This window comes from Ascaphus truei, chromosome 2 (genome assembly GCF_040206685.1).
Source record: "Ascaphus truei isolate aAscTru1 chromosome 2, aAscTru1.hap1, whole genome shotgun sequence".
Classification (NCBI taxonomy): Eukaryota; Metazoa; Chordata; class Amphibia; order Anura; family Ascaphidae; genus Ascaphus; species Ascaphus truei.
This window is the reverse complement of record NC_134484.1, coordinates 136,506,762-136,578,850: the sequence shown is the minus strand read 5'-3', so window position 1 is coordinate 136,578,850 and position 72,089 is coordinate 136,506,762.

Genomic DNA, 72,089 nt, shown 5'->3' with positions numbered 1-72,089 from the left:
CAAAATTTTGGATAGATTGCAAAGGAGAAAGTTGTGAGACAGGGAGGCCTGTTTGCAGTATATTACAATAATCCAGATGGGAGAGGATAAGGGAATGCATTAGTTTTAGCAGTAGCATGACAGAGTAAAGAGTGGATCTTAGCAATATTATGGAGGAAGAAGCTATGGAGGAAGAAGCGATACGTTTTTGCATGACGTGAATGTTAATGGAGAAGGAGAGGAAGAGTCAAATGACACTCTAAGGCCATGTGCTTTGGGGACCGTAGAGATGGTAGAACCATTTGCAGTGATAGAAAAAAGGGATATTGGGCCAGGTTTACGGGAAAATTTGATGAGCTCAGTTTTAGCCATTGTAAGTTTAAGTCCATACACGAGGATATTGCCTGGAGGCAATCAGAGGACAGAATTGCAGGTGTGAGGGTAGGGGTGGATAGATATAAGCTCTATGCAAATGATACACAGATATATCAAAGGCCAAAAGAGTTGATTATGTCACCAAGTGATATTGTGTAGATAATGGAATGGAGAAGTCCCAGAACAGAGCTCTGAGGTACACCAACAGACAGATCAAAAGAAGATGAAGACATATTATCAATACAGACTGAAAATGTGTGATGGAAAAGGTATAATAAGAATGAGGATAGAGCTTTGTTGCAGATACCAGTTTAGAATATGAAGGAGAAGAGGGTGATCGACAGTACTGTATGTATGTATGAATATCTTTATTTATATAGTGCCATTTATGTACACTGGCGACACACTTTATTCGAGCTTGGCTAGTCCCACGAATTCGGGTATACCCGGGTGTATTGAGGTTTGTGACTGTTTTCTGCCCGAGTGCATTGAGGTATTTTCCAGGCAGGGATTGAAGCATTTTATTCCCGCTGGCTGCAATACTGCACAGTATATATATATATACTGCATTACAATTCATGAATTTATGCCATCTGGTAGACACGCGAAGCATTGCAGCCTATTAAATCCTAATCATTATCATTTTAGAGATCAGCCGCCCGTCAGCCAGGCATGAACCCAGGCTGGGAAGGCAAACACAACGGGGCTTGTCAGAGGTGAGGAGCGGCGCATTCCAGGTATCTGCCAGGTACATACTGGGTATTTGCTCGAATAAAGTGTGTCGGTGCAGTACATACTGTATCGCTTCACAGTAGTAATAATATATGACATAATTATATAACACATATGGGAATAAGCACTTCAGACATAAAAGTAAAATTGGAAAAAGAGGTCACTGTCCCAAAGAGATTACAATCTAAGTGGTAAATAGGAAGAATGTTGAGACAGTACTGTAGTAGGTTTTCTGGTACGGTATATGTATGAGGTGTATAGTATCAGCCACAGAGCTACCCATATGCAGGAGGTGGGTTTTAAGATAGATCTTAAAGGTGGATAGAGAGGGGGTCAGTCTGATATTGAGGAGGAGGGCATTCTTGAGGTGTTGGGCAGTGAGTGAGAAATGTTTTAAGGCTGGAGAGAGCTTTAGATACAAAAGGGGTAGAGCAGACATCCTTAAGCACAATGCAAGAGTCGGGATGGTGTATATAGAGAAAGTAGGGCTTAGATGTACATGAAGGAGGGGCAGAAAAGTCTATTGCCTTAAAAGTAAGGAAGATAATTTTGTGTGTAATACAGGATGTGATATGAAGCCAGGAGAGGAATTTCAGCAGGAGAGAGTATCAAAGACAGCAGGGAGATTGAGCAGGATTAGTAAAGAAAAATGACATGGGGATTTGGCTTCATGTAGATCATTGGCTACTTTAGTGAGCACAGTGTCTGTAGAGTAAACTGTACGGAATCCATATTGTAAGGGTCTAAGAGGGCATGCAAATAAATTAAGTTGATCTTAAGGGAGATCATGAGAAATTTGGAGGCAAAAGGCTGGAGGCTTTCAGGTTGATAGTTACTAAGGCACGTAGGCAGCTGTGGGATTCAGCTGGTTCGCACCGGTTTGTGTGAATCTGTTACTAAAATTTGACGGCGTCGCGGTGTCATAGCAATGTGGCACCATGTGCTGCCGCAAAGCCAATTTGAAAAGATATGCAGGGAAAAGATATTGGTAGTCGCCGCCCGTCGACAGCTGCAAGCCACCCGCCAAGGTATGAACCGGTTACTAAAATTTTTCAATCCCACCTCTGCACGTAGGGTCTAGGAATTTTGAGAATAGTTGTGACCTATGCATAAAGAAGGAGGAGAAAATGCCAAAAGACAGGAAGGAATTGAGGATGTGGATTAGTGGGGACTAAGAGTTTTGATAAGGTGTGAGGAGATAGGAGCGGGAGGGCATGTTTAGAGGGAAAAAAAGAAAATCAGTGTACAAACTTCCAACTCTGACAGAAGAAAAGGCATTGAAAGGGAAAGAAGGAGATTAAGGTAGAAGCAGAGAGTAGGGGTAGTGTACACAAGGAATATGACTTTAAAATAGTCAGCATAAACTTGAGGAGAAGTGAAAGAAGGATGGTACGTCAGAGAAGATGGAAGGAGGGAGTCAAATACAGAGAAAAAACTATGTGGATTGGATTTATGAGTGCTTAGTGAGGAGACATACTGTAGTGTTTGGCATTAGAGAGAGCAGTTAAACCAGGAGAGGATAAATGTATTGTGCACAAAATCAGTGAGAGATTTCTTCCAAAGGCCTTCAGGGCAGAAAATTCAAGTGCGCAGGAAACGTATTTGTGAATGTATCCAAGGCTTTAGCTTAACGGGATGGATGTGCCAGAGCGTAGAAGGGACATATAGATCAAGAGATGAGGAGAGGATAGACAAAGTGTTAACAATATTGTCATCTTCAGAGGGAGTAGAGAGAGAAGAGAGGTTAGTGTTCAGGTAGATGCCAGAGCAAGGAGGTCAATGGAGCAAAAGTCTCAAGAATAGCGAGTAGGAGGGGGTGACGGGAATGAGTGGTGGTGAATGATAGTGGGTGATGGTAAGAGAGTGGAAAGTGGAAGACGAGAAATCGGAAAGATAACAGCTTTTATTAAAAACCAGGTCTAGAAAGTGACCATCCTTATGGGTGCTGGAACTGGTCCACTGATAGAGACCAAAGGAGGTGGTTAATGAGAAGGTGAGATGAGAGAGAGCAGGATCAGGCTTAACCTTTATTTTAATTATCTTACTGCATATTTCAACACAAAAGGTAGACTCATTAGTGCTAACATATGGTCTTTTGTTTCGGACATTTTTTGTGTACCCAGCACTGAATTCCCTTGCACTCTCAGGACACAGACTGGTGGAGACTTTGTTAACACAATTTTTTCCCGTAATCTACATTTTTAGGTTCCATGATTACACATGTGCCCCTTTAGGTTATACATATGTAGCCCCCTGTAAACAGCACAGGGTATACATATCTTTCTCCTACTGAGGTAAGTCCTGTTAAGGGCAGGCAGCAGTAGTAATCATGGGTTTTCCCCCCTTCAAGCCCTGCCCTGAGTGATAGATGCAGGCCCCTGACTCTACTGCAGGCATGAGACAGAGGGGTGGTCCTGCTGACATCATGAGGGGTGGGGCTAAAACTATTTAGCAGCCCATTCCTGTAAGTGATAGTTGGTTCTCATCCGGCTCTTGAGCTGTGCTGTCCTGGGAGCAGGAGAGAGAGAGAGAGAACTCTGGCCTATTACAATTGGAGAGCGAGCCGAGTTCAGGTGGACCAATGCCCCTCACCCCAATGAGGGGGTGATGGGGAGAATCCATCCCCCACCCAGAGGATACCCTCTGCGGTGGGCAGTGGGTATTGAGGCCCCACCTCAGTCCATCCTGTCGGAGTGCACACTTGGAGGGAAGGAGAGGAGGAATGGCCTGTACAGAGTGGAGAGTCATGTGTGCTATTGTTGTTGCAGCTGTTGTTGTTGCTACTACTGCCGGGTGCGGCTCGGAGAAATAAAGAGAGACATTACCTTTTACAATAAGACTGTTGTGTGATTCGGGAGCATCCACCCTGGGACCAGGGGTCCCTTTTCTATACGGGTCCTACCCCATACCCTGGTAAGGTATAGAGGATGGAGGCGCTGCACCACCACTAAGAGAATTGAGGCTACTACCCAGAAGCCTGGTCCTGTTATCCCCCCACACCACCGCGGGAGACTCAGTCCCTCCTGTTCCACGCAGGTACGCACCACCCAGTACATGTAATCTGCCTTCACACACCCTAGATATGTCAGATGAGTCTAGGGGGGGGGAATCAGGGTTACATTTGGAGGCGCTGCTGAGATAAACAGGTCAGGCTTACTGCAAGGCAGAGCAGGAAGAGTGATGTGCACTCTCCGGGCAAGTGCTGAGCAACGTAGGGTGCAATTACACACCGGGGGTAGTCAGGGGAGCGTGGATCGCCACTCCCGCACAGTACGCCCTGGGCGCCCTAAGCGGGTGGCGTAAGAGGGGTGCATAGCTATCGCTGTCCTAGTCCCTTGAGGCAGATAGTGTGAGGAAACTGGGGGGGTCAGCCTGCTAACTAGTCCAGGGACCATGGCCCAGGGCCCACACTATGAGTGGCCAAAAGAGGGACGCCCATACCTAGGGAGATGCCCGGTACGCTAGCTAGCACCCCCACAGAACACACCACAGAGCGCTTGCCGGAATGAACATCGAGCACAGTACACACACAGAAGGAGTTCTGCCTAGCCTGGGGTATGCCACCACATATTAGTGGGTACCAGAATAAGCATGCAGAGAGAAGTAGAAGGTGTCGAGGAGATCAGTCCGTGTCTAGGAGCACATTACACTATAGACACTGAGGAGAGTACACAATTACATGTGGTGGGCGCATCGAAGATGGCGGCCATCACAACATGTGCTCTGCGGAGCAAAGAACCCTCCAAATGGCGACCATGGCACCATCAGCGGCCCAGCAGATAGCAGCCGATCTAAAATGGCGTTTCCCGCCAATCCTGGAGCGCACGTGAATCGTGCAAAAGAACTGTACGAGAAATGTGGCGGGAAATGTGCAGGGGTCTGGTGCCAAACCCAGATCCCCTGCAAGAGGAGCGGCGCGAAAGCCGAAAGCCCACCCACCTGTGCTGTGACTGGTCAACAAACCAGGTCACGTCACACTGAAAGAAGGAGGGCCCCGCCTCTGGATTCCACCAGAGGGAGGGGGCACAAGGAGAGCCAATCAGGAGCGTCCTCGGCAAAGGGAGGGACAGGAAGCGAGAGCGAAGAGCTTCACTTCTGTCTGGCATTTAAGGAGCAAGGAGCTGAAACACTGAACTGTTCCACCCCTGAGCTAACCATGTCCGAGATGAGCACCACGATCTATCAGCTACCATGAGGCTTACTGGTAGTGGAGGTAGCGGAGCATGAATACCTCCGGTGTTCACTGCGGGATACCGGGCGCAGTACCAAGCACCAAGGCACGAAGCCCTCAATGCGGCAAGTTTACCTATGGCTGAACGAACCATGGCCACTGATCAAGACCCTGCAACCAAGCGGGAGGAACCAAGGCTCAGCCCGCTACATAACCGAGCGAGCTGGCAACCGAGAAGAGCGAGACCGCAGTGGAGGTACTGGAACGAGATTGTTTTGTACCTATACCCACTGGTTGTATCGCAGAAGAACCCGGTGACTCCCTAGCGGAGGATCCGATCGTGATATCCTCAGAGGAAGAGGTTGACGTGCCATCGGTGGCGATGCGCCTACCGGCGAACCACCCCAGCGGTACCAAGAAGGAGCAGACGAGTCCGGACACCTTCCGATGGCGAGCGCTGGTGCGGCCGGAGGCCCGTAAGAGTCCCACGGCCGTGGTGACTCCCAGTGCGGCGGAAACAGCGCCCGAGACGACTTCGAAGGACCCCGAGATCACCAAACAGCAGCGGAGCGGTAAGGAGACTCCACCATCCCCGTACTCCCGACAGACGAAAGCAGCAACCGAGGAGGATGAGAAGGAGAGGCTTGCGGCCTACTTGTCCGTCCGTGAACCGGATGCTCCGCCAACGCCCATGCCGGTCCTCGACACACTTCCGGTGCGTGACCACTACGGGCACCGCTGATGACGTCATTTCCGGTTCCACTGGAAAACGAGGCCCGGGAGCGCTGTTCTCCTCTCGCGGAGAGTAGCCATGGCCGCTGCAATGGCCACCCTGAAGAGCCAAGGTCCATCGAGGGAAGCGCGAAGTATGGCGGAGAAAGCACCCAAGAAAGCGTCCCTTGGTCGCGGTATTACCCGCTTGCTGGACAATTACTTGAACGTTGCCCCTGCCCAAAACCATAGCTCCACTGCCCCGGCCACTGCCCCTGCCCCGTCATGAGTGTTGTCACCGGGACCTAGCGGGGATAAATTAAGCAAATACCCTAAGTACTCCAAGGACTTGCGGGACTGGGAGTTGAGCGATGAGGGGTCAGATGGTGAAATACCTTACTCCAGTGTGATACGTGTACCTAACCCTGTGCCTTTTTCTCCTGCAGCTAGAGGGAGGGCCCGAGGGTCACACACTCCAGCAGAGGCTGGGCCTGTTCAAGAGGTGGTTCACAAGATGAACCCTACCAGGTATATCAATGCCAAGGGGAGGAGAGATTGCTCGCGCTCTACAGAGGCGGGGACGTCGGTGTCTCATCGCAGGCAGAATCTGAGGTAGAGAACGCTAGCCATTCCACAGAGTACGAGCACCGTGATAAGTGGTGGGCCCCCTTGTTCACTGGGTACCACGCAGGGATGGACTGTATACGGTTCCTGCTCATTAAGAGCAACGTCGTTGATCATTGGTGGGCGACCGGTGACTTTACTCCTCAGGAGGTGGAGGATGAGATAGACCATAGATTCCGGGAGATCGAGCAGAAACTCATTCAACCCAAAGGCCCCAGTATACTGTATGATGAAATTGCTCTGGAATAGCCATAGTTTTGGGTACTGCCAAGCAGGGCGGGTCACCGCAAGCTCACTAAATTGAGCTGTGCCGACAGAACCATAGTGGCTAGGTATAGGCAGTCACATGGATACGAATACCCTTATGTGCCTGAGCCCATCATGAGGGAATTGGAAGAAAATTGGGATAGTTGGCTCAGGGAGGCTGGTCAAGAATATCTTCGGACCAAGTTTGGTCAGGGAGGTTATCATAACGAGGACAAAATAAGTGAGTTGGTTAGGATCTGGAGCATAGGAAGGTGCATATATATGCACAGCGTGATATATCGACCGGAGCATGGGTCGGTGCAATCTTTCTTTGTGACCATCACGGATCACAATGGCAGAAGAGTAAGAAAGCCAGATCCAAAACATTATTAATAGGGTTCTCCATGTTGGGAGTAACGGTGTTTTTCTTGAACTACCTCATGTGCCTATGTTATGCTAACACTGCCATAATGCGTGCTTGTTTCCCAGGTTGTTCACCGCAGGATGGTGCTGCTAGAGCTAGTGGGGACCATTGGTTTCCACCAGGGGGAGAGTGTAGTCCCCTGTAAACAGCACAGGCTATACATATCTTTCTCCTACTGAGGTAAGTCCCGTTAAGGGCAGGCACCAGTAGTAATCATGGGTTTCCCCCCTTCAAGCCCTGCCCTGAGTGATAGATGCAGGCCCCTAACTATGCTGCAGGCATGAGACAGAGGGGAGGTCCTGCTGACATCATGAGGGGTGGGGCTAAGACTATTTAGCAGCCCATTCCTGTAAGTGACAGTTGGTTCAGGTATAGAGGATGGAGGCGCTGCACCACCACTAAGAGAATGGAGGCTACTACCCCAGAAGCCTGATCCCGTTATCCCCCACACCACCGTGGGAAACTCAGGCCCTCCTGTTCCACGCAGATACGCACCACCCAGTACATGTAATCCGCCCTCACACACCCTAGATATGTCAGATGAGTCTAGGGGAGGGGGAATCAGGGTTACACATAAATAAAGTGACAGGCAATGCATTTTTTGGCAAATGGCTGTTTTTAATTATTTTTTAATGATGTTATGTCATCTCCAAGGGAGGTACGTCACATCCTTAAACCAAAAGGGCTGCCATCACATGGTATTACCACCTTCACCCACTACCGCTTCACCCAAAACTGGAATTGGTAGTTAACTCCTTCATTGCCTTAGCGGTAAGCCGCTAAGGTAATGAAGATGCATGTAAATATATTTTTATTGCATCGGATTGATGCCGTGGGTCTCCGGAGCAGATATTAATGTGTATCAGCTCCGGAAACTCCCGGCTACAATCCGATCCAGATCTCATCTCACCAGCCTTGGTCTGGCAAGATAAATCTTTGATAAACTCACCATTCCAGAGCTCCGATAATTTCATCGGAGCTACTAAAATAGCGTGATATCATAAAAAATGTGAGTTGGTGTTTTTTGGCAGCTCCCGTGCAATACGTTTGACAAGGAGCCAGAAATTGTGATAAAATGCCTTGCCCGCACAATTTAACCAACTCATTGAGGCTTTCTGAATAGCTACTCAAAATCCTCGATAAGTTGGTTATCAAAGCTACTTGAATAGGCCCCTGTGATGGCAGATATAATTAATATTAAAAATAAAAGGTTGAACATATTTTTTAGAAAGGAAAGGTGTACAGGGATATAACAAATTAGTAAACATGGGAAGGATGTTGATCCAGGGTGAAATCTGATTGCCATTATATGGAGTCAGGAAAGAATGAAATGTTTCTCTTATGAGACAGCATTGGATGATGTTTCACTGGGTATATTGTGTTTGCCGTCCTCTGGATCAAAATACTGTAAATACAAATATTGGATAATAACTGTATCTTGTCTAAATTTTGCATGGGTTTAACTTGATGGACATATATATTTTTTCAACCTCATCTACTATGTAACTGTAGCCCTTTTCCCCCCACCCTAAGAGAGATTGGGGTGGGTATGCTTTCTCCAGTTACTTCTAGGTGTGTTGGGCTGTGACCTGTTGGTGAACAGGAGGGCGGAGTGCTCCACGATGGTGTGGGGAGAGCCAGAACAGGGGTGCAGGTTACCTTTTATTCCTGAGTGGTGCAGTGCCTACAGTCAACACAGATTCCTTGCAGGGGCAGGGGATGAGCTATGCTGACACCTTGATCTTTCTTCACAGCAGGCAGCAGACAGTAATTACAATGATGCTGGTACAACAGGCTTTATTGCAAATAGATAATCATCAGACAGCAAACACAGATGCATCCCTTTTCTCTCCTTTCTCCCTTTTCCTGGTCAGAGTCCTGACTCAAGCATTTGGCCCCTTTCAGGCCTGTTACCCTTTCCTCTCATCCCCTGGTGGGATGGAGGAAGAGGCTCCTCACTCCACAAGTGGAGGAAGATCAGGATCACTACTCCAGACATAACTGAACTTCTTCTAGAACTCACTAATTTAGGAGAGTGTCAGAATTAATAACCTGAGATTGGGGGTTGGAACCCTGCCCCATATCAGAACAGGTTGAATACTGATTGGCTAGCACTGCTTTTTGATGAACCAATCAGTATCCATCTCTCAGGCTGACACTCTCTGGTGGTTGCTAGGTCTGTCCTTGGATACCTGAATTTTATCCAAGTCTGAAATACACATACAGAACCTAAAGAAGGAATTAACCCTTCCACTACCTGCTCCTAACAGGACTGACACTGGAAGGGCCCAGGAAAAAGAAGTAGCGGCCGGGAGACTATGCTATATAACCATGTAACTATGTAAGTAAAATGTGTGTTTCCTTTACCAATTAACATATTTTATATACAATTATAACCAGGTTACTATGAGGACTCATTCTCATGCATCTTCAGAAAAAAATATTATACCGTATTTCCTCGATTCTAAGACGCCATCAATTGTAAGACGCGCCATCGATTTGGCCCTTTCAATTGAGGAAAAGTACTTTTTCACTTACCATGTTTCAGGAGAGGTCCCATATCAGCAGAGGATGAAGCGGGAGGTGGTGCCAGGAGAGTTCCCACGTCTGCAGATGGTTGAAGATGGACAGCGGGCGGGTGTGCGGCAGCAGGACAGGTCCCAAGTCTGCAGGTGAATGAAGAAAAGACAGCGGGTGGGTGGTGGCAGCAGCAGGAGATCATAATAGCAGGAGAGTTGAGCAGGAGCAGAGCGGCATGGGGGAATGGCTGGGATGGAGCACACTGTAACACCGGAAGTTGACCAGTGTCTGATTTCCGGTTACCGTGTGCTCCTTCCCAGCCATTCCCCTATGCCGCTCTGCTCCTGCACAGCTCTACTGCTATTATGATCTCCTGCCATGGCACACCCGCTGTCTTATTATCTTAATTCACCTGCAGACTTGGGACCTGTCCTGCCGCCGCCGAACTCCCGCTCGCTGTCCATCTTCAACCATCTGCAGACCTCTCCTGACGCCGCCGCCCACTTCATCCTCTGTTGACATGGGACCTCTCCTGAAACATGGTAAGTGAAAAGAGGGGATTAGTATTGTGGACACTTTTTTTTTTTTAATATATCGATTCCTAAATAGTTACATAGTTACATAGTTACATAGTTACATAGTAGATGAGGTTGAAAAAAGATATAGGTCCATCAAGTTCAACCTATGCTAAATTTAGACAACAGATACTTTATCCTATATCTATACTTACTTATTGATCCAGAGGAAGGCAAACAAAAAACCCCATTAAGGGGAAAAATTAATTCTTTCCTTACTCCAAGAATTGGCAATCGGATTAATCCCTGGATCAACATCCTTCCCATGTATACTTACTTGGTATATCCCTGTATACCTTTCGCATCTAAAAAGACGTCCAAAATTATTTTTGAACAAATCTATTGTATCTGCCATCACAGTCTCCATGGGTAATGAATTCCACATTTTAACTGCCCTTACTGTAAAGAACCCTTTCTTTTGTTGCTGGTGAAATTTCCTTTCCTCCAACCTTAAGGGATGGCACCGAGTCCTTAGTACTGCCCGTGGGATGAATAGTTCTTTTGAAAGCTCCTTGTATTGTCCCCGAATATATTTGTATATAGTTATCATATCCCCTCTTAGACGCCTCTTTTCTAATGTAAATAAATCTAATTTAGCTAGCCTAACCTCATACGTTAGGTTGTCCATCCCCTTTATTAATTTGGTGGCTCTTCTCTGCACTCTCTCTAGTTCCATAATGTCTTTTCTTAGGATTGGTGCCCAAAATTGTACTCCATATTCAGGGTGTGGTCTTACTAGTGCTTTGTAAAGGGGCATTATTATGTTTACTTCCCTTCCATCCATTTCCCGTTTGAAGCAAGATAAGATCTTGTTTGCCTTTGCAGCAACTGCATGACATTGGGCACTATTGCTAAGCCTGCAGTCTACAAGCACTCCTAAATCCTTCTCCATCAAGGATTCCCCCAATATATCTCCATTTAATTTGTAAGTCGCCTTTTCATTCTTGCATCCTGCGTGTAATCCTCTTTGAGATGGGAGCTAGATGATTACTGCGCATGACTCACCCCCAACCCTTTGAGGCTTTGTTTACAGTAAAGCTTTGGAAAATCCCTTCTCGAATTTGATATGTACATCTGATTTGCACAGCACTGTGAGAATTGAGAGTTAAAAAAACCATTAGCTGATTCATGTTGTTTTGTCATTCATTCTTTTTCTTTGGTGTACTGTAGGTGGGGGGGGGGGGGTTGTTGTCAATGATTATCATGAACGTAAATAAATATTTATTTTATCAGGAACAAAAAAAATAAATATAAAACGCTTGGCATTGTGTTTTTAGTCTGTCCCTAGCAGAGCATCACCTCTCTATGCGCCTGCGTGTAATTCTTTTTGGGATGGGAGCTAGTTGATTACTGCGCATGCGCCTGTAAATTCACTACTGCTTGCTTGAGTGAGTGACCAAAAAATTATTTTTTTCTCCTCATTTTTATTTTTATTTTCTCCACAAGCCTGCAAAAAACATCTTGATATTACGATATTCAATCTGTGCTGTAGCTTTTGACTGCGACCCTGTGCGTTTGACTGCACATGGTTGCTTTGTGTGCTTTTTATGTACTGTATTTGGGGGTGTAGGGATCATATTATTATGATGAACTGCCTTTTGAAATTACAGTATGCTATTTTCTTTGAACTTCATACAACTGTACCCTGTACCCCCCTCCCCCCCACACACACACAAGGCTCGCTCAAGGATTTGAAACTCTTATCGACAGACACCTCTACAGAGTCATTCATTTTCTGAAGCTTGCCATTGTGTTCTTAATCCGTCCCTAGCCGAGCGTCACCTCACTGCGCCTGCGTGTAATCCTCTTTGAGATGGGAGCTTGCTGATTACTGCGCATGACTCACCCAACCCCCCCACCCACAACCCTTTGAGGCTTTGTTTACGGTAACGTTTTGGAAAATCCCTTCTCAAATTTGATATGTAAATCTGATTTGCACAGCACTGTGAGAATTGAGAGTTAAAAAAACCATTAGCTGATTCATGTTGTTTTGTCATTCATTCTTTTTCTTTAGTGTACTGTAGGTGTGTGTGGGGGGGGGGTTTGTTGTCAATGATTATGATTATCATGAATGTAAATAAATATTTATTTTATCAGAAACAAAAAAAATAAATATAAAACGCTTGCCATTGTGTTTTTAATCTGTCCCTAGCAGAGCATCACCTCTCGCCTGCGTGTAATCCTTTTTGGGATGGGAGCTAGTTTATTACTGTGCATGCGCCTGTAAATTCACTACTGCTTGCTTGAGTGATTGACCAAAAAAAAAATTCTCCTAATTTTTAATTTTTATTTTTTTTACAAGCCTGAAAAACCCATACCTGGGATTGGACCACTCTTTTGATTTTGTTACCGTCCCTTATCATGGGGTACGCTCTGTAATGACAAGGAATAAATAATTTTAGAGGTAAAGTACAGTATCTTAAACAACACTTTAAACCTCCTGTTCTGTCCAGTACTAACCTCACACGTCCATATTTCCATCCAATTCTGCGTCTCATCTTCTTTATGCTGGTCTCGGATACAGTGAGATTGTGATTTTCCTATAGAGTGTATTTGACCCTTAATGCACTCTTCTCATCATTCTCCTCATTTATTTTTCCGACCAGTAGAGTTGTCTCCCTACAATGTACAGAAAAACAACACCCCGGTAAGTTACAGTGCAGTAGGCCACGAGCACAGTACATCATTTGCTGTAAAAATATTATACAATGAGATATTGTTCTATTAATATGCAGCAAAATAAACAATATATATACTGTTGTTATATAAATATACCGAAATAACTATAAAATTAAATACATTAGATCTACAGTAAACAATATATTGTTCTATTAATATGCAGAAATATAAACAATATATATACTGTTGTTATATAAATATACCAAAATAACTATAAAATTAGATACAGTAGATCTAAACAATATATTGTTCTATTAATATGCAGCAATATAAACAATGATAGATATACTGTATTATATAGTTATATAAATATACTTACGCGTTAGTTACCGTTGGTGTCCTCGTGCGTTGTTTGGTTTTTCCGTGTGCATGATAGCACACGTTGGTTGATGGCACAACGAGGCCAGAAGCAGCTAACCAGCGTTGGATATCTGCAATTCAGTGTCCGCTCGTGTACATCTCCTTAATTCTCATGCTGAGATCCTTTGAAATCTTTTTAACAGGCATTGCTGCGAGTAGAAAGAAATACAAACACAAGAATGTATATTTGATGTTTAGTCGATGTGTACTCAATGTGCAGTGAATCCACGAAATGGATGGTGTATTTATACGTTAATGACTCACATTTGAGTACGCCCACTTTCAACACCTGTACCTCTTCGCCATGCATAAAATTTTACACACTTTGCATAGCCCACCACTCGCTGATCTGTATCTGAACTTGGCCTTGTCAAGATACTGCATTGTGCCATCTGCTTCCATGGATCAACCCCGATTCTACGGATGCAGGAACCCACTCGCCTCTGCCGTGCCTGTCATGCAGAAAAAGCGAAAGGCGGCAGCCATTTCCTCGCCAAGGCCAAAGCGACAGGCTAAGGCCAATAAAGAAAACCTTCTGCTGACCCCAAAGGCTAAGGGTTTTAAAAGACGTAAGCCTTATTATGTCAAGAAGAAATACGGTGATGTACACTCAACGCAAAACAAATGGCAGCAAACCCATCAAACCCGCAGACCACTTCCTCCAATACGCTTCGACGATTCTGCCGCCGCTCTCTCGGATATCTTCAGCCCATCTTCTCCACTACTTGTCCTCTATGCTGCCGCTGCCCTCCCGGAAACCCACAGGCCATCTTCGCCACTGCTCTTCGACGACGCTGCCGTTGGTGCCCCGAAATCCACGGGTCACTTTCTCCTTTGCGCTTAGATGACTCTGCCGCTTCTCTCCCGGAAATCCAGAGGTCACTTTCTCCATCCCTCTTCGACGACGCTGCCGCTTCTCCTCTCACGGAAATCCACAGGTCACCTCCTCCACCCTTCTTCGGCGACACTCTCGCTTCTCTCCATGGAACCCCCATCTCATCCTCCGTAGCACCCATCCACCCAGATGTCCACAGCACGCCATGCACAAGAAGCAGCTTGTTAGACCGGATGCTGAATGGGATAAGTGTGGATATCCCCGGGAACTCTATTGTGCTGGCAAAGGTAGATCTGCTTCTGGAGACCATGCTAAATATGGATCAACGGATGCAGAAGATGGATCAACGGATGCAGAAGATGGATCGACGGATGGAGAAGATAGAGACTGACATAGCGGGGATACATAATTTGTTTGGTGTTCATGTCCCTGTATCCCCGACGCCGGAGCAGGAGGGTGGCATGGATGTGATGAATGGGACCTTCGACCACCTTTCATCACCAAGCGCATCCCCTCCACCAGAAGATTTTGTGTACATGTATGCCGTTGAGGAGGAGTATAACATGACAACCCCGTCAAGACCACGCCAGGAGACAACACGGCGGCCAAGACAGGAGGAAAGCTTCCTCCCAGACAACCTACCCTCGCCCCCCGCCACAAGCACACCCGCTCACAGAAGAACACCTGCTTCCAGAACCCAACCTACATTCGCTTGCATCGATACGGTGCCCGACATCATCCTGCTCGATCTGCCACCGGCACTCATAGAGAAGTATAGGGTGTTGAGTGCTGGTGTACCCCATAAGTATGCCTTGTTAATTTTTAAGCACCACGTGTCCTACTTGATGTACTGCGAGTGGGCCTTCAAAGTGAACTATGAAGGAAATCGCAAAAAAAATGGGCTTCCTGACAATTTAAGAAAGACCATTCTGGAGGAATTGCGGCACTTTTTTTCAATTACAGATCCTTTAATGAAAGGTGTTTGTGACTGCATTAATGGCATTTTGCGCCATACAAGGCATCGGCCATGGAAGGACAATCTGGTGGGGTATGCATTTGCTTGAGTGTTCAACTGTTGTTTATTTTTTGTAAATGTTTTATTCCAGTCCCCGAGGGCAGCAAACAGGCCCGGTTTTCAAGGTTATCCTGAAAACCGGGCCTGTTTGCGGCCCTCAAGGACTGGAGTTGTGCAGGCCTGACTGACTGTTCTGCACACCATCATACTGTAAATGTTTTGACTTGCTGTACTTTAATAAAGGAGATGTTGCATTTTTTATATTTTATGAATAAATTTTTTTTTTTTAAACCGGTAACACCATACTGTTGTACTGTACTTTACATGTTTTGACCTGCTGTACTTAAATAAAGGAGATGTTGTGTGTTTTAACTTGTTTTAATAAATAAATGTTTTTATTTACTGTACACAAGACCTGCACAATTCCAGTCCCCAAGGGCAACAAACAGGCCTGGTTTTCAAAGGTTATCCTGAAAACCGGGCCTGTTTGCCGCCCTCGAGGACTGGAGTTGTGCAGGCCTGACTGACTGTTCTGCACACCATCCTACTGTAAATGTTTTGACTTGCTGTACTTTAATAAAGAGATGTTGTGTTTTGTATATTTTATGAATAAAGAATTTTTTCTAATAACAATATGTGACTGTAAACCATACTGACTGACTGTAAATGTTTTTACTTTCTGTACATAAATGTTTTCACTAGCAGTAAACCCTACACCTGTTGATGTTTTGATGCACTTAATGCACTTAAAATGTTTTACATTGTAAAGTATTTGTAAATAAATGTTTTTGTACTTACTCCACCAATAAAAGAAAATATTGATTTGTTTTAAATTGTTCCAGTATCTCCTTTGATACTGTAACAAAATACATTGTTTCTAGAATGTACATTACTGTCCAGGCATACTGAACTGTATACTGTAGGCATGTTCAGTACTGTACTGCTGCGGCCAAGTTTATTCGAGCATTTGCCCGTTCTTGGCCGCAGCAGTATCCTGGCGCGCGCCGCAGGGTGACGGGCGCGTGCCGAAGCAGCGGAAGAGCGCCCTCCGATCGGGGCGCTCTCCCTACCGCTGCCGGGTCCGCCGGGTCCCCCGGAACCCCCTGCCGCCGTCCCGCGATCGCGGGACACCAGGGCTCCCTCGGGGAGCCCTGGACGCGCGTGCAGGGGGCGCTGGCATCCGATGATGCGTGACCGCGCATCGGTGATGCGCGGCACGCTGAGGGAGTGCGGCTCGCAAGCCGGGACATTTCCCGGCTTGCGGAATGAGCCGCACTCGGATAAACTGTGTCGGCAGTGTACATCACAAGAGTATTAAAAAAAATACAAGACACATACTATATGTACTGGTATAGAAGACACATATGTACTGGAATACATGTAGAATAAATGCATACTTTTAATTTTCTCGGGTTTATTATACAGTATACTGTATATAAAAAAAGCATTGTACGGTCTGAAAACATCAGCATACTGTTTCAGGTATTCTATCCTAATCAATAACAACGGCCACTAAATTGTAGACTCCGGTACGTGGTTTTTTAAATCCGATTCTGCAATGTGCAGGCATTGTTACACGAAGCGATATTATCCATCGAAATCCCTTCATTTGCCGTTTTCCGCATGAGATGACAAAGTTTTCTTTTCTGAGAAAAAACAAAAGTAAAAGTTTTACTGTGATGGTCAGTCCCCTAAAGAAGTTCCCAGTCAGTCCCACCAATAATTTTCTCGGGGGCGTCTCCTGTTAACATGCGCATGCGCCTACCGTCGATGTGATGACACGCATATGCGTTTCCAGAAGTTTCCAATGCGCATGCGCCTAGCTTTTCACCAATTGTGCAGTATCTACTGTAGAAGCCGCTCAGCCAATGATATTGCTTACAGGAGAATCGCTTGACTTTTGAATCGCACTGATATTGATATTTTCAAAATAAAAAAAACAGAATAAAATACGACAACATTACTCACCATAGAATTTCCCAATCAGCTGGCGCCGGGCCACTGCCAGTCCAGTATTCTTGATCATACACGTCGTTGACAGGTGACAGCGGGACTACTACACCTGTAGTCAGCTGATGAGGCTGGAAATCGCTTAGGTACATGCAAGCTTGCTCGAAACTGTACGCGAAATCTGGCTCAGGCTGCAGGTATCAATGCATGGACAGACAGCAAGGGTTGTCACTGACGGTCGGCCGTTATTGGAAGCCGGTGCTGGTGCATTGCTTGCCAGCGACTGTCGTTTCTTAGTTGGTTTTAACACGACCTTTCGCCTTTTGCCGTCTGCATGATAATAGATACAGGAAAAACTCGGTGATACACACCAATACCCTCCAATAAATTCGGGATCAATACGGAAAAAACATGGATCGCTACATAACTTTTTCCTTATTGCACGCTTCCACACATGAGGAGCTGGCAAAAATTTGTAAAAGTCATACTTTTCGATAAAATACTGATTAATTTGAACAACGGTTGCCATCTTATCATCTGTTGCATTAATCGCGGCCCATATTAAATAAGCGTACGTTCTGTCGGGTTTTTGGAACACGGGCTGCATTTGTACACTCATGGCGGCGGGACTGACTCTGGAGAATAACAGAAACTGGTGTTTGACTTTCTTTAATATGAAAAGCCTAAATTGATACATTATTGTAACCTCTTCCTTCAGTCCCAAGGCCAATTTACAATAGCCCACTGTGGTATCTTTTTTAAACAAAACACCTGCAAGTCGACACATTACCGAAGCGCATGCGCATTACCAGTGTTCGACAAACCTATACATTTGCTCGCCCCGGGCGAGTGGATTTAACATCGTGGCGAGCTCCTATTGGCCCAAGCAGCACACAAGTGGTACTAGGTGGCGAGTAGATTTTTTTGTTCGGCGACTAGATTTTTTGGTGATTTGTCGACCCCTGCGCATTACAATTCATGAATATCTGCCATCTGGCGGACACGCGAAGAATTGCAACCTATTAAATCCGAACCATTCTCAATAAACGCATCAACCGCGCATCAACCGCGCATCAACCGCGCATCAACCGCGCATCAACCGCGGCTGTGAATGCAACATGAATGTGGCATGAATGTGGCATGAACGCGGTGAAGTGCGTAGCATTCGGAAAAAAATCCCGGAAAAATGCGGTGATGTTGGAGAATAAAAGGGGCCGCGACAGTAATTTGATTGCCCTTTTGCAATTTTTGTTACATTCCTTATAATTCTGATACGATGTCTCCGTCCCTTCTGACTTAAAGAATCTAAACGCTCTGAACTTCTTATCCATTTCCTCCCCTACCTGTTTATTTAGCCACATTGGTTTTGACTTATTTATTTTATACTTATTACCCAAGGGTATACACTGATAAGTGTGCTTTTCTAACAATGTTTTAAAGACTGCCCATTTATCTTCTACATTTTTCCCTGCAAAAACATCACCCCATTGTATAACTACTAGATTAGACCTCAGTTTATTAAAATCTGCCTTACTAAATTTTAAGATCTTTGTTGAACCCAATAAATCTATTTTTTGATAATTTATTTAAAATGAGACCATGTTATGATCAATGTTACCCAAATGTTCCAGGACTTGAATATTTGTTATTACTTCTTCATTGTTTGATATGATCAAATCCAATATTGCCCCTCGCCTGGTTGGTTCCTCAATAATTTGGGTCATATAATTGTCTTTAAGCACCCCCAAAAACCTGTTTCCTTTTGTTGTAACGCTAACTTCATTGCCCCAGTCTATGTCTGGATAATTAAAATCCACCATAATGCAAACATGACCCAGTTTTGATGCCATTTCCATTTGCAAAAGTATTTTAGCTTCCTCAATTTCACAGATATTTGGTGGTTTATAGCATATTACCACAAACATTTTCTTAATACTTTTACCTCCACTGCTAATTTCTATCCATAAAGTCTCTACATTTTCATCATTCCCTTCATATACATCATTCCTTATAATAGGTTTTAGATCCGGTTTAACATATAAACATACTCCACCTCCCCTTTTACAGTATTTGTTCGATCCTTCTGAAAAAGGGAATAACCCTTTAAATTAACTGTCCAGTCATGAGTTTCATCCCACCATGTTTCAGTAATGCCTATGATATCATACTGCTCCCTTGCAGCTATTAATTCAAGCTCCCCCATTTTATCTGTCAGGCTTCATGCATTAGCAAGCATGCATTTAAAAAAAATTTCAGCCTGTACTATTATCTTATCTGCTCCTTCCTTTCTAAGACGCACCCCGATTTCAGACATGTGAAAATCGGAAAAAAGGTGCGTCTTAGAATCGAGGAAATAGGGTAGTCCTTTTGAAATGTACAGTAGAGCAAGTGCTGAGATCCTGTTTTAAACACAGATCGACTCAATGCGACATCGCTACGTTTTCACATGGGCAGCAATGCAATGTATTGAAACATATATATGAAGCACTCAACCAATGGCATATACTGTAAGTTGCAATATTTACAGCCACTTTTTAAAACTTTTCATTACATTATTTTTTAAGATAAAAGTTACAAATCTTGCAGAACAACAGATTAGCACAATACTAATCAAATTGGTTTAAATATTATACAACTATAAATCCTGTTTGAAACAAAAATAAGGATTCATGGTTTCCTTAAACATAATAGTATTTTCACTGCATTTCAGTTGGAACTTTTGGGCATTTAAATACAACTTAACCATAGCTTCAATCAGTCTTTGTTAAAGTATGTTTCTGAATTCTTTCCTCATAAGCTTTGTAACATTTTAAGGTCAGCAAAATGGCATTGTTTTGTAAATCAGCAATGATCACATAAACCTTTTTGCCCAGATGCCTGGGTGTTTACTGGCAATGTTGCATTGACAAATTTTGCAATTAGATAGACATTAATATTACATCATTTTAGATTCCAAGCACAGCCTGACCTCACTGAAGAGGAGTGATCTCTTATCTAATCTTCTGTGCATGCTCACAGAATGTTATCAAGCTTTGAAGTTGACTCATCCATCAAGTAAATTGATCAACATTACAAAACAAAGGACATTGGTTAGATTACAGAAACAGACTCCATAGAAAATTAAGGGGGAAACCAACACATCACCATGACTGAGCAGCCAAATTTACCCCCTGTCTCTAATCTGTAGTTGCTGGGATAGTTCTAGAAGGCAAAATACAGTCCTATTCAAGTGAATGGGCTATAAAGGACCATGCAGTATTTACTAAATAGTGTTATTATATAAGACACTTTGGAAGTTATATACTGCAGTCTTCCTGTAGCAAAACGGAAAGGGATTGCACCAGATTTATCAAAGGAAAAACTTCAATTGCTTTCAATGGGATACCTTTTATTTGATGAATATGACTCTGTTTTTAGCTCTGGTTTTGCAATATTTTTGTAGCCAGTAAACTTTAGTAATAGACCCTCTTCTGTGTCAGAAAACACCTCACAGGCAATATGCTACAATGGGCCTTAACAGGCCATATTTACTAAACCGTGTTGAAAAGTGACTTATGGAGTAGTACTGCTTTGCAAATATGGCCAATTATGCTATAAAAAAGGTACAGTGACATTTAATGTAATTTACATGACTACAGATGTAGCAGATGTTATTGCACCCATTAACGTAATGTGTTGTATTAACACTGGCATATTATGTAACAATAGTGCCATTGAAAACAACGGCAATTGAGAACTTTAACATGTTTTATATATTGATGATAAGCTCATCCTTTATTTTATTTTTTTTAAAACCTGAAAGAACAAAGTGCACTAAGACTAAAACTATATCTCATGGTGATTTTATTATGTGTAGACCCAATTAAATATTATGTTGCAGAATTGATGTTGCAAAGTGAGGGTGGAGAAGGAGAAAGTTAATAACCTTGCCAAACATTTTCTTGAACAATAATGGTGACCATTATGATTTAACCTTTAGAGGTTTCGAGTTGGCTAATAGGAAAATTAGAGGCTGTGACCATAATAATCTTTTATTATGTTCCGTACAATTTTGGATATTCAGCTGAGCCCCATTAGTTTCAGGTCCTGCGAACCACTGCTTTCTGAGTGTCATACCTCCGTAGGGGGTGCTGGAAATTAAAGTAAGTGCATCTTCCTCCATGATAATGAAAGAGAGAAGTAGAAATATTCATGTGAGAGGACATGCAAAAAAATTAATACATTAGAAGTTAGGACTGGTCTGGTGTTACGTTGATAAGGCGGGCAAGTGTAGTATACTTTGGCCAATATATATAATCAAACAAAAAAATCACAATTAAAACTGTGGATGCACAATTCAAACTCATACTAAACACAAGTCACTTTTAGCTATACTCTAAAGACAAACAACCACCTCAAGTTACTGATGCAGCCACGAGTATCCGAACACTTGCTTGGGAAAATCTGGGGCAATATCCCAGTAATGCTGCATCATTTCTGTGACATTTCTGCAGACAGACTAATGGCCCATCGGATTAACACAGCGGGGTTCCCTGGCAGTCCCATTCAAACTGAATGTATGTTAACTCAAATGCAATGATGGAGTTTCTTAATTGCTTATGAGAACATGTATACTATCCAGGGAACCCTATTGCAAATATCAATGTCCTGAGCAAACTAGGAGAAATTCTGACAATAATTGGTGAAACTGTTGAAAGTCAATAAAATGTCAATTTACAAAATAATCCCTACAAATTGCACAGCAAATTTGAAGACATTTACACAAGAACTCATTACTAAAAGAAAGGGCAAGCACCATTTTTCTTAAATCCTTTATCCTCCTTCCTCTACCACAAACCTATAATCTGTCAAGAGGTTTGGAGCATCCAAACTTCCTGTACCATGGAAATACTTTAGATACCCTATGCCAGCTGTAGTTAAAAAAAAAAAATTACAACTGTGGATGTGAGTTTCAAATTCATACTATCACGTCATCTTTAGGTATGGTCTCTAAAGGCAGACCATCAACTTCAGTTATCTTAACTTGAATGCAAATAAGGCATGCCATGGTAAGTGCTTATAAGTATGTAGCCAGGTTCTCCTCGCCCTCTTACCTCCGACGTGGATGCGGGGGAGAGGGATGCTATCGCCGGGCTGCAAAGCAACTCAGGCTCTGGTAGAGGCTGTGGGGCAGTTAGGAAGAATGCTCCGGTGCTCCAGAGCTCCACGGCGCACCCGGCAAGCGAGGGCCGCTATTTTGTATAGTCACTCATGCGCAATAGGAGCTCTGCACATGTGCAACGGGAGCACAGTGCGTTGGCCCATAGAGGCAGGATCCGCACGGACCACAAGTCTCAGCAGCCTCCAGGGCAGGTACCCACGGGGGCTAGCAGAGCCAATCGGAAGGTCAGATTCCCTGTGAAGGGAATAGATATATTTAGCGAGTGAGGAGCAACACGCCAGTTGGATCCAGAGGCAGAAGAGCGAGGTAGTGTCCAGGGAGCAGTGCTTCCCTGGACTAGGCCTAGAATTGCCCCTTAGGCCCCAGCTAGGCCCCGACCAAGTGTAGGTTGTGGCTGCTGCATGGAAGACCCATAGATAGAGATGCTTCCCCAGTAGCTTACAGTGGTAGTGCAGCAGTGGAGGACACCACATGGTGCGCACAGCCTGCGGTCTGGAACCAGACCACCAGCACTCTATCAGAGACACTTTACAGGGACACACTCAACACGGGAGATCCCTCCAGTGGTGGATGGAAAGGATCTGGTTGACATGGCATGGGCTCATTCTGTGGTCCGATTGATCAACATCTTTGAGTTGTCCTGGTCTGGACTGAGAGCAGGAGAGGTATCATGTGCACCAACGGCCATTGGGGGGGTAGTGCTACTCTACATACACACTATTTGGGTGGGCCTGGTCTGTGGACACTAATGGGTTAAGTGCCCAGGTACCTCAGTACTTTGGGGGGTTCCACCAGGGTGGTGTTACTGTGGGGGCAGAGTATTGTGTGATCACTGTTATATTTTGTTGTGTGTGTTATGTCAGTAAATACTGTTGTTATATACCCGGTGTGTGTATTTACTGTATATATTGGGTTCCTGAGAGAGGTAATCCTACTGTGTTAGGATCTCCCCCAGGTGGAGGCGCTGTGTAACCACGAACACCCCAGTCTCCCAGCAGTGGAGGATCAAGCCTCCTGTAAGCCACTCAGGTAATGCAACAGAAGTAGTTTCCCTGGACACAGGGGAAAGGGGGCTACATTTGGAGGCGCTGATGAGATTCAGACCTGGGGTGCCCAAACTTAGTACAACTAAATTATGTTGTCAACCATTTCACAACTGTCCCGGTTGGAGGTCTATGAAAGGACATTGAAAAGCTACGTACAACACCAATAGGTGCTCGGACCACCCCAACAGTTACTGTTGGACAAGTCCCCGCCGACACCTCATCATACGACATCTGCTTACTACTAGGGCAGTGTCTGGGCCTACAGCATGCAAGGGTCATAGCCCACTGAACAGACCCAGAAAGGGTATGGTGTGCAACGCTAGTCAGTGGCGGATATGACTTAACAGAAGAAGGAGGTCCACCCACCATAAAGCTACATGGAGCGCTAGATAGTGGTTGCCCTATCATCTACCCAGAAATACCCATGAAGGGGGAGCTTCCTAGTTTCTCCACTGACCTACAGGAAATTCCCATGCTTATGTCTTCACCTTCCCCAGGAAATCCTTATAGGAGCGAAGCCATTGCTGCATCCGGCCACAGCCACCCATCTGGTTATGAAAGTCCCAGCTCCCGCCGATCGGATGATATTCAGATGCTTGCGAAGCCATAAAATAGTTGGCTGGGAACAAGAGCGAGTCAGCTTCAACACACCATTACCGTAAGCTAAAAGTATTTTCAGGGGTAAAGCCCATGCCAGTCGGTGAAGAGGCATTCGAGGCATGGAAGGATTACACCTTGCAAGTCCTGGAGGAATAGACTTGCATCGACACCGTAAACAGGCAACGGATAATGGAGTCTCTAAAAACCCTGCATCTTCAATGGTGGGGATGTACCAAGACCAGAATACTGATTCTACGGCACAGATGTTAGTGGCCTCATTGATACAGACCTCGGCCTAGAAGAGGACAAAGCGAACTCTGGTCCAAGTATTACCGTCTTAGACAGAAAGAAGGGGAAGAACTGTCCGAATTTATTTTGCGGATTCAGTTAGGTTTGTGGGACCTAAGTTCCCATGAAATAATTCCAGCCTCTAAAGTAAACGACTATCGCAGGAAACAGTTCTTAAGGGGAGCTATACCCACTCATCATATAGTAGTTATGATTCGGTGCTCCTTGCTACAGGGGAGTACTCCTACACTTACAGATCTATTGGACATGGTGAAAGGTCATGAAGCTAATACCCATTTACACACCCCTAAAAAGCATAAAGATCCCCGCAAGTTAGAGTCAAGAGGGGCGTCGGTTCAGAAGCCGAAGGAGACAGCAAGTGCCGAAGATACCCCTCCTCCAGTCGGGCCTGTCTCCGCACCCAGGGTGCCTGGGAAGTCGGAAGCTTATCCTGGTCTCGATGTGAACCGCAATACCCGCTGCTACAATAGTGGCCAAAATGGTAATTTCTCTAAGAACTGTCCAAAGCCTAGAAGACCCACCTTTGGGACCTCAGCCTTCACTGTGCAGACAACGATGATCCCTGATGAAGTAGAGTAATCTATGAAACATGTAGGATTGTCTTTTGATATTGTGGACAAGGAGAGCTTGTTCCAGTGCATCTTCTACGTAACCCTGTGGGTACTGTATCATGGACTTTGCTACATAGTATACTTGGATGTTTCATGCTGCAACAAATGAGAAAGGCTTCTATCCGGACCAGAGGCTATGCATGCAGATTTCCTTTTGAAGCAAGTCATCTGTTTCCAGGAGTGGTAACATATACCCTAAACATGCCCTGCTTGTGTGAATAACCTTCTTGTATTGTATTGTATGTCTTTATTTATATAGCGCCATTAATGTACATAGCGCTTCACAGTAGTAATACACGTGGTAATCAAATAAATAACAGATAATATAAACAGGTCATGGGAATAAGTGCTTCAGACATAAAAGTAATATTAAGGAAAAGGAGTCCCTGCTCCGAGGAGCTTACAGTCTAATTGGTATGTAGGGAGAACGTACAGAGACAGTAGGAGGGAATTTTGGTAAGTGCGTCTGCAGGGGGCCAAGCTTTATATATCATGTGTCCAGTATAATCCACAGGGCTATTCATATGCTTCTTTAAGCAAGTGTGTCTTAAGGTGGGTCTTAAAGGTGGATAGAGAGGGTGCAAGTCGGGTATTGAGGGGAAGGGAATTCAAAAGGTGCGGGGCAGTAAGTGAGAAAGGTTTAAGGCGGGAGAGGGCTTTAGATACAAAGGGGGCAGAAAGAGGACATCCTTGAGAGAAATTAGGGCTGAGATGTAAGGAGGAGCAGAAGAGTGTAAAGGTTTAAAAGTGAGGAGGAGAATTGAGTGTGTGATACGGGATTTGATCGGAAGCCAGAAGAGGGATTTCAGGAGGGAAGACACGGAGACAGATTTAGGAAAGAGTAGAGTGATTCTGGCAGCAGCGTTTAGGACAGATTGTAGAGGAGACAGGTGAGAGGCAGGAAGGCTGGACAGCAGGAGGTTACAGTAATCAAGACGGGAGAGAATGAGGGCCTGAGTCAGAGTTTTAGCAGTTGAGCAAAAGAGAAACGGGCGTATCTTAGTGATATTGCTTAGGAAAAAGCGACAGGTTTTAGAAACGTTCTGAATGTGAGAGGAGAATGTGAGCGATGCGTCGAGTGTGACCCCTAAGCAGCGTGCTTGGGCTACTGGGTGAATGATCGTACTTCCAACAGTAATGTGGAAGGAGGGAATAGGGCCAGGTTTGGGAGGAAGTATGAGGAGCTCTGTTTTTGCCATGTTGCGTTTAAGGCAGCGGAGGGCCATCCAGGATGATATAGCAGAGAGACATTCAGAAACTTTGGTTTGTACAGCAGGTGTAAGGTTGGGTGTTGAAAAGTAAATGTGTGTGTCGTCAGCATAGAGGTGATATTTAAACCCAAGAGATGTTATTAGGTCCCTTAGAGAGAGTATATACAGAGAAAAGAGAAGAGGTCCCAGGACAGAGCCCTGGGGTACCCCCACAGAGAGATCAATGGAGGAGGAGGATGTGTTAGCAGAAGAGACACTGAAAGTACGATAGGAGAGGTAAGAGGAGATCCAGGAAAGAGCTTTGTTCCAAATACTAAGAGTATGGAGAATGTGAAGGAGAAGAGGGTGGTCCACGGTGTCAAATGCGGCAGAGAGGTCGAGTAATATGAGCAGAGTGTAATGACCTCTGTCTTTGGCAGCATGGAGGTCATCTGTTATTTTAGTGAGGGCTGTTTCCGTGGAGTGAGCAGTGTGGAAGCCAGTATAGGGAAGAGTTAAAAAATGTGTGTGAGGGTATGGATTATAGTAGGACCAAGAGGTTTTAGGAGATGGGATGGAATGGGGTCAAGAGAGCAAGTGGTAGAGGGGGAAGAGGAGATTAACAGCGACACATCCTCCTCTGAAACAGTGGAAAAAGAGTCAAGGAAGGCAGGAGGAGAGTTAGGAAGAGGTGTAGGATTGGAGGAGTAAACAGAGGGAATGTTCAGACGTATGGATCCTACCTTTTCTTTAAAATAGTCAGCAAAGTCCTGGGCAGAGATGGAGGAAGAAGAGGCAGCTGAGGGTGGTTTGAGTAGAGCATCAAAGACAGAGAAGAGTCGGCGTGGGTTAGACTTGTGCTTGTTGAATAGAGAAGAAAAGTAGGCTTGTTTAGCTTGCGAGAGGGCAGAGTTGAAACAGGATAGCATAAATTTGTAGTGAAGAAAGTCTGCGAGAGTATGAGATTTCCTCCAGAGGCGTTCAGAGGAACTAGTGGAGGAACACAGCATGCGCGTGTGGGAATTTAGCCAGGGTCTGGGGTTAGAAGGGCGAGGATAGTAGAGAGAAAGCGGAGCATGTAGATCAAGAGAGGAGGATAAGGCAGAGTTGTAGTTCCTGACCAGGTTGTCAGGGTCTGTAGCAGAGCTGAGTGAGGAGAGGAGTTGCGTGAAGTGGACGCAAAGTCAGGTAAGTGAATAGAGCGCAGGTTTCTGCAGGACAGGGGGTTGATGGAGGTGGAGAAGGGGAGAAGCGAGATAGAGAGAATGAGATGAGGTGATGGTCAGAGAGAGGAAAAGGGGAAATGGAGAAATCAGAGAGAGAGAAGTTTTTAGTGAAAACCAGGTCTAGTTAGTGGCCATCCTTTTGGGTGCTGGCTGCAGTCCACTGTTGAAGGCCAAAAGAAGAGGTTAGAGAGAGAAAGTGGGAAGCCCAAGGGAGAGAGGGGTCATCAATGTGGCAATTGAAGTCCACAAGGAGAAGACCAGGAGAGTCCGAGGATAGAAAGAAAGAGAGCCAGGATTCAAAGTGAGAGAGAAAGGCAGAAGGGGGATGAGTAGAGGTAGGCGATAGATGACTGCCACGTGGACAGGGAGAGGTGAGAAGATCTGGACAGTGTGAGGCGCAAAGGAAACATAAACAAGAGAGGGAGGAATAGGAAGGGTTCGGTAATGGCAGAGAGAGGAGAGCAGGAGCCCCACACCTCCACCCCTGCCATGAGTAAAGGTTTTTGTATGTATAGTAATTTATTATAATTCACTTATTTCACTATTTAAGAAAACAATTTTGTGTTTCTTTAAAAAACCACTCAGGACACTTTATATTTATCATTAATTATTGATATAATATATATTTTAGGATTGTATTATATTTATTACATTTATCACAAAATCACGGTTTAGTGCGCCGTTTTTTGTTTTTTCTTTATTTACCCGTAGAAACTATGGCTCATATGAACGCCACTATCATGCAAGAAGAGCCTGCCGGGTTGCAGTTTGACTTCAGTGACTTGATCCTGTCCATGGACTGTAAGAAACGGCTAAGTGCCAAATTGTAGGAGAACCGGAGGTGTTCCCCACCAGCGAGATGGATGTGGCTGCAGCACAAGTGCCCAACACATGATCCGGATGAACGACACCACGCCCTTTCGGGCGTGTTCCAGACGCATTGCTCCCTGGAATTGGAGTTAGTGATGGACGTCCTGAAGGAGATGGAGATGTGGGCATCATAACAAAAACCCGTAGCCCTTACGTCTCTCTGATCATGGTAGTTCGCAAGAAGAATGGGTCCATCCGCCTGTGCGTAGACTACTGGACCCTGAACCGTCATATGATCACAGACCAGCACACTCTGCCGTGGACTGAATGCAATATAGGGAAGCCAATAGTTCAGGGTGCTGGACCTGAGGTCTGGGTACTACCAGGTACCTACAGTATGAACTCTGAAGACGAGGAGAACACAGAGTTTGTCTGTCCACTCTATTCACCCGAATGTCCCAAGTGATTTGCAGTGCCCTGGTGACCTTCCAGAGGCTAATGGAGAAAACCATCAGGTATATCAATCTTCGGGAATGCCTTGTCTACCTGGACGATATCATCGTGTTCGTTAAGATTCTAGAAGAGCATGAGGAAAGTCTTCTGAAGGTATTAGATTGACTGGAAAAAGAAGGTCTGAAGTTGTCCCTGGATAAATGTAGGTTCTGCTGCAAGTCTGTCACATATGTGGGTCATATAGTGTCTGCAGACGGAGTGGCTACCAACCCCGCTAATGTCGAAGCCGTGGTGAACTGGCCCAGATCCGACAACGTAATGGAAGTACGGTCCTTTTTGGGGTTCTGCGGATACTACTGTCTCTTCGTAGAAGGCTACCCCAGCAAACCAAGTCCTAAATAACCTCCAGAAGATCTACCCACCGGAACCTCGGCAGAAGGCTGCATGCCCACGGACACCCTTTGGAGACAAGTGGACGTCCGCCTGCAAAAAAGGGTTCACCGGAATCAAGCAAAGTCTTACGGAAGCACCGTGCTGATCCTATGCCGATCCCGAAAAGCCATATATTCTGCATGTAGATGCCAGCTTCAATGGGCTGGGAGCTGCACTGCACCAGATGTACCCTGCTGGCTTTCGCCCAGTGATATACGTGAGCCGAAGCTTGACACCAAGTGAGCAAAACTACCCGGTTCATAAACTGGAGTTCCTCGCACTGAAGTGGGCAGTACTCGAAAACTTCACGACTACTTATACAGAGTCCTTTTCGGAGTTCGGACAGACTACAACCCGCAGACCTATATCCTGACATCTGCCAAACTGGAAGCCACTGGCAACCGGTGGCTAGCAACACTATCAAATTATCAGTACACCCTAAAGTACAAACAGGAGCCCTTAAACATAAGAGCCGATGCCCTGTCCAGAAGACCTGGACTGAGTTTAATGCAAAACGATGGCCCATGGGAATAAGTCCCTTGACCTGGGATGCGAGCAATGTGCTCCCCTGCTGGAATAGTGGAAGATAAGGTTGCGTTCTCCAAGCTCAGAGTAGCCGATTCCCTGGAATGTCAGCCCACGGAACTCCCTGCTGCCTACTCCCATCCAGACGGCATGTCCGTTGCCCAAGATGATATCATCAGCTGTTAAGAATTAATAAGGTACCAGATGTGAGATCTGGAGGCTAGAGCTATACACCATGCCATTCAACAGAACAAACCCTCCTTGGTGAATTGGCGCTCCTACCGACACAGTCGTGGTCATCATGAGGAAATGGGACAAGTTCTGTATAGAGCGTGGTCTCCTCTACAGGATCGTACCATACCATAATCATCCCGATAGGAAACCACTGGTACTGCCCCGATGCTTGGAGTACCAGGTTCTATGATCACTGCATGATGAGCATGGACATCTTGGCATAGACAATATCTTCGGCCTAGTGAGAGACCGGTTCTTCTGACCCAAAATGAGGGAGTCCATAGAACGCCATTGCCGGAAGTGCCTGAGGTTTATCCAGCGGAATGCAAAGGAGGTTATCTGCTGCACACCATATTTATCAAAATACTCTCATAGTTATCGGTGCTCTTGCGCTGAGGGGGTGAAAAACACAAGGCACTTCAGATTTTCTAATGCTGAATTTTACTGAGCCAAAAAATATGACGTTTTGACCTAAAATGGTCTTATTCAAGTGATGAAATGGCTTGTAAGGTGATCCCTCAGAAAGTCTATAATACCCATAAATCTCCCAACATGCACTCTGTTGATGATTGAATACACCTGCAAATGTTAGTTAGAACCCACAAGTACCTGCTTAGTACAGCTGGATAGAGTCACTGCAATCACATTTGTCCAATACCAAGATATTCTAGTACATATGCACATATCATGTGACTACAATATTCCAGTGCGGGAAAGAAAATCTTGAGGGTTACGTTCTGGAGCTCGACGCCATGTAGATGACGTCAGCATAGTTAACGCTTGATCTTCTGTAGCCGTCGTGTGTCCCATGGACTGTAATCTAAGTGCCGACGGGATTTCCCTGACGTCATCACGTTTTTTGCGCAACCCTGCATCATCGCATTATTCTGCATCCATGCGTCCACCTTGTAGTCCATCTCTGTGTGCCCTGAACAAAGTCCCTCCTCCCCATGTCTGATCCTCCATTGACAGCTTTGCGCATGTGTAGTGATGAGCCGTCCGAATCCGTGATGCTGTTCGGGCTTATAGCCTATTGCTTTTTCTCAGTCTCCTTTTGGGAATCTTGAGATTTCCAAAAAATCTTTATGTTAATCAAATGTAGAGCAATGTCCTTAGATGCAGCATGCCCCAATGTGGCCCTTTGGAATGCAAAAATCTTCCGGATCCGCTGTATCTTCCAGCATTTGTGTATATATATGAAAAAGGAAAAAACACAAGGAAAAAACAATCAATAAGCAGTTTGTATCAGCAGACCTAATGTCCCAAGTGATAAATACTGTATAGTGAAAAATAGAATGTATTTACATTTTAAAAGGAAGATGCTCAGACATACTTATATGACTTAAAATAAAAAAAGATGAACTACTAGTAGAATTAAACTATCATACATGGCATAAATGTCATAAATATACATGCTAAATAGCTTATGCAAAAATACCTTTTGGCTAAGTCTGCTGACACTATGGAGAACACAGGAAAAACAACCTATTGTAAAAGGAAAAAAGGTTAATTAAAAAATCATTTTTATCTGCCTGTCAGAAAACAATTTAATGATAAATAGTCATTTAGTCCCCTGGGATGTACAGTATTAAGTGTAAAGATCCAATAGGATTCCCATTGAAGCAGCATGGTGTCCCTATCAATCCCTCCTTTGACTTTTGACACTTGCTCTATACCCATGAGTTTTAGAGAAGCAATCAGATGATTAAGTTCCCTGCAGTGTTTTATAAGTATGGTCTCTTCTTTGGAATGAACGATCTTGCTTTTATGTTCGATAAAACCCGTCTTTAGCATTCTATTAGTTTTGCCAATATACAGTAGCAAAGACCACATGGGCACTTGATCATTTAAATTATGTTCATTGTTGTCAAATTATCTGTTTTTTTACTTTATATGATTTGCCACTGCATGGATGGTAAAAGTGTTCACATGTATTCAGGCTGTTGCAAAAACTACAATTATTACATTTAAAGCAACCATATTTTGGATTACTCATAAAATGTTTACTGCTTTTAATTAGATATGATGCAGATTTTTTTGCCCTAGAATTCTACCACTTACCCTTGTAACCCAAAGTATTGTAAGTCACCTTTGCCTTTTTATTTACTAAACATAATCTCCCCACAGTAATACCTAACAATATCATAATAGATATTATTTTTTAATGATTTATGTTATATATTTTTATTGTTTTAGAGCTTCTCTTTTCTTGCTTTTATTGTTAACCATACTGTATATACTGGTCATTATTTTATACAGTCAGGTATCCAGATTAGCCCTGTTAAGTGTCGATTTCTCCTTTTCTTAGTATACTGCACTACTACTTCAGTTAGGGTGGTAGATTAAGTTATATTTTAGCATACAGTATCCATTAAAAAAGCTTGATTTATGAAAATGATAAGAAGTGCTAAAGTCTTAGAAAATGTTCTCTTTTGGCAATTTAATCTGGCAGTATACAACCAAAATCCCCAGTGGTAAAAGTAAACAGAGGATATAAAAGCTTTTACTGCTGCACTTTAAATGTTTATCATTGTGTTACAAAATCACCATACCACACTAACATATAACAATAATAAAACATTAAAAAAAATTCTAAAAGGTAAAAGTGTTTCATAAAAGAAGAGGTGTTGTTCCGCGCTGGGGATGACACTGTAAATAGTCCCTCTTGCAGCCGTTAGTCTGGGGAGGTTCCACACATCCCCTATAAAAGTGAGCTCCCACAAGGGGGGCTCACAAGCAAGAAAAACAAGTGACAAATAGGCGCACTAAGGGAAAGTATACTTTATTATTAAGGAAAAGGGTAATCAGACAGTGGACAACCAAGGTCCAATGAATATAAAGATAAAATGTGTTAAAATAACTGGTGCGATCGGGGGATGGCACTGGGTCAATTCTATATCACACTAGCACTACAGAAAGGGTCCTGACCAGTCTGAGTACATACCCCGTTTGAATAAGGGAAGTGAAGAGTGAAGACCCGCTCCCTCCGACTGCAAAACTCCACAGGAACTGCCCCACGTGACCTCTACGCGTTTTGTCCTGACGAAGCACTACTTTCCCTTACTGCGCCTATTTGTCACTTGTTTTTCAAGGTAAAATTGTTGCTTTAACCTGATCACGACAATTTACTCCACAAATTATACCATTAAAGGTTTTAAAATATGATACAGAAATACATACAGTACAGTGTTGAGCACTGTAGACTACAGTATATGCAGCAAGATCAATTTAGAAATTGCATCATGCTTGCAGTTCCATATAATCATGTAGGATCAGTACTAACGTGTTTACAGAGTTGTACTATTTTACATAAATCAAAGCTTTTTAAGGCTGCCAACCACAACCACACAGCTCTTATTCCATTTATGGCTTTATACAGTAGGCCATGAAGCATTACCTAAGTCCCCAGCCTCATTTTTTTATACTGTACATTGAAACAAAAAAAACGAAATTGATAAAAATATGCTGGAAGAATGTAACCATTTTTAAGTAGCAGGGTGGACCACTCTAATGCATTTCGCGCGTCACAGCGCTTTGTCAAAGAGTGTATTATACTATTGGTGTTAGTAGTAACAGTAAGTAGTATTCTAAAACAAACCTGGAGCAATCTCCAAAAAGACCCAAGTACATGCTGGGTACATGCTGGGTATATGCTGGGTACATGCTGCAACATTTCACACATTTCTGCAGACAGACTAATGGCCCATCGGATTAACAGTGGGGGTCCCTGGCAGTCCCCTTCAAAATGAAGGGGGCTGCCAAGAACCCCTGCTGTGTTAATCCGATGGGCCATTAGCCTCTGCAGAAATGTCACTGAAATGTACCCAGCATGTACCCAGTATGTACCCAGCATGTAAACTGGCTAGTTTAAGGCAAGTTTAAGGCAAGTTTTAGAATACTCGTTGGCTCATCTGTAAGTAACTGGAGTAAGTGAATATTTATGGGCCAGTAAATATTTGATCTTTGAATATTTGATACCAACTTAAGGACAATATTAATTGTCCCAGAATTCGGAAATATTTGGTATACACAATGACGCAATTAAATCAAAATTAATTATCTATTGCGTCTATTATAAATCAATAAAATAATACATGGATAAACACATGAGTAATGAAGAGTATTCACAAAATAAATTATATAACATATATAATATTCAAAATGGATGAAGATCCCATAGGAAATATGATAATGTCAAGGTGGTCGGATCCACATTATAAGATATCCTCATCTAAAGCAATTTTTTATGAACACATATTATGAGGGATAAAGTAATATCGCAAAAAGATAGAAGATGTTTTTCTTTCTTAAGATATAAAGAAGATACATAATCCACATCATTGATATGGTAATGTCTCAAACCACTTTAAAATTAAACATGGACAAAGTCCGGACGGATTCATCTGTATAGGCATTGATTGCCCCAAAATAAATTGGAGAGGGGGTGATAAACGCAATGTGGTATCCAGGCACGAAAGCTACTAGATATACAGATGCAGCAGCCGTTATTCGAACAATTCACTGAGCCATTTTCATGTGCGCTGCTGTACTCCACGCGGCATTAACGCGGCCAATCGCCCCAGGCACACTTGTTTATCGCGGTTGCTTTGTTTGAATTTCATGGATTGTGTGCAATTAAATGCAATGAAATTAATGAGTTGTAATGTGTACAGTACTGTGCTACTGTGTCAATTTCAGGTGTTTAAAAACCAGAACACTAAAATGCCATTTTCTGCACTCGCCTGCACTTGCGTCTTAAGGCAGTATGGTTGGAAGAAATCCCGTGCTATGACATGAATATTCCGAGGTATACAACGCATGAAGTGTGCGAATAACAGCCGCTGCATCTGTACACGTTGAAAACATTGACGGTCTTAACATTGATTTCGATCTAGCATTCTTTCTAAAAAATTAATTGAGGGAATCTGAGAGAATTTGCTGTAGTTTGCTTTTTATGCAGTATCTGTATGTATGGATATATGTATTATTATTATTATTTCTTTATGGTAATTTTATGCAGGTTTTATGTTTGAGATAACATTGTAAATTGCTGTCTATTACCCATCTGTTATGTGGTTGTGGTGATTCAAGAGTGCAGAATTTATGTACTATATCACTGTAAGGCTTATTTGTCTTCAAGCTGTGGCAAAGTTTAATACTATTGTTATTGGAGAGAGTCCAGAGAGCATTGTGGTTTAACCATTGAGGTGTTTAGATAACCTCAGAATATCAATTATTCTAGTTATTTTTGAGAGCACTTTCACCGAAGCATGGGTATAATAGCCTCAATTGCTCTCTATGCAATGTAGTATTGTTCAAACTGTGTTTCACCTTCCCATTCATAGTAACAAATAGGTTAATAGATCTACATGAGAGAGGGTATAAATAGCAATTAGGAAGATGAGGCTCCATACCCCTGAGGAAGTGACAATACGGTGGTCACGAAACGCATAGGGAGGAGCCTATTCATCACATCAGTTGTTGTGGGACTAACCAGGAGTAAGGCTAAGGCCCCGGTAACTCCGCTGCAACGCGTGCCCGCGAGATTGGCGGCGCGTGCAGTCGATTCCCTGGTCTGCAGCTCACTGCCGGAAGAGAGACCGGGGGGGCGTGGCGGGGGAGTGACGGGGGCGCGGCCATGATGTCACCCGGCAGGTTCGCCCTCATTGACTGAACCGCCGGGGGGCGTGCCGTATCGCTTGTCGCGAGTTCTGCTCTCAATTCTATTGAGAGCAGGAGCAACTCTCGCCCCAGCGCTGCGGCCCCCCCTCGCAGCGGGCCCGGCGCCATTGAGGGGAGGGCTCTCATCCGTGCAGCGTCCGCCACAGCGGACACTGTAGTAGGCAGCGGGGTCAAGGCCTAAGTGGTGACGTCATCAAGAGGAGTGTCGGAGAGCTTGCGGCCGCAAGGAGGTAGGAGGGACGCTTACCCGGCACTACTGAAAGCATTTTTTCCCCAGCACGTTGCGGACTGCCTTTATAACCATAAAGAAAGACAGAACACATTTTATGTGTGATCCTCCCTGTTTTAAATATTTTATTAAAGTGTTTGCAGTATTGCACCATACTCTCTATATCTTTATTTTTGGGCATCACTGTCTGTTGCATGCTGTGTGGACTCACCAGCAAGTACATAGGAGGCAGCTGGAGCTCCGAGTGGGGTTCGTGGATCCAGGAAGGAAGACATGGGCTAAAGCACAGATTCTATCCACCGTACACAACACCATTTTTCCTGTAAGTAGGCATTCTATTTGATTGTGAAAAAACAAAAATAAACTGTGCGCTACTATCTAACTTTTACATATATATGGATACAGTGCAGTGACTAAACCATAGAATATAGAAATAAACCACAATACCACAGTGAATAAGTGATAAGATAATAAAATTATATCATAACCGTGTGGTTGTTAAAGGCGTCTGCTGCTATAAACATTAGGGGTGGCTCAGCACCCCACACACTCTAAGAAATGGAAACAAAAAGAAAACAGCGCACAACGCCAAATCGGGAAGCAACTATTAATATATATTATAATAATAAAGGGGTAATAAATCTGCGTACATCAAGTTGATAAAATATGTGCATTTAGTGTATATCACACTGGTTTACCACTCCGCAGCTGTAAGCAGGAAGGTCTGGTACTTGGCTTTCTCTGCAGGAGCCTCTGTGGTGGTTCTGGGGCATGGGATCCTTCCCTCACTCCTCTCCGGCAGGACGTCACTCTCAAGGGGGTTCCCTTTAAGCAGCCTGGCTTCACTGCAGGTTCAAATGCTCAGTGGGACCGCTCCTCATCCGGCGATATGCCGCCTTTGGGGGAATTTCCCCTAGAATAACCCGTCTCTCCTGTAAGGATTCACTGCTCGTCACGGCCACTTAGATATCAAAGCAGTCCAGAGCCGTTGAAGTGGCTCAGCAAACAATTCCGCTGTGCGGACGCCAGACGGAACTGTTTGCTGAGCCACTTCAACGGCTCTTGAGAGTGACGTCCTGCCGGAGAGGAGTGAGGGAAGGATCCCATGCCCCAGAACCACCACAGAGGCTCCTGCAGAGAAAGCCAAGTACCAGACCTTCCTGCTTACAGCTGCGGAGTGGTAAACCAGTGTGATATACACTAAATGCACATATTTTATCAACTTGATGTACGCAGATTTATTACCCCTTTATTAATATAATATATATTAATACTTGCTTCACGATTTGGCGTTGTGCGCTGTTTTCTTTTTGATTCTATTTGACTACCAGAAAAATCATTCCGAGTCCAGACTACTGCGCAATGGTCTGTAGTCTTCTCTTTATTCAATAGGGAGACACGCATCAAGGAGAAGCTTTACCCGAGCTGTTATGTTTGGATTAGAACATTAAGACATTCTATCTAACTGGACATTGTTGCTTGTAGCTGGAACATTGTTTCTGGACAATCACTGGTATTTATAGTACCTTTAATTCATAGGCGCCGGGGACTGCATTTCTTTTGTCTATTCATTGTAACAAGTATTATTGGGAGTACTTGTATGTTGGATCCTTTGGACAGCCTTATCATATTTATTATCTCTCCAAAGGGGTTTCACATATTAATCACGGTTTATCACTAATATTCATTCACATTGTGCATTAGATACCGTGGTATATAACTGTATAGGTCTTAGTGCTCACTGTATGTTTATTTAGGTTTTTTCATTATTAGAATGGAGCATGCACCTAATATTTGTTTCTAATATATATATATATATATATATATATATATATATATATATATATATATATATATATATATATATATAATATGTTTGTTTGCTGTGCTTCTGGGAAATCTGATTGGTCTGTCACTCAGGCTCTGGCCAATCTGATTGGTCCGTGGCCCGGCCCCGCCCCTGCATGCCTCTCATTGGCCTGCGTGGTTCTATGACCTCACAAACCCAACTATCACACTCTCACCTGCCGCCGACACAGCTCCGTGTGAGGTGGGGGAGACAAAGACGCACAAAAACCCGGTCACTCTCCTCTTCTCCTGCTCACCCCGCGGCCTAGCGACAAAGGTGAGGGGGGAACACGACTGTCACCTCTACTGGCTCATCATCGCAGGCTCCGTTTATGAGGAAAGCCTCCAGTTTCACTCAGGAGTGGGGGTGGAAGGAGCGCACGCCGCTTCTCCTTACCACCTGTGGGCCCCGTTCTCTCTCCCCTCCCCTCAGTGGGTACTGCCGGGAGTGCCGGGGAGGGTTGGGTAGGGGGGACCCTTACAGGGGACCGGGGGGGGGGAGAAACACCGCCAGGGATGGGGGGGGAAGCAATGCATTCCTGAGGTGGTGACTTGCTGGGAGGCAGAAACTGGGCAGTCCAAAGAGGGAAAGAGGAGAGAAGGTTCCGTTCAGCTGAGCATAGCTTACACACAGAGAAGGACAGCTGGGGGTCTAGCCAGCCCAGAGATGGGTGGTGGGTGGCTGCTGCAAAGGATAAGAAATGGTAACAAAGCAACTCCTGGCAGCCAGGGGGAAGGAAGTCAGGCTGTATGTTGTACCCAGTAAGTGTAAGTCAGCACAGTAAGGTAAAGCCATCCACTGTACAAACTCCGTTTTCCCCATTCTCTCTCCCCTCCCCTCAGTGAGGACCGCCGGGAGTGCCAGGGAGGCGTGGAAAGGGGGGGGGTGAACACACGCAGGGGACAGGGGGGGAGAAACACCGCCAGGGATGGGGGGGAAACAAGCACCGGGGATAGGGGGGGGGAACCTATTGCCTGGGACGAGGGGGGGAAAACTCCCACCCAAGATTCACCCCCCCCCACACAAGATTCACAACACCCAAGATTCAACCCCCCCACCCACCCAAGATTCAACCCCCCCACAAACCCACCCAAGATTCACCCCCCCAACCATCCACCCAAGATTCACCCTCCCCAACCACCTACACAAGATTCACCCCCTCCACCCACCCACCCAAGATTCAAAACCCAAGATTCACCCCACAACCCACCCACCCAAGATTCACCCCCAAGATTCACCCCCCTGCCACCCCCAAACAATTATTAGGGATTTATGTCCCGGGCATCGTCGGGTCTCTCAGCTAGGGTATGTGACAAGATTGAGGTAAAGTCCAAAGCCAATGATCCCTGAAGGGCAAGAAATGGGTCAGAATAAACTAACCTAAGTCAAGCCCTCATTGGGATGGCTCCTGGACTCACAATAAGCATATAATAATGCATAATACTCACAAATCCCCTTGTCAATGTCCTGTAAAGGCGTGCATCCTGGTAAGGAGATGCTGGTCTCAGAAGGCAATTCAAACAAAGAGAAAAACCAGCGCACCGCCAAAGTGGGTCCCAAGCCAAGACAATAAAAAGTCTTCTTTATTGATCCATTTAAAAGTGGAGGTTTAACACCCTCCTACGCGTTTCGTGTAAACATACACTTTATCAAGGAGTATGCAATGCATGTACATCACTACCTTTATATACACAAGACTATTTCACAATTTCGCGCCAAAACTGATGTCATAGGCACGCCCCTAGTGCGTTGATGATGCAACCAATACCCTGGGACTGCCCCATATGATCATCCAAAACATCTATATAGGTATGTCACAAAAACCCCTCCTTCCTGGTGTTCAGTCATCCAGTGAGAAGGAGACCCGGTATGCCCGATCAGAGTTCTCATGGTGTCCCCCCTCCGTGATGACCGAAAACAGCCATGACGCTCTCCATTATCACCAGGGGCGGACCCACAAGGTCACTGCCGGGCTCCGACTCCCCCCCCCCCCCCACTGATGCATCACACTGTAATCATAGGAGAGAATGAAATAACCCATAAGAGCCAGGGGACCAATGGGATTAAATCCCTCAGTTGGCATACTCCTTGATAAAGTGTATGTTTACACGAAATGCGTAGGAGGGTGTTAAACCTCCACTTTTAGATGGATCAATAAAGAAGACTTTTTTATTATCTTGGCTTGGGACCCACTTTGGCGGTGCGCTGGTTTTTCTCTTTGTTTATGTGTACTGTATATTGTCATCCTGACTCTCACTATTATGGGACATACGAGTCTGTGGTATAATTCATCTATCATCTGCCACTAGTGAAAGTTTTTGAATATCAGGTCATTAGTCTCCCCTGAATTCATCCTTAGCGGAGTACCTTAACATTGTGTTACTATATCACTCTGTTATTTCCAGTGTCTATAGTATACATACATACATGCACTCAGACATACACTCAGGCATGCAGTTATTAGATGCATCCTGCATGAACAGGATGGGCTCCAGCTCTTCATCTTTTTTTGCTACATCTTAAATCGAAAATTGCAACATGGTGTTTGCTTTCCTCTCACAAAAAGATGACAAATGTGCTATATCTTGTAAAATATTTCTCTAAATCAAAAGGGCACAGTGGGAAGAGTTAGATAAAATGCTTATAAAACTTGCTTGCTACTCAAAGATGAAATGTGTACAGTACATCATTTTGGTTTTATTTATAGAAAGGAGTTTTAGTGTTTCAATCCTTTCAATCAGTCAAATGATGTAGCTAATATTTTATAAGAAATATGGTTTTGACCAAATATAAGTAGTGTAGTGTTTAAAGGTAATCTTAATTTTCAAATCATTTAAAATGAGAATTAAGCTAATCCTTAAGTGCAATTTGGGACCATAGCTGTGTGTGGCTTGCTATGAGAGCTTTGCTTCCTTTAGTATAAAAAAAGAACGATTGCACAGTCTGTGTTCTATGCCGCCAAAGGCTCTGTACCCCCAGCAATGTTGTGCAAATCCACTTCTGAAAAAAAATATTAATACCATTTTTTTGTTGTGCAGCATAACATCTGTTACACCACAAAAAATGTCATTATAAATACAACATATTTAAAAAATATATGAAATATGACTTACCTCAAGGATCTATGAAATTAAATATTAAATATTTGCACATGCTCTGACTAAAACAGGTAGATCTGTTTATAGCAGATGCCAAAGAAAAAGAACTCCGCTGTTAAGCACTCTATAACCTAGGTTGTGTTGTGAGAAGTAATTAAAATAATCTTTGTTAATAATCTTGATTAAAATAAAGTAGTGCACACAAAATAGACAAAACTAATATGTAACACTAAATCTTGCCTTGATCCATATGATAGGGTCAACAATGGTGGTGCTATGGTTAGTGTTCCACTATAACAGAATAGTACCTATAATGGGTATATATGTATGTATGTATGTATGTATGTATGTATGTATGTATGCCTTTGAAGGTGTATCTGCATACTCAAATATTCCATGTATGATCGGATCCACCAACAAATATAACTCCATTGTTGGATAACACCCACACTCCAGTGTATCTTCATATAGCTGATGTTGATAGTTATTAATATGCAGGAGTGCAGGGTCCTTAACCCTAGACTGTATATATATGTATGTAGGATGTATTTTGGTTAGTAATGCAATCGTAGCTGTATTGGTGCATACTGTATACAGAGGACGCAGATCTCTTGTGAGCACAGGATGATCTGTAATATGCGTTCTGTCCAGCAGCTTGCCGAGAACAGAACCCTATACTGCTCTAGCATCTGCCTAGCCTCTGCTCTCTGCTGGGTACTCAACTGGGACCCTATATCTACTTGCTACACTATACCTCCCCGCCTAGTCTCCCCTAGGAGGTTGGCAGAGCATTGCTCGCCGGGTCCCCATCGGTGGGCTACATACACAGCTACACAGCCAGCACTGATGCCTTACTCAGTGCAAAATACTCCTTCAGCATGTTGATATGATAGGTCATAGTTCTACCTGACTCTCCATCTAACTGTACAACATAGGGCCTCATGTTGTAAGCGCCGATAAGCCCTATCTCGCCAAAAAAGCCTACTGTTATTCAGTAAGCCCCGAGAAGTTGGCAAGAATAGGAAAACTTCAATTATGCTGTGTTGTTGCATTTTTCATTATATAAAGTTAGGTTATGTTGGTTTCTAATGCGCGGGCATTGAGGTCTTCACCAGGGGGAGAGTGTTGCAGAAATCCCCCTTCTTACCTCCTGGGGGGAGATCAGCTCTGTTGGTCTGCTGCTCAGGAGAAACAATGCAGTTGCATTGGCCATGTTGGTACACCCAAACCAGATAAAGAAATAGAGAGAGGATATCCTGGGAAGCAAGATTTCCTCTGTATGCCGTCACACATACACTGGGAGGGATTGCTTGTGGGACACTGGGTTACAGGAAACCGAGCACCCTATGTACTATTGGGGCATCAGGACTATTACTGTTATTATTTTTATTACTGTGCATTGTGTTGTAAATGTCATTCAATGCTTTCTGTGGGACCACAGTTAGGCGTTATATTATATTTGATTGTGAGTGTGTTATTGGGGTATACCTAGGTATACGAGTTCCTATTGACAAGGATACTCATAGGTGGAGGCGCTGCTCCAGGCCTTCTGTACACCTAACAGGTAGCACCAGTACCGTAGTAGCCACTGATTCCCTTAGGATGGGGGAACACCTCTTACATCATTAATGGACTTTTACAACATCGGAGGACTTTTTTTTTCTTAAACTGAACCGCACTAATTTCAGCCTTGGGGACCCCCTGCTTCCCGATATACAGGCCCCGGTATGTGGTGCTGGTATCTCCCTGCATTGTTTAAATGTCCCAGTCACGAATGACGTGACGTGGGAGACTTTAAACAATGCAGGAGATACAGGCACCCCATAACGGGGCCTTTAACTTGGGAAGCAGGGGGCCCTGGACCTTAAATTAATGTGGTTCAGCTTACGAAAAAAACCAGCATGGTTTTTTTCACCAGTTTTTGTCATTTAGCATGTCTTCAGAGTCTTTCTGAATACCGTGATACTACATTGACAAAACTGGCGGCGTAACAGATCCAGCGAGACATTATATGAAGGCTACTAGCATAGGCCCTATGAGATTCTGGGCCTCTTTTGATGTTGTACACATGATCTGCTAGTCGTTTTTTCAGAGGTCTCCCTGTCCTCCCGACATATTGTAACCCACATGGGCATTCGAATAAGTACACAATGAAGCTACTTTTGCAGTTTATGAAAGACTGAATATGAAATATTATTCCCAATACATTTGATTAAAAATGTTTACACTTTGCGCTGTACACTGTATTTGCAGCCAATACATTTGGGGCATGTATAGTATCCCTTGAAATCATTCAACCACATAATCTCTTTCTGCTGAATAGGAGTACTGTACAATGGTCTTTATCTTTTCTTTTTTTTTATCAATTGGAGTGACAAATTGGAATCTGCACTCAGTATTTGGAACTGGTTCTAATTACTGCTAGTACCATTATACTAATTCATCTTGCGTAGGGGATTTTTTTCTTGTTTTGTATATCTGTTCTAACAAGTTTTTGGGAAGACATGTCTATCTTTTCCCCTATCTCAGGGTTAGCACTACTCAAGGAATCACCATTCACCTATCACTAATTGGTGTATATAACACATGACACATTGGGGCCTGTTCCATACGCCTTCAAAACATAAATCGCTGTGCCAGTTACGCCACCAGTTTTTTGAGCATTGCTATCACGGTATTCAGAAAGCCTCAATTACCTGTGATAGCAAAACTCCCAAAATGGGCGAGCAGCCGGCGAAGTGATGATCGCCTCTCTCATAAGGTCTTACCCGGCGATCTCTTTCAGCTGCAGAGAGAGCTGCACAGAGAGAGCCACCTCTCCCTGCGCATATCTCGCCAGTGATCACAATATTTTAATATACATTTTAATACTAGTGTAGATCAGTGGGGTTTCTCCGGAGCAGAACCGCTTTGATTTCAGGTCCGGGAACCCCTGCTTCCAGAGGTACAGGCCCTGTTTTGGGGTGCCAGTATCTCCTATGCATTTAAATGTCTCACGTCACGTAACCGTGGGAATAAAATGCATAGGAGATACAGGCACCCCATTACGGGGCCTGTATATTGGGAAGCAGGGGTCCCCGGACCTCAAAACAACACGGTTCTGCTCCGAAGACCCCCTGCTCATCTACACTAGTATTACAATATATATTAAAACAGCTTCATTACCTTAGCGGCTAGCCGCTAAGACAATGAAGGGTTTAAACCTCAATAGCCTCTTTCTTGGGCTTGAGGGGTAGATGAAGGGGGTAGTATCCCACTGTGGTTTCTTAGGCCTGCCTGGAAAATTGTGGTAGGAGTTAAACCCTTCACTACCATTGCGGTGGGAACCACAATGGTAATGAAGGGGTTAATCAGTGCCGCTACCCACCCGGAAGGCCTAAACACCCACCATTGGGGCTACAATCCACTTTACCCAATCCCTCTACCCCCAAGAAACAAAAATAAACACAGCAGCCCTACTACCCACCTCCTCTAACCCCAACAACCACCCACAACACCTACTATACAGTAATGGACAAAATAGCTATAATCCAGATATGGATATTAGCTCATTTGCCCATTATAAAATCAAACATTAGCCAGCCAGCATAAATAAAGTAAATAAAACTTTCTACTTACCCCTGCCATCATGAAGGGTATCCTCATCAGCATACTGCAGGTCCATGTCCTCCGTTGCAAGCAAGAGTATAATAAAAAATACAATAAATAGCCCCTAACCCCTTAATCAACTTAGCGACTAATTACCACTATAGTAATTAGGAGTTAACCCACCCTCCCCCGCTACCCTCCCGGGAAGCTTATCACCCACCCCAGGCCCACTATAACCACCCTCTACCCATTTATTTGCACAGTGGTTCCTCATGCCCATATAATATGGGCATGATAAGACACTATAGCACTCAATGGACAACATATTACAAATCATGAAGGCCAAAAATACACAAGAATAAAAGCACAAGTACCTAAACACCCCAACACTAAAATAATTAAATATCCTAATAGCACACATCACTAAAATGTATCTATCCCCAAAATAGCAAAATAATTTAAATTATGTTATTCCAAAACATAACAATACAATTAAATAAAAACTTATCCAAGCAAACTATTCAAAAAATAAAAGCACTAGCCAACAAATCAATTAAATAAATAAAACCACAAGCCAACCAATCAATTAAATATCTAAAACAACCAGCCAACAAATCAATTAAATAAATAAAACAACTAGCCAACAACACAATTAATTAATTTAAAACTCTAACAATCCTAAAATGTACTAAAAACAAGCCATCCAAATTCCAAACAATTTAATCCTAACATTAAATAGAAATAGAAAAAATAACCAATTGAAAACAAGCATTTGCCAAAAAATGCATTGCCTGTCAATGTATTTATCTATTGTACAAAGAGACTTGCCTAGACAAGTAAGAGTACCCCTTTTGAACAAGCACTCATAACATAATTGATACAAGTAATTAAAAAGTAAGTAGGTAACCTTTATTAGTGTCTGTGGGTAAAATAAGTGAAACACATAAACACTCAACACAATTAAAACACGTATTAAACTATTTGTCTCTGAGTCTGAGTCATAGACTAATGAAGGTAGTGTTTGAAGGAATATAGTGTGACTGGCACCATATGCAATAAAATCAAAACAAGAGAGAGGATTTTAATTATTGCAGTATATTATGTATAGGGTAGGGTGCCTCAGTGTGGTGTGTATATGATAGATGAAAGGATCTGGAGTGTGTCACGTAAATAAAGTGTGAATCACACTGCTTTCAACCACATCTGATTAATATGTGGTTCTCTGACAGTATATAGATGGTGTGATATATTTGGTACTTTTCTTGCTAGACCAACATAATCAATACTGAATGTGGCCCAGTTTGAATCGGTTTGTCAGAGAAACCAACAAGAGGTTAATAAATTTCCTTCAATACCTAACCACAGACAGTAGCTAGAGCTTTCTATCCTTCCCCCCCTATTCCCCATTACTACACAATGTATTTATCTATACACTAAAGGGGCAAAGATTAATACATTAGCAGTCAATGGGCAAACACAAACATAAAAATAAATACAATAAAAAACCTGAAAAAAGACATTTACATACATTCAATATTTTATTTGACTTAGCTATAGAAGTCTTCAAACTACGAAACCCGGAGTATCTGCAAGCTTTCGACCCGCGACGTCATACCCCACAATCCGTCTCCATTTTCCTTGAAGAAGAGCATTAGGTAAAAAAATCTTCTTTCATTGATCTTCTGTCACCTTCTTCTTTCTTTATCACCAGTAATGCCTAAACACCAACCAAGGGCCAAATACCACTATCACCCACCCCACTACCCACAAAAAAACATGGCACTGGTAGTTAACACCTTCATTGCCTAAGATGTCAGCTGTGAGGATTGGACCTCGGTCACGCCCCAATGACGTGTTCCATGACGCTTTGGGTGACACCTGCCGAAATAATATTGCTGAAATGAAGATACTGTTGATAAATTACTGAAATGGACTTGGGGGGGGGGGGTTCTCTGGAGAAGGATTGAAAGCGATGTTCAATTTCCATTTTGTAAAGTCAGTTATGTCTCTAGTATCCAGTTTGTGAGTAAGAATGTGTATGTGGTGTGTAGATGGGAGAGTTTCGTTTCTAAGTAGATTTACGACTGTGACTAAAGTAACGCCCAAATTCTTGTGATAGTGAGTACCAAGGAACCTATTCGTGGCTGTTTTGAGGCCAGTTCTAACCAGGTTTAATGAGCTGTAAGATGATTGGTTTAAGAATTAAGGAGTGGTTAGTATAATCTGCCTAGTAACACATTTTGGACAAAGGAAATAAAATGTATAAAGAGGCTGCCTGGACACTCCCAGGCAGAGAGAGTTTTGTAGACTTTTGAATGAGTATGATCATACTGTGCAATAAACTACTTATTATCAAATGAGCAAAACAGAAAGTGAATCCCTGCGCTTCTCCCATAGGGATAGCAATCAATGGGGAATATATATATATATATATATATATATATATGTATGGAGTAAATACATATAAGAAAAAAGGAGACTTTTGGTATACATCCTTTGATCAAATAATGCCAAGCCTGCTAACCACGTCAAGGTAAGTCTCTTTAGCAGGTCCCTACGCTAAATGCATACTAGTGTTATGTGAAATAAGCCCAGAAGGGGTTAAAATATCAAAGCATATGCTTGTATAACCGAGTGCAATTAAAAACTGGTATATACCAGTACAGATACTCACATGTAAGTGAAGTGGAATAAGGGGACCTTGCTAGGAGATTATATACCTAGAAGAGGAGGGGCTGGCCTGCCACAAACTGCTCAATAAGCAGTTGCAGGTGATTGGCTAAATATATTCAATTACACCATAGTAGTGTTGCCCTCTAGGAGCGTGCTGCAAAGGATTAAAATCGGCCCAACAAATAATGTAAAACAAATATATTCACTGCGCTTCTCCATGTAAAGAGCATGCAGCTAGTGAAGGAAATGGCCATACAAATGTGCAAAACAGAAAGTGAATCCCTGCGCTTCTCCCATAGGGATAGCAATCAATGGGGAATATATATATATATATGTATGGTGTAAATACCTATAAGAAAAAAGGAGACTTTTGGTATACATCCTTTGATCAAATAATGCCAAGCCTGCTAACCACGTCAAGGTAAGTCTCTTTAGCAGGTCCCTACGCTAAATGCATACTAGTGTTATGTGAAATAAGCCCAGAAGGGGTTAAAATATCAAAGCATATGCTTGTATAACCTAGTGCAATTAAAAACTGGTATATACCAGTACAGATACTCACATGTAAGTGAAGTGGAATAAGGGGACCTTGCTAGGAGATTATATACCTAGAAGAGGAATATATTTAGCCAATCACCTGCAACTGCTTATTGAGCAGTTTGTGGCAGGCCAGCCTCTCCTCTTCTTCAAGCCTCCTACTCTTGCTTTGCATTCAGCCTTGTCTTTGTTTACCTCTGACCTCAGCTTGTACCCAGACCTCTACCCTCTCTGACCCCTGGACCTCGACTACGCACAACGACCATTCTGACCTCTCTCTCCTGGACTCGGCTGTGCACAATGACCATCCGACTTCTCCTATTCTAGACCATGGCGAGTAGCACGACTATTCTGACCTCTCCTACCCTGACCCAGCTACACGACTACAACTCTGCAATAAAGATGTGGTTGCACGGTTGTTGGTTGGTGTTCTCTAACATTCCTACCTCAGCCCTGCAGTCCCGTCCTGTTTGTTGTGAGCACCCATTACAGTATGCTCAGCCCCACAAGCATGGACCCTGCTGAGGTAGTTTGAATCCTGCACATGCACTCTGACATGTTTAACCAAATAGAGAAACAGCTTGACCAGAATATTCGGCGAATGGAGCAACTTCTACTTACAGAACAAGGTCTGAATGACCAGGCTAAAAGTGGGTTTCATAACCAGTGTTCTATTCAGTTTGAATTGATGCCATCACATTTTCTATCCCAGTGATCCTATATCATATTCCTGCTGGTTGATGATGCCTGTGTGGGCTTCACCCATCTGGGAACAAAGGCCCGACCTCACGTGCAACATAGACCACTTCACCAAGGAGTTTTGCAGATTATTCGACATGCCCAAATGCAATGTAACCGCTGCCTCATCTCTCTTTCATATTTCCCTAGGCAGTCGTCCCGTGGCCCAGTACGCAGTACAATTTCGGACCATAACCGCTGAAACCGGCTCGAACGATGAGGCATTGACAGCAGCATTCTTGCTAGATCTATCCGAGAACCTTAAAGACGAACTTACTGCAAAGGAACGCCCCATGGAACTGGAGGAGCTCATTGGCCTATGAATCCGAGTTGACTTAAGATTACAGGAAAGAGGGGCAGAGAGAAATTTACGCAAGCAAGGTATGCAGTCCCTCTGCATCCACTACACAGAGGCCCTGGACGCTCCGCTTTCGGACCTGGAAGAACCCATGCAGCTTGGAGGCAACAAGCTGTCGCCCAGTGAGAAACAGTGCAGACAAAATGCTGGACTCTGTCTTTATTGTGGTAATACTGGACACCAGGTAACTGCTTGTTCCAAGAAATCAGGAAATGCCAAGTCCCCAGCAAGAACCGAGAGGATCACACTGGAACATTAGCTACTTCTCCTCCCAAGATGCCAACCAGGCTTTTGATACCTATCACACTAACCGGTGACACCTTCAAGCCCACAACACGGGCCTTTCTTTCCACACAGCCTACCTATAATTATGCATGACTCACAGCTTGGAGGAGATTTCCCATTGGCTCCCTGCTCCTTATATGCTCAGCCAGCCCTGTGACAAATTGGCTGAGCATAAACCCATTTTTTTTGTTTAGTATGCTTGCCTCAAGCCTCCTACTCTTGCTTTGCATTTTGCCTTGTCTTTGTTTACCTCTGACCTCAGCTTGTACCCAGACCTCTACCTTCTCTGACCCCTGGGCCTCGGCTACGCACAATGACCATTCTGACCTCTCTACTCCTGGACCCCCGCTAAGCACAAAGACCATCCGACTTCTCCTATACTAGACCACGACGAGTATCACGGCTATTCTGACCTCTCCTACCCTGACCCAGCTACACGACTATCCGGACGTGGTTGACTGGTTGTTGGTGAGTGTTCTCTAACATCCCCACCTCAGCCCTGCGGTCCCGTCCTGTTTGTGGTGAGCACCCATTACACTATGGTAGTGAAGTTGCCTGTAAATGCATTTTTATTGCATGAGATTCATGGCGGGGGTTTCCTGTGCTGACATTAAGGGGTTCCAGCTCTGGAGACTCCCGGCATCAATCCGATGCAGGAAAAATGCATTTTTTTAAAGTCCTCTCTTGCTGCCTTCTGCCTTCTAAGCAGGTTCTCCTCAGCCTCATGCTAACTTTCCTGGTGTGAGGATTTGGGGAGAAACTCACTATTCTAGAGTCGTGAATAGCCTCAATAAACAAATCAAGGCTACTAGAAGTGCACGAGTTTCAGAACCTGCCAATAAGTGGGTTATCACCGCTCAACCGGCCATCTGTTTTGGATGGCTGAAAAAATGGGCGATTTATTCCCTTTATCGCCCACTTATCGATGCTTACAGAATAGCAGAAGGCATTTTGGGTGAAAAGGCCTTGATAAGTGGTTTATGAATGCTTATAGAATAGGCCCCATTGAGTGATAACAGGCATCATGATAGGATCATAGTTTGCACACTAGTGCATTAGGCACTACAGTATCACCTCACAGGTACATTTTTAGGTAAAGCACTTTTTTGTATACTATTAGTTAGTTGTGTTGTTAAGTTTACACACTAGTGCACTATTTCCTTTATTTATATTTATTTGTAAAAAATTTTTTACCAGGATGTAATACATTGAGAGTTTCCTCTCGTTTTCAAGTATGTCCCGGGCACAGAGTTATAACAATACACGGTTACATTAAAATAACAGAGGTTATACAGTCATTTCACAGACATTTCATGGAGAGATAGAGTTGGATAATTGGGTACAGGGGATAAAAGGGCAGGTGAGTTTCAGATTGAAATGTAGAAGCTTTAACATCACCAAATATCACCGAGCTGCAGAAAACGGCTCACACCCTTTAGCTGCGCAAAATGCTGTCCGCCTTTGGGGCGATGCAGATATACACTGAAGGTGTTCAAATTAATTGCAACTATGAATACAAAATTCTTTGTGTCCTCTTAGCTTATTAACATTCCAGTGGGTGGGATTGACGTTCCACATAGTACAAGCAAATGTTAACCCCCTAGCATACTGGTCCTGTGCAGAGGGGAGCAGCTCTTGTGGAGACCCATCAGCCATACCACCTTTTGGGTGACACAGATGTACACTGAAGGGGTTCAGATTAAATGCAGCTGCAAATAAAAAGTTCTTTGTTTCCTCTTGTCTCATTAATATTCCAGAGGGTGGGGTTGACATTCCACAAAGTAAAGGCAAATATTAACACTTAGCACGCTGGTCCTTTGCAGAGGGGAGCAGCTCTTAGGGAGCCCACCAGGCATCCGCTTTGGGGCAATGCAGATGTATACTAGTCATGACCATCATTACTGCAGATTACTATGGCTAGCGCTGAACTACATTTTTCAGCCGCAGCACAGTATCAAATAAATGCTGTGAATTTACACTTGGTTTTGAGTGGCACGGAAAACAGTCATTCTTAATACATCTGTAGTAAAGGGGTGAGGGGGAGAGGGGCACTAACAGGGTTATGTGAACAGAAATAAATATATAATTTCCTACTGTACTGTACATGTTCCACTAACATTACTAGTTTTAACTTTAATTGAGGTTGCATGTATTTGTCTATAATGTTAAAAAAAAAAAAAAAAGTATTAAATTCAGGAACAATAAATACAATATGTTGTGATTTTCTGAATGTGATTTTCAAATTAATCCCAAGGTTGTATCTCTTTATGTTGTGAAACTAAAAGCCTTTAAGTACTCTTTCCAACCTTGTGAAAGTAACATGTCCTTGGATAACATGTGTATAATAATATATACATATATTATTTATGTGAGTAATTATTTAAAAATGTAATGATTTCAATAGACCTTAGAATATTTAATTGTTTGTAACTCGCAGCCATGTCTTTTAATATAATTCTGAAATATGTTGTGACACAGATTACGAATTTATATTTTTTCATTAGAAAGCTTTCAGTTTTCTAAATCTAATGAAAACGTATATAATATACTGTAGCAGAAACATTTAAAATAAATGTTTTTACATTCAATTCAATGAATTGTGATACATTTTTTAGAGGTTACAGCTGTTTTTTGCTTTAAATCTGCTAGTTTAGATTATTTTGTAAAATGATTGTAATGAAAAAATATTAAAATCATGACTATGGCGCTGCTATTTCCTTCCTATTCAAATGTTTGCCATTTACAATATATGTATTAAATATAATAAGCATTCATATATGTGATTAATTGTTACAAATATAATGATAAGAAAATAATAAATAATGTGGATGATTCTTTACATCATCACTATTATTGGGTCAGGGATTCTATCCTATTTTATGGGTCAAGAATTATGGATCATCTTCCCTGTCTTGTTCATCATCACATCCATAATTGTTGTGGCTTAATATAAGATTATTCTCCCTGGAAACAACCACAAAATGTTGTTTTTCAAGCTGTATTAAAAATGTGGTACACTGCAGTTCAAATTGCCAGCTTCTAAATATGTTTGGGCAGTAGATTCACTTCCAAAGCTGCCAGATATGCTTAATTTTATTAGTGGAGAGTCGTTAGTAAACCATATCAGCTTGCTTCTTCCTCACGCGGTCTAATTTAGCACCAGTGCACATCACATTTATTTTGCCATCCATTAACTTTCTTCTTACTCACAATTTCTTTATGTTTGATGGGTTCATTATCTACAAACACGTGGAATGGCTATGGGGACCAGCTTTGCCCCATTCTATGCTAATCTATTCATGGGATGGTGGGAGTCGTTCCACGTGTTTGGAGATTTGAACAAATTCAGGGAACACATTTTATTTTACAGACGTTACATTGATGACCTGCTGTTTATTTGGGAGGGTGATATTTCTACACTTCTACTGATTATTGAATCACTTAATCACAATTCCTTTAATTTTGTATTCACGTCCAATTACCATTTACACCATATATGTTACCTTGACTTGTGTTTATATATAGACACTTCACTGCACATTCAAACAACCTAATTTCGAAAAACAAATTCTCCGAATACTTTTTTGAGAGCCAGCAGATGTAACCCTAAGGCCCTGTTCAGGGGGATACCCAAAGGCAAATTCATGAGGGCGCGTCCGAACTGTTCTAATGAGGAGGATTATGAGAATCAGTCCAGAGAATTATATACACGTTTTAGGAGAAGGGGCTATGCCCATAATATCTTGGACAGATCGATTCAAGAAGTGAAAATTATGAATAGATGTTCCCTACTCAGGCGGGCCCCTAGGGTGGCCAGGTCTGATGAGTGTCCATCATTCATTACCCTTATAGTGTACAGGCAGAATCTATAAGGTCCATACTTAAAAAACATTGGAGTGTTCTCTCATTGGATCCTGTGTTGAAACCATTTGTATCTACAGGACCTAACATCGTGTTTAAAAGAGCACAGACTTTGGCTAATAAGCTAGGGGATCATGCAGTAAGCGGAGGAAAGGCACTTCGCCCGTTTCACGCCATGAAGGGGTTAAGCCCTCCCGCTACCCACCCGCAAGCCCTAAACAAACCACCGTTGGGGCCAAATACCCCCTTCACCCACACCCGCTACCCACAATAAAAAAAATACACACACAACAGCCCCACACTAAATAAAACAATATATATATATATATATATATTACCCCAACAACCGCTATACCCCCCTAACATACACATATGCACATCAATGATACTATATGCCGGCGGGGGCCCTCGGGTGTTACCCGCAGGCCTGCAGTACCAATTATGTGCCCCCCCCAATTAATGTCAAAACACATATATACATGACCCCCCCCCCATAACACATACAATACAGTAATAGGCACAACTACTATTATATACAAATGGATAATAGTGAATGTGCCCATTTTAAATACATAAAGAACAATAAATACATTAAATACATATTGCACTCACCCTTGTCCGGCTGCCACGATGAAGGCCATCCTCATCTTCATCACCGTCCATGCCCCTTCTGCTGCTGAAAAACAGAAACAAGAATAAAAACAGCCAATGTCCCCTAACCCCTTAATCGCCATAGCGGTTTTTAACTGCTACAGTCATTAAGGGGTTAACCCACCCTCACCCACCACTTGGGAGGCCTACATACCCTCCCCAACTAACCCCCACCCCGTGAGGCCTAACCACCCTCACCCACTACCCAGCCGGGAGGCCTACCCACATACCCTTGGGGCCAATACCCCCTCCCCCCACCCCCAGTACCCACAATAAAAACAATACACTGCCCCACAATAAACATCATTCTATTTATTAAATACATAACCCACCCCCTGTGCCCCCCCATAAATACATGATTTATCCTTTTATGTACAGGGTTCATACCCCGGGCCAACGCGAGTCCCCGGTGGGCCTGACGGGTCACCTGACAGACCTACAGGTTACCAGCAACTTGTTTCATACAGTTTCTGGAGGCCTGTTGGTGGGTCCCGCCAGGTGCCATGGCCCACCAGGTGTTCTCCGCGGGTCACCGTGGGCCACAATTGGGTCCCCACGGTAGGCCCGCGGCTGTCTGGGAGCCCCGGGTAAGACCCACAGGTGTCTGCGGGCCTCCGGGTGGTTCCCATGGGGGCCTGGGTACCCACGGGGGGCACTACGGGTCCGCGGTGCCCTCACAGATGTGGGGCCACCGGTTCTTCTCCGCACACTACGGGTCCGTGGTGCCCCCACAGATGTGAGGTCACCTGTTCCTCCCGCAGAATACGGCTCCACAGTGCCCACACAGATGTGGGGCCACCGGTTCTTCCCCGCAGGTGTCCCCCGTGGACCCACCAGCCTGATACCCATGAGATACCCGAGGATACCGCAGGTGGTCTCCAGAGGTCTCGCGCAGAACCGAAAGGAACAAACCCTGAATGTAAAATAAATAAACCTGACCTATACATTCAATACATCAATCTCCTCCCCCCCCCCCCCAACACCTACAGTACAATAATGTGCCAAATAACTATTTTCCAGATTGGGATAATAGATGATTTGCCCATTATTAAGCACATTAACTTTGCATAGTAAAATAAATAAAGTACTACTGACCTCATCAATAAGAAGCCCCCGTCGCTAGCAAAATCCTTGTCCTCCGTTGCCCACAAAATACATAGCCAATACATAGCCAATACAGTGCAATTAAATTCAGATATCAATTAACCCTTAATCACCTTATCGGATAATAACCGCAAAGGTAATTAAGGGGTTAAGCCACCCTGGCCCGAAACCCACCCTTCACAGATTCATTTGTACAGTGGCTTCATCATGCAACTATATATATACACATAGACAACTCACAGACAACACCTACTACAAGAAACTCACGCATGATCCAACGCAGGAATATACAACGCAACTCATGAATCTCATTCAAACATTCCCTAACCACCTGCAACCACAATTGAAGCAACTAATACCTGACAACCCAGGAGTTGGGATCTTCTACATGCTTCCCAAAATCCACAAACCAGGAAACCCCGGCAGACCTATTATAACAGGTATGGATACACTCACGGAACAAATATCAGGCTTAGTGGAGAATATCCTCAAACCTTTAGTCAGAAGAACCAACAGCTTCATACAAGATACCACAGATTTTCTCAATAATCTTAATAACATCAACCAACTACGATCCAACACACTGCTAGTTACAATGGATGTAGAATCCCTTTACAGCAACATCCCCCACAATGATGGTATTGAGGCATGCCTGCATTTCCTTACTACATCTCCCCTGGATCAGAAATACAGCTCTGATGTAATTACCAAACTGATAGAATACATCCTCACACACAACTACTTCAGCTTCAACAAGGAAATGTACCTACAACTAATGGGGACTGCAATGGGTACCAAGATGGCACCGCAATATGCCAATCTTTTCATGGCAAATCTTGAACAAAGATTCCCAACTACATGCCTCCACAAACCCTACAAATACTACAGATACATTGATGATATAATATGTACAGAGGGTGAAGAAAACCTAAAACAATTCCACAAGTCCCTGAACTCATTCCATCCATCAATTAAACTCAAAATAGATTATTCGGCAAACCTAGTAAACTTTCTAGATACTACAGTAACACTGAAAGATGGCAAACTACACACATCTGTATACAAGAAACCAACTGACAGATGCAGTTACCTCCACAACTCCAGCTTTCATCCCACTCATACAAAACAAGGTATCATACACAGTCAGGCTATAAGATACCACTTCATATGTTCTGACACTGAAGTCAGAAACAGGCATCTCACAATCCTGAACGAATCGTTCAGGCAGAAGGGATACAAACCAAAGACCATTGGCAAAACGATTACATCTGCACTAAAAGCCCCACGAGAACACCTGCTACAATACAGACTGAAAGAACCTACCACACGCATACCACTAGTGACCACATACAACCCTACCCTAGAGGGTATACGAAAAATAATCAAAGATCTGCAACCCATGCTGACAGAGGATGCAGCATTAAAAGAAATCTTTTCCAAACCTTCCATTCTTGCATTCCGGCAACCACCAAACCTCAAACAGAAATTAGTCAGCAGAAAACTTAAAAACGATTTTAAAGACATGGATAATGGCACAAAACCGTGCAACAACAAACGCTGCAAACTCTGCAAACATATTTGCCAAGATCCTACAGCCAGTCACAACCATAGAACAATCAATGTTAAAGGATCAATGTTAACAGCTGCACATCCAGGAATATAGTGTATATGATTCAGTGCAACAGATTGCTACATTGGGGAAACCAGCCAAAAAATACAAGTAAGAATGAATATGCACAGACACTCTATACTCCATCACGAAGAAGGAAGATATTGCTCACCTGTGGGACATCACTTCTCACAACCAGATCATTCAATAAATGATTTAAAAATCAAAATCCTCAATGGAATGTTTAAAAGCACCCAAGAACAGAAAACATTTGAACTCAGAATGATAAGGCTCTTTGACACCAAAACCCAAGAACATATGGCCTCATGCAGTAAGGCCGATAAGACTTTTATCGGCATTTTCCCGCCAAAATTGCATTTGCTATTCAGTAAGCGCCGATAAGTGTGCAAAATCGGCATTTTGTCTTCCCGATAAAAATTTATCGGCATGCGGCTGCTGATAACCCACTTATCGGCCCTTTTCACCACTTTTTGAAATCGGCTGTATTCTAGTAGCCCCGATCAGCTTATCGGTGCTGATCGGCACTCTAAAATTTAGATTTCTTCGGCAATTTGTCCCGCCAACTAAAGTTGGCAAGTTGGAGGGGAGAAGGATCGGCAAGGTTGCCGGGACGGCACTTAGAAAAAATAGCTCATCTCTACATCAATGGAGTCAATGGAGCGGGGACTTATAACTTTATAGGAGTGTTTACGTTCTATTGCTTCTAACAAAAATGTGCTTGGCATTACAGTGTCGATGTGATTCACTTCATCGTGTCACTGCTTACGTTTATTATTGGCAGAACATTGTACTTGTCTATGTTATGATGTTTTGCGTGTCACATTAGTCTTAATGTTATGATGTGTCAAGGGGAACTCCTATAGTAAACTCTTAAAGGAAGAGGTCACATCATATGAAACATGTTACTTAAGTGTGCTTCAATTTATTATATGATGTAACACATTTCACACATCTAACAGATCCAGCGTATAGTAATGTTGGTATATATTATAGAATGCTTTGAATGTGTAGCTTTTTTTTCATGTTTACATGTAGTTTGTGACCTCCCTCTTTTTATGACGTCCGCAATTGGACACTCAATAACATTGCGTGTTTACATTGTACACGATGCATTATAATCAGTTCATGCTAAGTTATACACAGATCTATAATAGTTACTCATTTTGAGACGATTCAAACATAATCAATAGCAAGTACCCTGATGGCATTAAATTATGCATATGCACATTATAATTAGTTCATGTGAACATGTGACAATAACATGCTTAATTAAACATTTTGCAACGTAGTTTTTCAACGTCAATGTCATGGTTGTATTCTAATGAGATGACTGAGTGTTGCGTTCATAAGTGGTACATGCTTCACACATTCCATAAATACTTGCGAATAAATTGTTGTACAAAGCTTAACGTAACATCATAGTCAAATATCATGATTGCCTGGTGAACATACATAAATAATCCGTATAATTAGTACTGTATACCCGTTTGGAGTTCACAACTTGGATATGTTTATTTAACACCTTGCACTTCATCAACTCATGTGACATCATCACATAGGTATTTAAAGGAGCGCAATTACCTGCGCATTTACAGCTACAGACCTGAAGATGATACAATTGTTCATGAGACGGAGGAAGATTCTATTGGAGGAGAGGCAAGCTGCGGGACAGGATGTCACAGGGCAAGGAAGGGAAAGGGACATGGAGTGGAGATGGAGAGGGAGAGGGAGAGGAGATGAGAGGAGAAGAGAGAGGAGAGAAGTTGTGCCTCGTCCACGTTTGTACAGGGAGAGAACCATGTTAGATGGGATGAGTGAGGAAGAGATCATAAGTCGCTATCGTTTGAGATCAGCAGCAATCTTATCTCTTTATGAAGAGATATGGGTAGATTTAGATTTTGTGACAGCCAGAGGTCGTGCAGTCCCTGGGCTTGTTAAAATGCTGTGCTCATTACATTATCTTGCTTCCGCGTCATTCCAGATAACTGTGGGCATAGTGGGCGGGGTCTCGCAATCTACATTCTCGCGGGCCTTTACCCAGTTTCTATGTGCACTGAATAGACGCGCTAGGAAATATATTCATTTTCCTACAGAGCACACAGAGTGGCTGGAAGTCAGGAATGGCTTTTATACCATAGCCGGGATACCATGTGTGATGGGTGCAATAGATTGCACACATGTTGCCTTGATCCCACCTAGTCAGAGTGAGCATGCTTACCGCAATCGTAAGCACTACCATTCCCTGAATGTACAGGTGGTATGCGATGCCACGATGAAGATTATGCATGTGGTAGCCAAAATCCCTGGTTCCAGCCACGATTCCTCTATCCTGAGAAACTCATCAATGTTCCATGCTTTTGAACAAGGCTATTTTGGACCTGGTTGGCTGGTGGGTGAGTACATATTATGATGTGTTCACAAACAACTCTTGGTTTTCTATGAAATGTTGTATGTAATAATGTTTACACCTATTGTTTCATATTTGTGCACAATGGATTATAGGTGACTCCGGATACGGAATTAGGCAGTGGCTGTTGACCCCGGTGCCAAACCCTCAATCTGAAGCAGAGGAGGGGTATAATGTTGCACATATATCTACAAGATCTGTCATCGAGAGGACATTTGGCCTGCTTAAAACAAGATTCCGGTGTTTAGATCGAACTGGTGTGGCACTTCAATATAAGCCTGCTAAAGTGTCAGATATTGTAATTGCTTGTTGCATTTTGCACAATCTGGCACTCCGCCATAATTTAGAACCTGACATAGGTCAGGGCTTGGAAGAGGAGCAATCCGTACATTTAGCAGCTGACACTGAGCAAACAGCCTGTGGTGTGGAGACACGTCGTAATGTGATTAACACATATTTTTCATGTAAGCAACTACCTATATGTTCATAGTACTACATAGATGTATTAATTCATTGTAATGATAAATACATGTGTCCAAATACCATTCACTTAGGAAACAGATGAGTATGGTTCTCCCACCTTTCTGTTCTCTGCTGTGTGGACAAATGCATGTGGCTCCGGTACAGTATGTCATTCATCAACAGATTGTATTATACTTCTTACCACTAAAACGTTTTGTGTGTACTTGAGGGAATAATGTGTACAAAATCTATCTTTTCTGTACATGCTATTTTTGGTTATGCATAAACAATAAACCTACTATGTTGATAGCCGATAGCTAGTGCAATATGGTAACATACAAATGTTCATTATTTACTTTAAGGGTTTTTCTTTGAATCCATTATCTTAGATCTGTGTAATACTATTATTATTTGGACACATCTTAGTTATCTTAGTTATTTGATTATTAGTTAGCATGTAGTTACAATTATTATGAATTAAATTTACTTTTGTGATTTTATTCTTAGGGTTAACTTTCACAGGGCCAACCAACTGGGATGGCTTCAAAACGGGTTGAGGGATTAGTTTTGCATGTCAGCCTTTATATGCGCTGTATGTTATTCTGCGCGACCCTCGTCCGTGTTTGAAGCATCAAACCAGCTGTTTTATTGTATTCATTTACTTTCAATGGTATAAATACACAGTCTGCTGGTTGGTCCGTCATCCACGTTCCCCTGACGAAGCTCCGCCTGGAGAGAAATGCGTAGGGCGTGGGCATAGTGACGCGGTGACGTCACGTCACATGGTGCCTCTGATTCAGTCATTGCCGATACCCGTGCAGCCTGTATACCGTGTTTGGAGGGTTGAGAAAGACTACATTGTAGCTAAGTATTATATGGCTATTTGACAGAGTGTTTTGTTGCAAATCATGTGTTACAATGTGCAATTTATGTCACTAGAGATAGGTTTTCCCGAGTAATACTTGCCAGTGATGTTAGAGCTGGGCTGTTACTTTTGTAACGGCGCTCATATGCTAGTTTAGCAACGCAGGGACCTCCCAATGATTGAAACTCTACTTCTGTGAGTATCTATCATTGTGATGCAGATAGTTCATTGCCCTCTAAAGTTATGATATACACTGGCGACACACTTTTTTCGAGCTTGGCTAGTCCCACGAATTCGGGTATACCCGGGTGTATTGAGGTTTGTGACTGTTTTCTGCCCGAGTGCATTGAGTTATTTTCCGGCAGGGATTGAAGCATTTTATTCCCGCTGGCTGCAATACTGCACAGTATATATATATATACTGCATTACAATTCATGAATTTATGCCATCTGGTAGACACGCGAAGCATTGCAGCCTATTAAATCCTAATCATTATCATTTAACAGATCAGCCGCCCATCAGCCAGGCATGAACCCAGGCGGGGAAGGCAAATGCAATGGGGCTTGTCAGAGGTGAGGAGTGGCGCATTCCAGGTATCTGCCAGGTACATACCGGGTATTTGCTCGAATAAAGTGTGTCGGTGCAGTATGAGGCTATTTGATTGATTGCCTGTAAGGAAGCAGGAGTTACGCCGTGCACGGCGTGCTTCTTACTCACCCGCGGCTCTGTCGGGGTCTCCCGCGACTCACAGGGACTCCTTCCCCATGGCGCCGAGCTCCGGTCCTTCTATGCGCGCGCGCGCACATCCAGTCTCTTCTTCTGCCCTCGGTTCAGGTCGTGGGTCCGCGCACGCAGCTACAGACGCTGCCACCGGGAGGCGCGGCCACACAGGGGCGCACCAACCCTTTAAAGAGACAGTACCCTTTTGCAATGCCACAATACAATGCACCAATACTTCTAGGATTTATAGCTCCTCCTCCAGGAACTCATCTAGACCTATCCCTGTCTCAGCCTGGCCCATTCACACCCCCCCCGCCTTGCTTCTCGGCTATTGGTTTCTCATACCTACATATACCCTCCAGATTCATTGACTCGTCGGCTGAGCATAGAACCAGTTGTTCTCTTCACTCTCTGCCTCCCTAGTTCTGTTCCACAGATTTCCTCGTGTACCGGACCGGCTTCTGCTACGTCTTCCTGCACCTCTGGCATCCCGAACTCGGCATACGGCATCACGACTCTTCTCATCTCTGGCATTCGGATTCTGGCTTACGGTAAACGACAACGTCTCTCTCTCTAACCCTGGACTTGGCTACCGCACCCTCTACCATCCGTACCTCTCCTACCCCGATCCCGGAATCCCAGACCATTCTTCAATCAAGACGTGCCCTCGTGGCTGTGGGTGGCGTAATTACCTTTCCCACCTCAGCACCGCGGTCCCGTCTCGTTTGTGGTGAGCACATCCTGACATTATGCTCAGCCCACCAAAAATGGACCCCGCTGAGGTGGAGCGCACTATTAATGCCCATTCTGCACTTTTTACCAGACTAGAGACTTATCTGGAACAAACGGATAGACGGACAGATACGTTGCAGCAAAGTGTTAACTCTCTCACTCGGCAACTTTCACCCGGAGCTTCCCCTGCACCTGCAACTCCCTTTCCCACTCCTCCGTTTGCACTGGAACCTCGTATTCCACCTCCCAAACACTATGGTGGAGACCCCCAAGGATGTAGGGGCTTCCTTAACCAATGCCTCATCCAATTTCGTCTCACTCCCTCTCGTTTTGCCTCTTCTGTTTTCAGGGTCGGCTTTATCCTGTCTCTCCTTACCGACCAGGCTCTGGCATGGGCTTCTCCCATCTGGGAACAACAAGGGCCTCTCACCCAGGACATCGATCTCTTCGTCGAGGAGTTCAGAAGAGTTTTCGACACCCCGGCACGGAAGTTAACGGCAGCTTCGGCCCTTCATCATATAACCCAGGGAGATCGTACCGTCGCTGGGTATGCCATAGAGTTCCGCACTCTTGCTGGTGAGACGGGTTGGAATAACGAAGCATTATCTTCTGCGTTTTGGCAGGGTCTGTCTGAGTCCCTGAAAGATGAGCTCGCTGCACGGGACCGTCCTACTGATTTAGAGGAGTTAATCACCCTGGCGGTTCGAGTAGATCAGCGTCTACAGGAACGGAGATTCGAACGCTCTCGTTACCGACAACGGGTGCCAAGAAACCTTGCTCCTTCCTTCATTTCCCCGTTACCTCCTTCCGAGAATATTCCGGAACCAATGCAGCTGGGGGGCAACAGGCTGCCTCCTGCCGAGAAACAACGTCGGCGTAATGCCGGTCTCTGCATGTACTGTGGCAACTCCAGTCACATGCTACCCCAGTGTCCTCACAAGCCGGGAAAACGCCAACTCCTAACGAAATCCCGGAGAGTTTCGTTGGGAATTCTTATCCTTTCTCCTATTGTCAAGGACATACAACCCACCAGGATAATGTTGCCTATTACACTGTCTGGAGAGGGGTTTCACGCTCAAGCGCGAGTGTTCATTGATTCTGGGTCCGCTGGTAACTTTATTAATGAGACTTTTGCTAGGCGAAACAATATTTCACTTGTCACCAAGAAGACGCCTATAGGTCTGGAAGCCATTGACGGTCGACCCCTACAACCGGCATTTATCACACTACAGACGGTGTCTCTACAACTACAGTTCTTCGATCTCCATACGGAGTTCATTACTCTCGATGTGATCCACTCTCCCTCTGCTGAGCTGATTATGGGTCTTCCTTGGCTTCAACTCCATAATCCTCGCATCGACTGGACGGATCGGGAACCCATCCAGTGGGCTACTTCGTGTGCCAAAACCTGTACCAGGGTTTCCCAGAGGATTGGTGGGTTGTCTACTCTGCCAGAGAAGATCGACTCCTTACCTTCTGAGTACTGGGGATTCCGCGATGTGTTCGACAAGGCACGTTCCGAGATACTACCTCCGCACCGTTCTTTCGATTGTCCCATTGACCTACTTCCTGGAGCACCTCTTCCTAGAGGACGATCGTATCCACTCTCTATCCCAGAGACGAAAGCCATGAGTACCTACATCGCTGAGAATTTAGAAAGGGGTTTCATCCGAAAATCTTCTTCCCCAGTTGGTGCAGGCTTCTTCTTCGTCAAAAAGAAGGACGGTTCTCTCCGTCCATGCATTGACTACCGAGGCTTGAATAACATCACGCGCAAAAATCGCTATCCTCTACCTTTGATTCCGGAACTATTTGATCGTCTCCAGGGAGCTACTATCTTTTCTAAGTTGGATCTAAGAGGGGCCTATAATTTAGTAAGGATACGAGAGGGGGACGAGTGGAAGACTGCTTTTAACACCCATGACGGCCACTACGAATACCTGGTGATGCCGTTCGGCCTGTGCAACGCACCAGCAGTTTTCCAGGATTTTGTCAACGAGATTTTTCGGGACATTCTTAACAAATTTCTTATTGTTTACCTAGATTACATACTTATCTTTTCTCAATCCACTCAAGAGCACATCAAACACGTTCAGCATGTGTTGTTACGCCTTCGGGAGAACCATCTCTTTGCGAAATTGGAGAAATGTCAGTTCCATATCAAATCAGTGGCGTTTTTGGGTTACGTTATTTCTGATTCCGGTTTTAATATGGATCCAGAGAAACTTAAGGCGATTTTGGACTGGCCTCGTCCGAAGACTCTCAAAGCTGTACAACGCTTCTTGGGTTTTGCAAACTATTATCGACGTTTCATCCGCAATTTTTCCTCTACAGTATCTCCCATAACTGCACTCACGAAGAAAGGTGCAGATCCTTCATCATGGTCTGAAACCGCCATACATGCATTTGATCTGCTGAAAAGGGCTTTTGTTTCTGCGCCCATTCTCACACACCCGGATCCTAAACTTCCTTTTACCTTGGAGGTAGATGCTTCTGACATCGGGGCTGGGGCTGTTTTATCCCAGAGGACATCTCCTTTAGCCAGACTGCATCCATGCGCCTTCTTTTCGAAGAAATTTTCATCCGCAGAACAGAATTACGATGTCGGGAACCGGGAACTTTTAGCGATCAAATTAGCATTAGAGGAGTGGAGACATTTCTTAGAAGGTACAGAGACACCCATAACCATTCTTACAGACCATAAGAACCTTCTCTACCTGAAGGGGCACGTCGTTTAAACTCTCGCAAGCCCGCTGGGCATTATTTTTTTCACGATTCAATTTCCTCATCTCCTTCATTCCTGGCTCCAAGAACCTTAAAGCGGACGCCCTCTCTCGACAGTTCCTTGCAGAGGACAAATCTGAAGAACAGCTAGAGACTATCATTCCTTCCAGATGTATCCTGTCCGCCAATTCCTTTGATATTATGGGCAAGATTCAATCCGAGCAATCTCAGATTCCTATAGGGCTCAAAGTTCCAGAGGGAAAACTCTACACGGCAGTCCAACACCGCAAAAAGGTTTTAGAATGGTGTCATTCTTCTAAATCTGCAGGACATCCGGGAATACGGAAGACTAACGATCTCGTTCAACGCACCTTCTGGTGGCCAGAGAGAACTAAGGATGTAGAGGAGTTCGTCAAATCGTGTGGTACTTGTGCTCGCAACAAGGTACCTCGGGTCAAACCAGCAGGCCTTCTTCTTCCTTTACCCATTCCAGACCGTCCCTGGAACCATATTTCTATGGACTTCATTGTGGAGCTTCCAGATTCCAAGGGAAAGGATACGATTCTTGAGGTCATTGATCGTTTTTCCAAACAGACGCATCTTGTGCCTTTGAGGGGTCTTCCAAATTCCTCCCGCCTTGCGGATGTCTTCATTCAGGAGATTTTTCGTCTTCACGGGGTGCCAGCAACTATTGTTTCGGACCATGGATCTCAATTTGTATCAAGATTTTGGCGTGCCTTTTCCCGAAAATTGGGGATTTCACTTCAATTCTCTTCAGGATACCACCCACAGACCAATGGGCAGACGGAGAGGGCCAACCAAAACCTAGAACAGTATCTTCGATGTTTTATAACCGATACGCAGCAGGATTGGGTGGATTTGCTTCCTTGGGCCGAGTTTGCTCTTAACTCTCTTCGCAATGATTCCACTCAAGAATCTCCATTTTTTATTAATTGTGGCTTTCATCCTTCTCGTTTACCTTTTTCCTCCCTATCCTCAGGAGTACCAGCGGTGGACAAACGCATCTCCCGGCTGAAAGACTTATGGACAAGGATTCAGGAGAACTTAAAGGTAGCTACAGGGAGACAGAAACTCCAGGCAGATCGCCTTCGACGTCAAGTACCGGAGTTTGTTCCAGGAGACAAGGTGTGGCTTTCTTCCAGGAATATCCGACTAAAGGTTCCTACCATGAAGCTTGCTCCCAAGTTCCTCGGTCCCTTCACCGTAGTTAGGAGGGTTAATCCTGTGGCTTACCAGCTACGCCTTCCACCTTCGATGAAGATACCTTCGGTCTTCCATGTATCCTTACTTAAACCAGTATTTCAGAGTCCTCGCTTTTCCAAGAATACTTCTCCTCCACTTCCTCTTACGATTCACGGTCAACAGGAGTACGAGGTCCAGTTTATCTTGGATTCCAGGATCTCCAGAGGAGGAGTACAATACCTGGTTCACTGGAAGGGGTTCGGACCTGAGGAACGTTCATGGATTCCCCATCGGGATCTTCACGCACCTCGCCTTCTTCAGGCTTTCCATCATAGGAATCCCTCCAAGCCTTGTCATGGACGCCCGGAGGTCGCCCCTGAAGGGGGGGGTACTGTAAGGAAGTAGGAGTTACGCCGTGCACGGCGTGCTTCTTACTCACCCGCGGCTCTGTCGGGGTCTCCCGCAACTCACAGGGACTCCTTCCCCATGGCGCCGAGCTCCGGTCCTTCTATGCGCGCGCGCGCACATCCAGTCTCTTCTTCTGCCCTCGGTTCAGGGCGTGGGTCCGCGCACGCAGCTACAGACGCTGCCACCGGGAGGCGCGGCCACACAGGGGCGCACCAACCCTTTAAAGAGACAGTACCCTTTTGCAATGCCACAATACAATGCACCAATACTTCTAGGATTTATAGCTCCTCCTCCAGGAACTCATCTAGACCTATCCCTGTCTCAGCCTGGCCCATTCACACACCCCCGCCTTGCTTCTCGGCTATTGGTTCCTCATACCTACATATACCCTCCAGATTCATTGACTCGTCGGCTGAGCATAGAACCAGTTGTTCTCTTCACTCTCTGCCTCCCTAGTTCTGTTCCACAGATATCCTCGTGTACCGGACCGGCTTCTGCTACGTCTTCCTGCACCTCTGGCATCCCGAACTCGGCATACGGCATCACGACTCTTCTCATCTCTGGCATTCGGATTCTGGCTTACGGTAAACGACAACGTCTCTCTCTCTAACCCTGGACTTGGCTACCGCACCCTCTACCATCCGTACCTCTCCTACCCCGATCCCGGAATCCCAGACCATTCTTCAATCAAGACGTGCCCTCGTGGCTGTGGGTGGCGTAATTACCTTTCCCACCTCAGCACCGCGGTCCCGTCTCGTTTGTGGTGAGCACATCCTGACATTGCCATATAAATTGTGTATTTTGGCTTAGACATAGGGATCAGGATTGAAGGATCATTATATTGACTGGATAGACTTCATTATCCATCAGCTGAATTTACATTTTACAGTTTTGAAGTATACTTGCCCAGTGATATTGGTAAAATCAATCAATCAGCACCACGTGTTACTTTTAACTTTATCTTGTCACTTTTTTTCACCAAGGTTTTCTCACTTTATATGATCACCAAATATTAATAAAAAATTATTAGTGTGGTGTGCACCACAAATGTACTTTCTGTGGGTGATTTTGTGATTGAGTCACATTTTCATTCAATTGTTAATACAGGTATGTATAAAACACTCGTAATTCAGTTACCTTTACACCTTGACAATGTGCTTCGGCATGAAACGCGTAGGTGGTGCGTTCATGTAGCTCCTGCTTTTTGTGGATGTGTGCATTAAAAAGCTGATCAATTAATTTTTGGAGTCTGCCTGGGGTTATTCTGACAACTAGTCATTGGCTGTGCTCTGGCTGCTGCTATACCACATTGGATCATCTCTACCTACATACTGCATGCCCTGGATGCTCTAACAGTGGGAGTGTTCCTGCAAAGGATACAGGTAATGGGCCATAGTGCCATGTAATTTTTTTCCGGTAATACACAACTGCTGCTTATAATTAGTGGGTTATATAAATGTGCCATTATTTGTGGTCATCAAGTGGATACCACTAGGCACGGGATCCCATCATCTTTTCATCAAATTTGAAGAGTGGATAATACACAAGCATCCTGACGCTTATGGATTTATTGACACCATTTATGTGGTCACATATGATTTTTGGAGAACCACAGTATCTTCTATTGAACTAAACTTGGAGGGTCGTCTGGAGGATCTGCTGGCTCCTTTGCTTCTTCTGTGAAGACAGGCGCACTTTCTTCTGTTTTCCCATCAGTATCTGATGCGTCCTCTGCTGAGTCTGTGACCTTCTCTGCAAAGTTAAGTTTACTGCTCACGGATTCTATGGCTTTTGGGTTGATGCATCCTGACACTCAGAGAATTGAATCCTTCTGTCAGCCTTCTGATAGAATTGTACAGCCTGTGCCTGTGGAATCCCTTCTGCCTGTCAACAAATCACCAGACATGGGCCACCCCAAATCGGTCTTCCATCAAGGTCTCCCCGAAGAGCCCTGAGGGTCGCCCGGAGGACCTCACTGGAGAGGGGGGAGTAATGTCAGGAATATCTCTGATATAGTTTCCTAGATCTCCCTTTCTTCAGTTCCTTTGTCTGTCCACTGAGTGTGCTGCTTTTTCTGTCTGCTCTGGGTTTTCCTCCGTCTGTCTCCTCTTAGGTGCTCCTGTGTTCTGTCTTTGCCTGCCTTCCTGTTTCCTGTTCCTCTTTGCTTTTGTTTTGTGATCCTGACACCTTTTGTTTCTGCCAGAACCTCACTTGATCTGATCTGTTCCTTAGTCCTGATTTCATATTGAAGGCCAATGCTATTGAACTAGTTTTCCCCAGTCTGTTTCCTGCTAACAAGTCCCAGTCCTGTTCCCTAGTCCCAGTCCTGCTCCCTAGTCCAAGACCTGTTCCTGAGTTCCAGTCCTGTATTTTCTTCCCTGCCCTATTTCTACCTTTCTTCTGCCGACTCCTGCCTGTGGCACCGACCATGCCACCTGCTGCCTCCAACCTCTTCCTCTGACTCCCGACCATGGTATCTGCCATCTGCCTGCGACCCTCATGAGTCTTGCCTGCTTCCCGTTGTTCCGGCCACAAATGTCCTACCCGTTCCTGGAGTCTCCCTCGTAACATAACCTCTCCTGATCATCCCCTTATTTCCTCCTAAACCTATTTCCTCATCATCTACTCATTTCCTCCTCTTCCCCTCTCCTTCTCATACCATCATTAGATAATGTCAATATTGTCAGTTGTGCTTGTGATATGTGAAATTTAAGACAATACAAATCTATCACTGACTGGTTGAAGTGCAGACCTAGCAAACATTGACGCTTTGGAAATATCTAAAAATGTACATTGTCACAGTTGCACTCAATAAATACTAAGTAAAGAGAATGGTGATGCTGCTACAGTGTTGTAAATGATCAGAAATACAGACTAATGCATCTTTAACACCATCTAAAGCTTCTGCTAGAAAACTATATTTAAAACAGTAATTTGTGACACTTCATAGATATTTAATTCATTCACACTTCAGCAGTGCATTTATCAGCACAGCTAATAACTTTATCTTATGTTGCTTACGAAGGTTCCTGTCTGGGGTTATTAGAGACTCTATAAATATTCTTTATATCAACTCTAAAAATAGAGTGATACTAGAATCAACACACTACTACTCGACTCCTTTCTGAGCCCATATGTTTTATATGGGTTTTTTTCCTTGCTGAAATACATTTATTTTTAACATTTCATATTTTATTTTTTTCTTAAGCTATGTCTTTGAAATTAAGTTTTATTTTGACTATCCACTTGAGTGCACTCAAAGTGAGTGCTGGGATTTCTTAAATTCAAATATTATCTTCCTACAATAATAGCTTAATTTTCAGCTTTGGTTTAAGTCAATTAGTCCCTAAGTCTGTTTTCACAGATTGGGACCTTTTTTAGTAATAGACTCCCAAATTAAAAGATTTTAAGGGATGCATTTGAGCTATTCCTCTATTTTTCTGTCATTGTCTTTTATTTTTTTACAGGGTAAGAGTAAAGCCCTTATATCAGGGAAGCATATACTGACATCTCTTTCCCAATAACTAAAGGTTTTAGTCTTGGTAAAACCATATTGTAGCATGGAAAATAACTCTCCATCTAGGTCATTTTCTACCAGTTGTACTACCACTGCAAGCATCTGCACTTTGTGTCTCCCAACCCACGGTCTGGCATGAAGTTTATTTTATTATTCTTGTTATTCATAGGATGATAAATGATGACACAGGTGTTACCATATGGTGACATTTTCTCTATACTCCATATGTCTCCATCCATCTATTGTTTATATTAGTGGGTGATCCCATTTGGTAAATACATCCCCACAAGTCTTAGATAGTCTTGTTGGGATGTAGAGCCTGAGAGGAAGACATTGGTGTTGTTGGTGGTGGCAACACTACTACAGGTGACACAGTTACACTGACCATCTGAGTTCATTCAGGCTCTTACTCTAAGCTCTCACTCATTATGTTTCTAGTATTAATTCTCCTGCTTCAGCTTCACTTTTATTCTGATGTGTTTACTGTATGTTGGGTATGTTGATATAAATTGACCGTCAAGTCTTAGGTGGAATTATTGGTGGTGGTGTTACTGGTTGGGTTAGATGGTGGCCACTAGTCATTTTCATAGAAGAATCATTGATTTTACAGTAGTTTCACAGATCAATTTCTCATGCAGTTCAACATAGCACAACAATTCAGCATTATTACGCTCACTCTCAGTTTGAATGGGACTGCAGGGACCCGTCCGCTGTGTTATCCAATGGGCCATTAGTCTGGCTGCAGAAATCTCACAGAATTGTTGCAGTTTTTTTGGGAAATTGCCCCAGATTTTCCAAAGCAAGTGATCTAATGCTGGTGGTTGCATCTGTAGCTCCAATCGTCCTGGAACTAAAATCGGTTTGTAATTCTGGCCGCGACTGCTACGTTCAATTCTCAGAACTTGGCGCAAAAAGTTGGACATAAAAATATTTCACCTCAGATTTCTGAAGCCGGTGTCTTTGCTATTTCTGTCAAAGCATCTTTTGGACGTTTCAAATTTGCTGCTGCTGTTCTGGTGCTTAGAATCTGATGTTCGATTGGATGAGGGTTTCCTATAGTATTTCTGAGTTAATTCAGGAAATACTACAGCTAATCCGAGCATGGGAATTTTCTTACCAGCCAATCAGAATGCTGCCAGTCTACTGAAGCCGGGCAAACATGGGTTCAGAATCTGACAAGGGCATGCGCCAACTTGGCACTTCTGCCACTTGTCATGCAGAAGCCACCCGCGGAGTTAGGCTCCTCAAAGTCTGGGTTGGGGCAAATGGTGGTCCAATGACTTCCATTCACCCCAGGACGTGAGTACTTGAGGTTAACTCCTGTCCCCAAATGGCTTTCCCACCTGACAGCCTCTGAGGCTTTCATGTCCGGAGTCTGAAGAGACTTGACGGCACCAAGCTTGGTAGCCAAATGGTCTCTCAGAACTTTGGATCTGAAAGTCCCAGCTCATACTACAGTGCAAAGAATACATAACTTATAAAACACAATGAGCCGTATCTGGAACATGATCCTCTGCTCAATTTACTCAATAAAGAATGCATTCTCAAATCAATTGGTTACTTATTGACTCATAATTACTTCTTGCTTCTATCCCAGTTCTTCCTACAGGTTTGCGGAACTGTTATGGGCACTCGATTTGCCCCCATTTTTGCAAACATGTACATGGGGAACTGGGAATCTTGTAAGATCAGGTCCAATAGCCCATATAGGAGTAACATAATAATTTGGCGTTGTTTCATAGACGATATCCTATGTGTAGGGGAAGGTGATGAAGAATCAGTTAATAAGTTCCTACTAGTAGCAAGGTAGAGGATCTGAATGTCTGCCTTCAGAAAGAACATTAGCTGTTCGATACGCATGGGAGGAGGTTCTTTTTGTCGTGTCCATGGATTGTATCCGTTTTATGTAGCCTGAATAAAAGTTTTTTATCTTTACCCATTGTTGAGTCACTGTACCTTTAAGGAGCGGCAGACTTTCAGATCCTCTACCTTGCTACTGTGACTTCCGGATCAGAGAGACGCCACGGAGGGAGGGTGTGACCACACTGGTGCACCTGAAGCCAGGAGGACCCAGGGATACAGTGCTTATCGTGAGTACATTGTTGCTCCACACTGGACATTTGCTAGGTTGTGTAGTTACCGCTTTATACTGTGGACACACTCCTGCTAACCTGTTGTATATCCTCCATTATTGGGCTATGGATTAACTCCTCACGCTCCATTTTATTCCCTTCATTATACTGCATTGGTTCTATGTTCAGAGCCCTTCCTGGAGCTACACAGTAGAATTTTCTGCTACTAATAAGTTCCTACTGTATATAAATGATAATGATCAAAATTTGATATTTACACATACCAAAGACATTAAAAATGTTGATTTTTGGACCTTAGATTAACTGCAATATAATAGGGAGGTGTTAGTACTAAAACTTGTTTTTTAAAAGTTGATACTAATAATCTTCTACTGGCCTCCAGCAACCATAAACATTCATGGGTTGATAATATACCGGGAGGTCAGTTTATGAGAATAAAAAGGAACTGTAGTAGTGAGACTGATTTTGAACAACAGGCTGAATTTCTCTTCTCAAGATTCCTGGAGAGAGGATATTGCTTTAAGAAACCTATCAGGGACTTGGATAAAGTTAGGAAAATGGATAGGGTATGCATGCTAAAACCAAAAAAAGAAGAAAGCATGAGATATTGGTCAGAAGCTGATGTGTCTTTTATCACGAATTATAATTTCTTGAATAGGAGAATTGAAGGGATTATTAAGAAACATTGGGGAATTTTATGTAATGACCCCATTCTTAATGGTTACATTACTCAGACTCCTAGATTTATCTATCGAAAAGCTAGGAATCTTAAAGACTCACTAGCTCCAAGTGATATAGGTAAAGACTTGGTTTTGGCTCCAAATGCATCATGGCTCAATACTAAACCTGCTAGTAACTTACTGGTAAGCGAATGGAGTAAG